This window comes from Heloderma suspectum, chromosome 1 (assembly GCF_057233095.1).
Source record: "Heloderma suspectum isolate Gila_16-S chromosome 1, 16-S_ref, whole genome shotgun sequence".
Lineage (NCBI taxonomy): Eukaryota > Metazoa > Chordata > Lepidosauria > Squamata > Helodermatidae > Heloderma > Heloderma suspectum.
Window position 1 is genome coordinate 262,122,531 of NC_139458.1, and position 51,655 is coordinate 262,174,185.

A 51,655-nucleotide genomic window follows, 5' to 3' on the forward strand; every position below is an offset into this window, starting at 1 on the left:
TCCCATTGTCCTGTTTTGACAGTTGCAGGTGACTATGGGGAGTGGGGAGAACATGATAGAGTTTTATTTAAAAAAATTCATGCTATGGACAGAGAGGATAGAGAGAAGCTTGTCTCCCTCCCTCTCTCATCATATTAGAACTCCAAGTTAGCCAATGAAATTGATTGGTAGTAGATCCAGGACAGTCAAAAGAAGCTACTTCTTCATGCAATGCACAATTAATGTGTGGCATTCACGGCCACAAGATGCGGGGAAGGCGCACAGCATGGCTTTGAAAGGGGGATTAGACAAATTCATGAAGGAAAGATCTATCAATAGCTACTTGTCCTGATGGTTATATTACCTCCATTAGCAGAGGCAGTATGCCTCTGAGTACCAGTTCCTGGAGAACACAAGTGGGAGGCTACTATTGCCCTCATGTCTTGCTTGTGGGCTTCCCACTGACATCTGGTTGGCCCACTGTGGGGGAAAGGATACTGGGTTAAATGGACTTTTGGTCCATCCAGTAGTGCTCTTCTTATGAAACAATGGTATATTTCAAAAATGGAATCATTAGCAGGCTGAAGAAGCTATAAAGTTCAACAACAACAACAAAGAAATAATTCAATGGAAATTGGACATACATGGGGCTGTATTTAGAGAGGAAGATCATTAGGCTTTGAATAACTGTCCATCTCTCTCTAGTATGGATTTATCAACACTTGCCTGAAGTCTCTTCTTATAGAGAAATTTGGTGAAGAAACATGGGAAACTCTCAAGTAAGTATCAGTACCTCTACAACATTATGTCAGTGAAATTTGAAAATTAGGATACTCATGTGAATTTGTTAACACTGCGATTCTAACAGAATGTCTGTCCACTGTTTCGTTCACGTTGCTCAAGGCTCTTCTATGCCATGTGTATACATTTACTCTGAAATAGCCTGTCCTGCACGGATTTAAAAGCTAAAAGGGTAATTGTCCTTTTGGTTAAAGTATTTAACGTTAAAATAATTATCAGGTTTTTTAAAAAATCTCTGTCCAGTTAATTGGTTGTACCTTTTAAAATGATTTTAAAAATACATCAACTAAACACTGTAGCCGTTAAAAAAAGTTTTTTAAAGTGTTTTGTTTTTACCGTACTTTACAAACTGGATTGTAAACAGTGTTCTTTATTTAGCTTCACCCTCATCTTTGGCATTTTCACAGAACACAGGCTGGGGTGGAAGACAGCTTTATGACATATACAGTGTATGACGATGCTGTCACAGTACAGTTGGTTGAAGAAGCCTGCAAAACACTAAGTACTGAGATAACTGCTGGTTTTATTTCCTGTTTGGGATTAGTTTCACTTTGCCTTGTTTTTGTATTCAATTTGCTTTATTACTTTACTTCAGCCTGATTTTATATTATTTGGTTCTGTTACATTTATTTTACATCATGGTGTAATTCTAGGAGCAATGAATCTTGTAGCCTAATCCTGTGTACTCAGAAGTCAGTACAACTAAGTTCAATAGCACTTATTCTGAAGCAAATGGGCATAGGACTGCAGCCCATATACATGCTTACCTGGCAGTAAGTCCCACTGAACTCAGCTAAGGTGGGCCTGGCAACTTCAAAGAAGGAGTTGACTTGACTAGGCCCTACTCCAACAGAAGATTCTGGGGCATGCTTTTACTTAATCATCCAGGCATTCCCCTGCTTCCCTCATCACCTGCACCTCCCAGCCCCAGCAATTAAATAGTTATCCTATTAAAATAAAGAACTGGAGCCAACTGTACTGTTAGGTGTTTCTGCTTTCCAAGCTGTCTCAGGGAGACTCAGAGTTAAGAAGGTCTGTGTGCTATTAAGATTTATTAGCCCATGAAAGATCCCCTCAATAAAAATCCGACTTCAGGTTCAAATAAAATGTAGACACTTTTTGAGTCCCCCCCCCCCCCGTGTTTTTGTTTTGTTGTTTTCAAGCCAGCCAGCCCAACTGCCCTGTGAGATCTGCACACATTTCTCTGGAGACATTTTATGATGAAAGTCTTAGGATGTTTATGGCACCTGTGGCATCAACGATAGCCCAAGAGTCCTGCAGAAATATGGAAGGGTACTGCATAGAGAGTAAAAAGCATTGAAAATCATGGAGGTTTCAGACTCCTACAGGAAACTTCAGGGGAAAGGGCAAATGGTGTACTTTCTGCGGTGAACAAATACGTCACCCCCTACCCTTGCCAAATGCATAACTGGTATTGTCCTACAGCTTCTACACCCTCCACCCCAAAACATGCAAATTGTTGGATCCATTAGGACTTACATATTTGGGAGAGGGGAGAGATCCTTATAAGCAGTCATAAGGTCTCTGGATCCATACCAGGGGTGCTTTCAGATGCGGCTCCTAGCACCACCAATCATTGAGTTTGTATCCAATTGTGTCATTCCCCGAGTGGAACAGACCCTGCTCACAGAGCAAATTTCCCCTCCCTACTGCAGCCTTCCCTGTGTGCCCCCCAAATCTGCTTCAGAAATTTTGGGACCCTCTGGAGCAGAGTTGGGGGATGTGTGTGGGGCTGCAGGGAGAAGGAGGGGGAAAAGAAACACATGCTGTGCAAGTGGAAGTCCTCTCACATAGTATTAGATGCAGCCCATTAGGCATTATGCAGCTTTTCCATCTTTCCCACCTTAAAAGTATTTTCTGTGGTAAGAAAAAAAGATCGAAGAAGCAGTGGAAAGATGTGGGAGGGCTACAAATGGAAAACATAGTTGTCTGGACCCACCATAAGACTCCATCAATATGGCAGGGCAGTTGTACAATAAATGTCTTCTCTGGAAGCACCCCAGGATGTTGGGCTGGCTTGTGATCCTTTGGGCAGATTCAGTGGCTCCATTTTGCTCATGCTCCAGATCTGAGTGATTCCAACCCTGTTGTCTCTTCATCTCATTTATTTCCATTCAGACGTGTCAGAAGAGGCAGTGCTGAAACTTTTTGGGGAACACTTTTTTGGTTTCTGTAAGATGTCAGGGTATGATAGAATGCTACGGACGCTAGGAGGAAACTTGATGGAGTTTATTGAGAACCTGGATGCCCTTCATAGCTATCTTGCCTTGTCCTACCAGGTACCTCCTTCTGCTGTTCCACCCTACTTAAAAAGGAAGTTTTAAAAAACACATGTGCCTGTGTATATGATACCCAAACTTCACATCACAGGTACAGAGCCACTTTCAGCCTGAGGGCCTAATTCCAATTCAGAGAAGCGGGGTGAGGTGGGGGATGTGTCAATTTCCAGTGGTGGATGGGGATTAGGGCAAAGGGGGAGGGCTGAAGGCAAAAGAGGAGGGGCTAAAATACGAAAACTATAAACAGATTTTAGCTTAAAGTTCTTACTGCTAGTACATAATTAAGCCTTAGGAGAGGCATTTCAGCAGTTTAGAATGGGGAGAAACTGCACAAAAGCGGGGAAACTACCAAACGTTCAGTGTTTAGGGGAAGGGGGTATGGCCCTCTGGAAAACTCCAGAGGGCCAGATTGGGACCCCAAGAGGGCTAGATTTGGCCCCTAGGCCTGAGATCCTGCAGCCCTGCTTTACATGTTAGCTGTGGGAAATTGTCCTGTGTGGACTGTGGCAGACTCTGGGTGCAGGGCTAAATAAGAAGGAAGGTACGGAAGCCAGCAAATGTTCAGACACACAGGTTTCAGTCTCATGGGGTTTAGGCTAGGGCAAGACTGGTCGAGATAGCAGGCAGAGGTCAAAACACAGTTCGGCAGTTACATACATTACACAGTCTAGAAGCAGCATCAAGGCATTCAAGGGTCAGTAGCACAGAGCATCACAGAACAAGGTCTGGGAGGCAAGATAGAAGGTGCAGAAGCTGGAAGAATGATGTTTTTCCCAACACCGGCTAGGCATACACTGAAAGCTTTTAACCCCAAAGCCTGCCTAGCCCCACCCAGGGCTCAGCTGCAGTACATTAGAGTTCTCTGGTCAGAGCCCTACTCATGAAGAGTTGTTTTCTCCTGAGGAAGTGATCACTCCTCACAGGAGCCCTACTGGCCTGTTGCTTGAGGCAACAATGCTCCTGGCATCAAGGGGTTGCTCAGCCTCTGCCTCAGAGGCAGAGCCCCCTCCCCCTGACGGGGCCGGACCTACAGCCATCTTCCCCGAGGGCCCAGACTCCTCCTGTTTTGGTGACAGTGACTGATCGGAGGTTCCCTCAGTTTCTGGGAACTCCAGCTCTTCCTCTGAGGAGGTTTCCTCCAGTGGGGGCATGACAGAAATGCAATGTAACACTGGTGTTTCCTGCAGTATTTCTAATATGTGGAGCTGCCCTAGGCTTATAGAATAAGCCTAGGGCAGCTAGAATAATTGTCAAACTAGAACAGTTGTCAAGGGACAGAGGGGGTCTTTTACTTGGAAGGAGTAAGGATTTGCTGTACCAAAGTTATATCTTTATTACAATGCCAGTTGAATTTCAATTCCTGCCCGGGCCGGCCTTACCATTAGGTAGAGTGAGGCGGCCATCTCAGAAAACAAATGCCGGGGGCCAGGGAGCAGCAATCAGATGTTGGAGGACAGAGCTATGTGTGCCCTGCATCCCCTAAGCTGCCCTGCTGCCCCCAGGTGTGATGGAGGATGCTGTCCCATTGCCAGTGTTGAAGTAGGATTCAACAGTCAGTCTGGTTGGCTTCTGTATTTGGAACAGGGGAGGAGGGGGGACCATGCCGACCTTTGCCTCAGGCAGCAAAATGTCTTGGGCTGGCCCTGCTGCTGTAACTGTTTGATAACTTTTGGTGAAGTTGTTCTGCTTTGACAGGAAGGACAATGGGAAGTATTGAGGGAGAGGACAGGCTGCTTGCGACTGTTTGATGGCTTTTCTCTATAACAGAACTGCATATAAAATGGGGGAAATCCAAAGTATTATGATGTTGGGTTTGGTTGTGTTAAAGAAACATTGGGTGATGTTTATACTAAATAATGCCACATTTCATAAAACCCAAAATATAAAGCAGTAACCCCACATCAAGCAAGCCACAGGGACTCATTTATAGGGGGAAATCTGATTTTTCATTTTTCCATCTGTTGATACTGTTAATATACTTAATGGAAGTAAGTGGACATGATATGGTGTTGCCTTGGTTACTTTAATGGAACCATGTCAGAAGTTCAAGTTCTGTCCCAAGGAGATTAAAATGCATCTTTTAAGAGTGTTTAGTATAAAACTATATACAAATTTCTTCAAGAAAATTAAAACATAGTTTTTCTACTTAGGAAATGAATGCACCATCATTTCGAGTGGAAAGGACAGATGGCATGATGTTACTCCACTATTACTCTGACAGGAAAGGCCTGTGTCACATTGTCCCAGGTACAATAACACAAGATCTTGTCCCTCCTCCGGTTTTACTCTAGATTGCTGGGCGAGGGGGAAATTGCCCCAAACTGACCCCTGTTCCTTTGGAAAAACTTTTCAGAAGGTGGAGATGGGAGGAGGGAATGGGAAACTATTCTTCAGTGAATTTACTCTGTGTGGGACATGGGCTGCCATAATATCTTTCTTACACAGGAATTCTTGAAGCTGTGGCCAGAGATTTTTTTGACAGTGAAGTGAAACTAGAAATTCTTAATCAAAATGAAGAAGAGGAGCGCACTGGGAAGAAGGAGCACGTGATATTTTTTATTTTGCAGAACCATAAAGAGGCAAAGAACAAAGAAAAAGCCAATTCTGCCTGTGTAGATAACTCTGAGGAGAATAAAAAGGTGATGAAATTGGTCCTGGAGAAGGTGGGCTTCAAAACTTAGTTTTTGACTTAATTCCAAGATTCTGCATCTATAGAGGGGAACACCCATACAGATCTCTAGGATACTGTGTTCATTAGAAGGAATTTGGTAGTTTTCAGCAGTGTGTGGGAATTCTTGAAGAGATGAGCCAATGTGGAAGAGGATCCCAGAAGACACGAAGTTTGAAAACCAGTCTACTGAGTGATCAAAAGCAGGAAAGGTTGTAGTCTCTTGTTCCTTGGAGGTTTTTAAGGAAAGGATAGGAAAAACAGATAACAAGCAAGCTTTCGGTACAATATATTCTGCTTTAGATAATCCATAGGATTCCTTTTGTCAAAGTTGGGATGTAGGCAGCAGTCTGAGGTGAGCCAGGAGCCATGGGATAAAGCCAGAACTCAGGACCAAAGGAGAAACCAGGAGGCAGGATTACAGAGCAAGCCAGAAGTGAGAACTGAAGAACCACCAAGGATAAGAAACATGCTACATCTCAGGAAGACTGTGTTGCTCAAGCAAGGCTCAACTGGAACAAAAAGCCCCCTTATATTCCTTCCTGTCCAGAAAGATCCAATGGCCAACCTGGGTGGGAGGAGTCAGTCCACAGCCTTTGGGCATTCCAGTGAGAAGCTGCCACCTACGGTTCAATGGCTCACCACATGAGGCAGCTATCCACAGATTCCAGCAGCTCCTGATACTGTCAAGGGTTCCTTGGTGGCCTCTCTCAGTCTAATCCAGTAGCCAAGTCCAGACACAGACAAAGGGATTCTTTTCAAAGCTTTATTCCTCTTTTACGACTTAACAACTCTACTGTTAGCAACTAGATATGAGCAGCAGAGTACCTATGCCCTAAGTTGGAACAGTTGGTCCCCGTTTGAAGGAGAATCACTGGCGGACCCTGAACTTATGGGCTAGGGAGAGTCCCTCCCCTTTTCCCTTGGATCCTCTGGGCGCAACCGTAGTTTGCGCGCCAACCGGGCACTACGCCTCCTTTCCGTGCCCTCCATTTGGTGCCGCTCCCTGCGTCAGCGTCGCGCGTCCAGCAAGTCTTCTTCCCGCGCTCTCTCACTCCCGGGACTGCTATCTATGCCAGGAATGCCAGTGGGAGGAATCTCTGCCAGCTGTTGGCCCTGGGAAGGATGAGTGCGCTCCTCTCCCAGGAGCGGCTGCTCTTCCTCAGAATCAGAACTACTCTGGGATTCTATGGGCTCAGTGTCCACCCTGACAGATACCTTCCTAGTATTCTATGGTTCTGTAGCCATTTATGGATGTTCTAACTGGGTAGAATGAATGCATGCGGGGGTGGCGGAGGGGGTAGTAGGCCCGACCTCTGACTTACCCCTATTCTTTTCAATATATGAAGTGAGCCTATAACTGTACTTGTGTAGGACCCTCACTGCTAGTGTTCATGTGTAGGCTCACTTCAGACATTGAAATGAATGTGTGTACATTGCGGGCAGATCTTATTATTGGAATGCCTGCATCCACTGTGTTCAGTTCACCCATTAGAATGTCTGTAAAGGGCCAACTTCAAAGGACACTGCATGATAGAATAATAATGAAGGCGTCACCTTCCATATGTGCAGTGAAACTTATGTATAAATCTGTATACATCAGTTTTGTTGCAGCCATAAGTTTGCTTTGACATAAATTGTTACAGGTCCTAGGCAGGGCCAGAGAAGAGGGGGCGGAGACAGGCAGACAAACTGACAGGACGGATGGGGACCCCTCACAGGCCGTATCAGGTCCACAGGCCAGAGGTTCTTCATGCCAGTTATAGGACAAGCGCATGAATTGTCTAATTTTACTAACCACGATGTCCCGTTGTTGTGCCAATTTGTTCTTTTTAGAGACTGAATGCGGCTTTTCAGAAAGGGAGGGAAGAATCTGTAGAAAAGGAATCCCACTGGGACATTGTGAGGCATATTGTGAAATTTGGGAAAGGTCAGTTCCTTTTGAACTTTAGGCATGACAACTGTAATGAAATATGGACCTCAGTAGCATAAATGAGAGGCCATGAGTTGGTTGGATGTAAGCACCATTACAAAAAACCTCCAGGTGATGTCCTTGATTGACACAGCAGGAGGTGGTTGTCTTGCTTTCTGAAAAGCGTGGTTGCTTAATTATTTTCAGACCATTAAGGGCATTTCTACATGAGGCTTTTATCCCACACCAGGGCTTCTGCTTCCAGATTCTTTGAGGACTACAATCCGCTCCTTTACATGTGCTTTTTTCTGGAGGTTTTCTTTCTCTGCTTTTCTATATGTTTCATCATACAACCACTAGATGACACTGTGGTATAGCAGAATTGTGCAATTACACAGAGCTTTATAACGCCTTTTCTAAATAATAGCAGACTTTCCTAGTTAGGGGAAAAACGGGATAATAGTTGCAAAGAATGGGAGAGGCCCTGGAAGATGACAACGTATAAAGGACCAGCAAACTACAGTAAGTGAGCAATCAAGAGGACAAAATAAAAGCCTTGTGTAGAAAGGCTCTAAATGTAATTAATTGATTGATTTGCTCTGCTTAGCAACAACCTTCTCAGTTTCACTTACACATCTTCATGTTCAGGTTGGCGAAAGACTGGGATTTTATGTCGTAGGCAGGGCTACCAAGCTTGCTGATTATACACATTGAATCTGGCATTGGAATTTGGATGCTTTGGGACTGGGATACTTGGGATACAATGTCACCTTTCATTGAAAAAATAAACTAAGTTTTGAAATATGTTTGAAACTGTGCAGGATTTTTCTGCTGAAGACTTTATTGTTCAGAGGGAAGAGCTTCCATACCATGTACCTATTCCAACAAGGGTGCTTCTAGACAGAGTTCTCCTATTGCTAACAATAAAAAGGCATTGTACAGTCTTATTCTACCTTTTCTTCCTTAACTTTTTTTCTGGTATGAAAAAGACGGAAGAAGCAATGCGAAAACATGGGAGGGTTACAAATTGAAGATGATGTTGTCGAAACTTTCCCCCGTCCCATACAATTCCAGGGGTGAGGCAGTGCAATTGCACAGTAAAAGTTTGCCTGGAAGCACCCCTATTTCAGTGCAGGGGGTCACGAATTTTAAGTTACTACTTGTGCCTTTCAAAACAGAAACAGATGTGGGGTCAGCCCTACCATGCAGCAAGGTGAAGCAGCGTTCTTCAGGCGGTAGAACTTAGGGGGATAATTAAGGCAGGAACGGTAGAGCAAGACATCTTAAAGCAGGGGTGCAGAACCTCTTTCAGCCCGAGGGCTGAATTCCATTTCAGAGAAGTTCTTGGGGGCCGCATTCCAGTGGTTGGCAGGGCTGAAGGCAAAAAGGTCGGAACCAGAGGCAAAGGGAGCAGGGGCAAAAACACCAGCCGATTTTAGCGTAAACCTCTTACTGCCAGTAACTAAGTCTCAGGAGAGGCATTTCAACATTTTACAGTGGGAGGGAAACTGTCCAAAAGCCAGGAAATCACCAAGTTATTGGTGGCTGGGGAGAAAGTAGTGTGGTCTTCTGGGGCATCCCAGAGGGCCAGATTGGGACCCCAGGGAGGCAGTTTTGGTCCCTGGGGCTGAGGTTCTGCACCCCTGTTGTAAAGTGTTGGCTCTGGCATGGAGGAGGGGGAAGCAATTTGGCATTTCAGTTCAGGCAGAAAAACATCTTTAGTCAGCACCGAATCAGTGGCTGGGATGCCCGTATCAAAGTGCTCCTGGAAAGGTGTGTGTGTGTGTGTGTGTGTGTGTGTGTGTGAAGGAAGCTGTAAGCCCATCCAAAATGGAGAATAATCAAATGACTGTATACAGATCCAATGTGCAAAGTCAAGTAAAGATATATTCATTCTCTCTCTCTCTCTCTCTCTCTCTCTCTCTTTCTGTGTGTGTGTGTGTGTGTGTGTGTGTGTGTTTCATAGGCAACTTTTTAGGTACGTTTGAACCAGTTTTCCCTGAGAAGCTTTGGGTTGAGGAGAGAACATTCTGCTGTGCATTTCCTTTTCACATAGTATTTGATAAAACAGTAAGTTAGCCCTTTGGTTGAGTATTTGTAGTTAAGAGTTCCAGGGCATGGCCTGAAGGCACATGAGGCAGCCACTGTGCTGAAGCTAAGCAGGTCTGGGTCTGGTCAGTACTTGGAGGGGAGACCACTTGGGAACCACATGTAGCCACCTTTAGTTCCACAATGGAAGAAAGGTGAGATATAACTATAATAAATAAATAAAATAAAAGTTTGGGCTAAAGATGGTTGTAGGATTGGCCCCACAGTCCTTATCCATTTTTATTGGATCAACTTCAGTTGTAAGTGTATGCAGTGCATTAGAATTATTATTCCAGTAAATACATGTAAATGTTATCATAGAATCATAGAATAGTAGGGTTGGAAGGGGCCTATAAGACCATCAAGTCCAACCCCCTGCTCAATGCAGGAATATTATTAGGGTCTAATGCTTAAGATCAGTCTTACTGCTATGTTGAACAGGTTTTTAGTAGGATCTGCCTTGATTATGAGGTAATTTTTTGTTAGCTGTTGATTTTAAAGAGAGTTTGAAAAGGCTTTATTTATGGAATACTGCCTTTCTGTCCTGTTCTCAGCTGAAGATTAAACAGGCAGGTGTTAACCTTCAGAAATTTGTACCAGGATTGAAGATACTTGGAACCAGATTAGATGAATATTTTTCTATTGTTCATCCACAAGTTACATTCACTATTTTCAGCATACGGAAGTTTATCAACAGCCAGTTTGTTCTCAAGATACGAGGGGATATGTTGCCTAAATTGTGGAAGAGACAGCCTGCACTAAAGCTCAGAGGTACCAAACTGAATTGCCTTTTGCAGACATTTGAATTTGAAAAGATTCCCTCAGTTTCTGGCAATTAGTAAGTAGAGTCTGTGGAAAAAGTTAATTTCAACTATTAAGCTCAAATTCCCAATCATTCTGAGTGCTGATGGCACAAGAAGCCAAAGGTTAATCCTCACACACACCCCTCCTTACCCCAGAGACTTGATGGGCCTTGATCCTGTCAATGTTGTTTACCCTTTAATCATACATGAATTTTCCTTAACAAATGGAATACCATCATAATTGTGCTCATATGCAAAACAAAACAATTTGTTTTCTTTTTTAAATCTACAGATCTATTAGCCCTTTGATATTTTGTAGTAAAACTATATATGCCTCTTTGGTATATATTTGTGTATTGTATTTGCATATTTTATGTACTATTAATGTGACAAAGGCCAACACAATCGGTGACATAGCTATCTCTTATGAGTCCTTTATTCTTTCAATACCTCACAAAAGAATTCAAGATTCTGGATTCCAAATTCTAAAAACCTAAAAAAATAACAGGGTATGAAGCATTTGCAAGATTTGGGTTTTTCAGCTGTAAGATCTGGAGTTTTTAAGCACACAAAACTTAGATTCCCTATTCATAAATTACTGACAGCTTTCAGTTTTGCTGCTAGTAGATTTAAGCATCCTTGGAACATCATTCTATAATATCTTTATTATGAAAAGGACAAATGATCTGGATGGAGTCCATCCAGTGCATGATGTACTTGTGCTCACCAAAGCTACGCAGTTTAGAGGAGCTGGAGGAACAACAGATGCACCTTTCTGACCTAGCACAGCATGACACGACAAGGGACCTCATCCTCTTCAACCAGCAACGGCTGGCAGAGATAGAGCTATCCAACCAGCTCGAGAGAAAGAAGGAAGAACTTAGGATACTCTCCAAAAACCTGGAGGCAGAAAAGAAGAAATCAGAAACTTTACTGTACGCCATGTTGCCAAAACATGTGGCCAATCAACTGAAGGAGGGCAGAAAGGTGGAAGCAGGTACAATGCTTTTGTTGTCCTTTGGTGTTTTCCCCCCCAGAATTCTATCATGAATGTTTTACAAGTCTGCACAGCTAACAACAGCACAAGGAGACTGATGGGCCCAGTAGATGAACTGGGAACACCAGCTGCTGTGGCATTGCTGAGGTTGGGTGGGCCTGGACTTGGCTGGCAGTCAGAGTAGAGTTCTGCTAGGAACGCCTCCCTGGCAAGAGCGGGCTGTAGGTTTAATTCATAAAAAATAAAAGGAAAACTGATATGAGCAGCCCCAGTGATGTTAGTTTTGCCTGTGGAGCTTGGTCTGTCATGTATTTTGCTGCTTTAAGAGCGCTAGACAGTTTGACGTCAAAGATAATCACTTATCTGACCCAAAAGGATTCAGACAAGGCCTTTTTATCTGCATATTATTACTTACACTTTTATCTTGCATATGTGTGTGTTTGTTTTTTAACCAGGGATGCTTCCAGATGGAGCTACCAATCAAAATACATTGTGCAGTTATTCTGTCTCTTCCTCCGTCTCGTATTTTCTATGGTGTGAAAACATGAGAGGGTTAAAGATGGAAGACAATGATATCTGCGCAACCCCACCCCCATAAAACATTGTGAATGAGGCAAAGCTCTTGCACAATAAAGCCTCGTCTGGAAGCACCTCAGGAGGGTTTTGCTGATTGGGGCTATAAATTACTAAGGCAGTATCCAGCGCTACCTGTGCACCAGCGGGGCCCACCCCCAGCGCAACGGGAAGCTAGCACTTCCTAGAGCCACCAGAAATTAGCCAAAACACTTGTTTCCAGGATGGAACAGGTCAGCAGAGTTCCTGTCCCATTCCAGAAATGCGTGTTTCACCGCATTTCCAGAGTTGCTGCAGGAAGTCCTAGTTTCCTGTTCGTCGCACCAGTGCTTTGCCATCCTGGTGCAACATCTTCAGCACAATGGCAGCATTGGGTATTGCACCTAGATTTCAAGAAGTGTGAAGAAGAAGGCTGCTTGGTTATGTCCTGCTTAAAGCTTCTGCGATGATGCAAAGGTTTGCTACCCTCACTAACTCCTTGGCCCAATAAAATATAATATCTAAACCACCTGAATCCATCAATAACCTTACACAAATGAAGTAGGTTATGCATGTTGGGACTGGGCTTTTCTCTACACTAACAGAAGGACAGAAGCAAGAGAAACTTTCTACTGACTGTTTCGGTCTTCTTCTTTTAGCGACTCTTCTTTTACTTATTCCCGTAGGAGATTTTAGTTCCTGCACAATACTTTTCAGCGACGTCGTGACTTTCACAAACATCTGCTCTGTCTGTGAACCTATTCAGATCGTAAACATGCTTAATTCAATGTACTCCAAGTTTGATCGACTAACTAGTGTCCATGGTGTCTATAAAGTAAGTCTTCCTACTATTTATAAACATTTGCATCGCATGTTGCAATCTCTTATGCTGCTTAGTCAACTGTATTGAGCCATATTGACAGAAGGATTATTTCAGATGGCCGCAAGAATGAGACTATTCACTTACTACACGTTAAAGTTTCAAGCCCTTCTAAGCTAGCATTTCCCAAATAGCAGTTCCCATTTTACAATGTATTTATTTTTATAAACGATTTTTGGGTTTTTTTTGTTTTTGGTTGGCTCCAGAAAGGTGGTCTAGAAATGCAATCAATCAATTGCCAACTCCTCTGCCAACTCATTCTCCAGTCATTCCCTCCCTGCTTCCTTTCCTGTGAAGATTTTTCCTGGCTATCCAGAGTATAAAACCCAGTGCCACAACGCTTTTGTTCATTTGTATTAATTAGCCAGGACAGAGGCCCCATCTACATCAGGCTTTTACTCCGGGGCAGGTGTGTGTCGAGGTCCCTCGTGATAGATGACACAATAGTGACATCACAGCCATCCGTGGTTTTCACCCGGAAAAAGTGGAGTTCCAAGGAGTCATTTTACTGTGATTTTTTCATCTGTTCCTTCCCCGAACTGACTTCGCATCTTACAGTAGGCGTGTTGTAGGTGTGCGTAGTGCCTGTGTCACTCTGTGACGCCCCTTTTCTCCCCCATCCCTTCGCAGCTGCACAGTTACAGAGGCACAGAGGGGTGTTTTCATTTATTTAAGCACACTTGTGCACATTTTTGCAGCTTCGTATCTTCGCAACAGTTGTGGACTGAGTACCCAAGGGCCGGGGGGGGGGGTCTTGGGGAAGGACCAACATCGCTCCGGCCACCATTTCGGAGCGATGGCTAGGCATGTAGCACTCACGCTTGTGAGTGCGAACCATCGCGAGAGTCTCGGGCTGGGGAACTGTCAAACTGATGGTGCGGAAATGAAAGAGCACAAAACACCCAATTTTTACCTAAAAAGGGACGGAAAGACACAGCAGAGCCCCTCAAATACAAAACAGCCAGTGAACTGTGACACCCCCACACTCACAGGACTGCACAGCTGCGCATCTCAGTAAAATGCCCCCCTCCCCAAAGGGCACAGCAAGTCCGTAAGGGAATCCCACAGTACATCGCGAGTGTATCGCAGCCGCAGGGCATGCCGACTCGAAGCCAAATTGCTGCGCAGTTGCGATGGGGTGGGGGGCCAAAGCAGTGCCATGTAGATGCGGCCAGAGTCATGTCTCTATCCATCATTGCCCCGACACTGCTTGCTCAGTGGCAACAGGTGCTAAGCCCTCATGAGTTAGCAGCCCCTCGAATCCCTAGATGAAATATAGGAAACATACCTGAGGTCTCTGCAAGGGTCAAAAAGAAGGGGAGGAAGCATGACCAAGCAGTTTGGTATGTTCCTTTAGTGTGTGTGTGTGAATAAGACAAGTCTTCATACATCAACAGCTATAAGTTTCAGCTTTGTCCTTGGCACCTTGCATGGTTAGGTCTTTCCATGCCAACAGTATGTCTCCCTGTTGCCTTACAGGTGGAAACAATAGGTGATGCCTACATGGTTGTAGGAGGGATCCCAGTGCCTGTCACCAGCCATGCTGAAAGGGTGGCTAATTTTGCCCTAGGCATGAGAATTGCTGCAAAAGAAGTTATGAACCCCATTACTGATAAACCTATACAGGTAATCAACATTTAAAAGCTTTCAAAGCAAAGTCTTCTTATGTCAGGGTGGAAACTGAGCCCATAGAGCCCCAGAGCAGTTCTGATTCTGAGGAAGAACAGCAATCCGTGGGAGAGGAGCACCAGAAGAATGAGCACTCCTCCATCTGGGCCCTTGGCCGGGGCAGTTTTGCTGTGTGTAGGCTTTTGCCAGCTGGGGAAAGCCCGCATGTAATGAAGCTGGGTCCCCCACTGAGGTACTGGTTGGAGGAGGGCAGGATGGGGCGACATCCAGCCCCCCCAACCAATTTATGTTCCCCATCCCAGCTATACAGACTTCCCTGGAAGTAAGCCTTACTGAACTTAACAGGACTTACTTCTGAGTAGACATGTATAGGATTGCGCTGCACAGCTTCAATCCCTATCTATACTCACTTGGGTGTAGGTCCCATTAAAATGGGTGAAACTTACTTCTGAGTAAACATGCACAGGATTTGGCTGCATATGTCTTTAGAATTACAGTTTTGAAACACATGGCGATGGAATGCCAAAGGTATAACTGCACGACTCACTTTCTTTGGCAATACAACTTGTGTTTGACTGGATAACCTGGATAACCATAGGAGGATTATGTACGCCACCTTGAGTTCCTTGGAGGAAAAAAAGGCGTGATATAAATGTAATAAATAAAATAATAATAATAAATAAATAAATAACCTTTGGGACCCCAAACAGCCCTATCTTTCTGAGAACAGGAGATCCAGCCAGGTTGTCATCAGAACCAAGCATGAGACAAGATGGATTTTGTTTTGAGTTGAAAACCTATTGCTGAAGATGAACATGTGAATTTGAAAGCTTGCCACAATGTAAGCAACTGATCAGTTCAATAAAAATATTTCATTTAAGCCCCATGTAGGTGTTACAGCCCACATGGTTGGAAAGGGGCTGTGGGACTGCATATTTAGGCCCTTCCTAAGGCTGAGGAGCTCCTCTCAGCACCTCACGAACCGAGACACAAGTTCGTCATAGGAGAACGTTTTCTATCCTTCTGGGCTCCCTGCGCCATGTAGAACCCTCATTTTCCAGGGTTCTATATCAGACAGGGCGCACACCCTGGGGGTGGGGCTAAACACATAGCTCTGTGGCCCCTTTCTATCCATAAAAACAACAAAGAGTCTTATGGCACCTTAAAGGCTAACACATTTATTCTGGCATACACTTTTGTAGACTATAGCCTACGTCATCAGTAGTATTATGGGAAGTTTCTGTTTTTTATGCAGTGCATGCAACTCCTGCACAGGGTTTACTCGCTTGTAACTTTGCTATAGAAGAGAAAGCATTTTGAATGTACTCTATGGGTATTTTTAAACAACAATCTAGCTAAAATTCCTCATAGTATACTAAAACAAATTAAGGAGGTCCAGTGAAGAACAACTTATTTCTTTTGGAGCGATAATAAATAACAGTATATTTCTCCCGTCATATTTTCATGTTGTGTTTATGCCAACAGATTAGAATTGGGCTACATACTGGACCAGTGTTGGCTGGAGTAGTCGGGGAGAAAATGCCCAGATATTGTTTATTTGGTGATACCGTCAATACAGCTTCTAGGATGGAAAGCCATGGGCTCCCAGACAAAATCCATGTCAGCCCAACAGCATTCAAGTAAGAGCCCACAAATAATTAGTGATAAAATGGGAAATAAAATATTATCTTTTACCTTTTCTGCTTTTTACATTGTCTGCCCCAGGGCTATCGACTCTCAGGCTTCTTGGGGGTCCCCATTCCAGCCTGCAGCACCCCAACATACTCCACACAAATGACTGAACCTTCTTCAGGGCTAGGAAGTGATGGCTTTTGTAGGGCAAAGTAGCTGAACTACTACAAGTGCAATCCCATGCATGTTTAGACAGAAAATAGGCCTAGAATTCCCAGCATTCCCCAGCCAGCATTGCTGGCTATGGAATACTGGGAGTTGTAAGATGTTTTCTCTCTAAACATGCATAAGATTGCACCCTAATGGCTGTTACTGCCTCATTCGTGTTCCTATTGTTCATGTTTCTTGGCCATGGAAGTTCACTGGGTGACTTTGGGCCAGTCACACACTCTCAGCCCAACCTACCTCAAAGGGTTGTTGTTGTGAGGATAAAATGGAGAGGAGGAGGATAATGTAAGCCGCCTTGGGTTCCTTGCAAGAGGAAAAAAGGCGGGATATAAATGCAAGCAAACAAGCAACAAATAAATAAATATTCCACCCACCCACCCACCCATTCTATATACCAATAGCAAACACACTTTCCAAGCGTGGATCCTTATGTAGCCAAAACAGCTGCATCCATACACAAAGGAGAGGTATCGGCAGGCCGGAGAGAACCTCAGGGTTTGCAGAAGTGCAAAAGTCTTTAGAAAAGAAAAACCTAAAGGGAGAAAAACCCATAAAAACAGCCCAATGAGGACTGAACATGCTCAGTGGGTATGGAATGCTGACCCAGGGCCAAACTAGATAAGGGCTTTTGAAAAGTAAATTGCAGGCACAGGCCCCCAGTCCAGATTGGGACCCTGGTATGAAGTGCTTTAACTAATTGTCCCTGCTGTGGCTCCACTCTGGATTTGGGCCCCCATGTCTGCTATTTGCATTGGGGCGTGGGGCGAGAACTCCCACTGGAATGAATGGGAGCTGTTCCTCCATGCAAATAGCAGGTGAGGGGCCCCTGATCTGGTTTGGAACCATAGTGGGGAATTCCTCTGGCCCAGCTCTAGATCTGGATTAGTTCCCCCTCATGCCTGCTATTTACATCTAAAAAACCATTCATGCAATTAATAATTACATAAACGGTGGCTTGTCTAGTTTGGCCCTGACTATTGGAAGGACACACACACACACACACACACACACACACACACACACAATCTAGGGCAGGGCCAGGGACAATGGAATGGAGTATTCTAGAAGAAGGGCTGGCTGGCTGGCTGGCTGGCTCCCTGACCATGGTGCAACATTTTGTTGCAGGTCCCACTTTATTTTATTTTATATCCATTGTAAGATCTTCTGGCAACATAGATATCAAGGAGCGCAGAATTTGCTAGCATTTCCAGCCAAGGGGAAATGATGGGGTGGTCTTTGGGTCAGATTACAAGGTGATGTATGAAAAGAGTGCTTAGGTTGGCGGGACCCTGAGGCTGTTTGGGCACATGATTTTGGAGGTTTAACAGAAAACCTGTACTTAAGACCAAATTCGTTGTGTTTCTTGCACTGCACAGAGCATTACCCCAACATGTGTTTGAGATGGCAGAAAGGGGAGAAATAGAGGTCAAAGGCAAAGGAAAAATGAGAACGTTTTTTCTGAGGCAAAACCTCTGTGCCACCGAGAATGAAATAATGGGTCGAGCTGAAGAGACTTCTGGTAATGCAGATGTGAAAGGCATGTAGAAAGCCATACATTCTGACCTTTACTTAATATTTATAGTATCATCATGTGACGTCTATTCCGGCCCCCGCCTCCCCGCACTTTTGTAACTCTACTGAGAGGCTTAGCTTCAATGAAATTAAGGATTGTATGTCTTTCATTTTATTTAGTTTTGAGCCTCGGCATCTAAAATGATTTCTCCTGAACTATAAATAAACCTACCCATTTTCAAGGCCACTGGAAAAAAAAAAAAGGGCTGCAGAAGTTGTGTTGTTACAATTGTTAGCCTTTGGAATGCAAATGAATCTTGGTTTCTGCCCCCCCCCCCCGCCCCATTAATCTTATATGTTGGAGCTGGTTGGACACAAAAAGGAGCTGTCATATGCCACATATTCTAGAAGGCATTTACTGCTACCTAAGAGGGACAAATTAGCAATAGTAAAGGCCAGGTGTATTTGATGCTTGCTTGCACAAAGGGACACATATTTATTTGGGATCTTTATAGGCTGTTTTTCAGCAAACACTCCTAGAGCGGCTTACAATATAACAATATCACCATTAATACTTCATTAGGGTGTTCGGAAGGGATGAGCGATAAGGAAGCATGCAAACGTGTGCCTGTGCTTTCCTGTTCGCCCCCAAGTACTCTGTCTCCAGCAATGAAGGAAGGAGTGATTTGAAACTGCAGGCAGTGTGGCATCACCATCTCCAGTCCTTTTGATACCAGCCTTCCCCAACCTGGTGCCCTCCAGATGTGGACTGCAATGCCCATGGCCAATGGCCACACTGGTTGGGAATGATGTGAGTTGCAGTCCAACACATCTGGAGGGCACCAGGTTGGGGAAGATTGTTTTATAGATATGCTCACATGGCAACAGCACCTCGTTTATCCAAAGTTTCCAGCATTCATTATTTGGCTTTCCTTATGAGTTTATCTTTTAATGTGGAGATATCTGAAAACTTAGCATGTATTCAAGGACCAGTTTATTTCCCAAACATAATAGATTTTTGTTGGGTCAGCTCTGTGTTAAATGTATTTTGCACAGAATATATTTTGCACTATATGATTCCAGCATTTACCAGTGTTGCTGACACTTTCTCTCTCTCTTTCTGCTGAGACAGATGCTTTGGAAAGTCAAGGTGGCAATGACGTTGTGGTGATGAAGTATGTTGACTGTCAGGAGCAGCTTACTGCCAGGAATACAGAACATGGAGAAGATGTCAAGGGTTTGTTTCAACATTTGCCAGCTCACCTAGTGCACTGAAACAGTAGAATGGGTTATCATACTCTTGTTTATCTCCCAATGTGTGTGTGGAGGGGGGGGCATGTAGAAGGACAGAAGTTACTAGCCTCCCCCTCCCTCATAATTTCCGTTGGCCTCAAATGAAGCCTCGTGTGGCGCAGAGTGGTAGGCGGCAGTATTGCAACCGAAACTCTCCCCATGACCTGAGTTCGATCCCAGCAGAAGCTGGGTCCCAGGTGGCCGGCTCAGGTCGACTCAGCCTTCCATCCTTCCAAGGTCAGTAAAATGAGTACCCAGCTTGCTGGGAGAAAGGCAGTCACGACTGGGGAAGGCAATGGCAAACCACCCCGCTACAGTCTGCCATGAAAACACCAGCGAAAGCGGCGTCCCTCTAGGAGTCAGCAATGACTCGGTGCTTGCACAGGAGGAACCTTTCTTTTCCTTTCCAAATAAATTTGTTGCCATATTGGATGAAGTTCTGATAATATACAACCATTGTGTAACCCACGTGGTTTCAAACTGACTACTAGATACTTTTAATTTATACTTTACTTAGTTCAAGAGGGCAATTTTGGCCTATTTACGTATGTCAGTACAGTGGTGTTGATTTCAGTGAACTCACATACAAAGATGCAATTCCACTGAAATCAACGCTACTAATATATAGTTGTGTGTGATCCATGGTATTATTTGTATCTTGCAGTCCAGTGATGGGTGGGGCCAAAGACAAGAGTAGTGGGACCAAAAAAACCAGCTGGTGTTAGCATAAAGCTCTTACTTCCAGGAACTAAGCCTTAGGAGAGGCATTTCACCTTAGGAGGGGTAGGAGAAACTGCACAAAAGCCAGGAAATCACCAAATCATCAATGGTCTGGGAAGGGGTGTGGCCATTTTGGGAATCCTGGAGAGCGGGATATGGGCCCCTGGGCCAGGAGGTCAGCAGGAAATACTCTGGCAGTAGCCCCATTCATAGCAAGAGCCTTCAACCCCCCCCCCCGCCGCCGCCGCCCAGAACACAGTAAATCCACTGCCCTGTTAAGAATCTACAATTGACTATTAAGGAGGGGGGCATCTTTTCACTTTGCATAACTCACAGAACAGCATGCCTTACACCAGTCTGTTTTCACTAATACATTTTTAGTGTTGCTCTGTTTACTGAGACACACAAAGCCATACATGCAAATTCAGGAACAAGAGTTGAACTCTGTCCAATAAAGTTGTGTTGAGCTTACTATTATTACCCATAGGAAAAATTCCACTCTCCTGTGAAAAAGGATTACGGTGGGACTCCCCAGAGGACAGCTAACAAATTGGTTCTAGGCTCAGCTTAATGTTAAATGGGAATCTTCCAAATTATTCTTCTCACACCTTCCTTTTCTTCTCCCTGGTTACCTGTTAGGAGCTGAAAGCTATTATCCCCGTGGAGATGAACTGCAAGAGGAAAAGGAACCATTGCTTTCTAATCAGTCACAGTCAAACCATCTTGGCAACAACATTGCTCCCTCAGCACTTTGCATCATGTTTTAGAAAAAGTTCATCTGTCATGTTATGGCCTTTCAGCAAGAACGTCCACATGTTACCTACACTAGAGTTTGGAACTGAATACTGTATAATGAATTAAAAAGGAGCCAGAAAAGCAGGCAGTGGTTTGATGAGAACCGATCGACTAATTATTTTTTCTCTTGTAGATTTTGCTCTTCTTACATCAGGGATGAAGACCATCAAGCCCAGGGGCCAAATCCGGCTCTAAGGTGTTCCTGAGGCCACATCCCCTTCCCCTGGCACCAACCCCTTTTTCACAGCCACTGATCTTTTGGTAGTTTCCTGCCTATTATCATTATCATTATTAACGTTTCTATACCGCCCCATAGGTGAAGCTCTCTGGGCGGTTTACAGAAGTTAAAACATCAAATACAATATACAAAGTTTAAAAGCCATATACATAAAAGCACAAAGACAATATACACAAACAACATGTAACTAAAAAACGACTTTGAACTGTCAGTCATAACTAAAGACACATCCAGGACCGATGAAAACCCATCATGTGCTGCCAAATGCCTGGGAAAAGAGAAAGGTCTTAACCTGGCGCTGAAAAGATAATGATGTTGGCGCCAGGCGGACCTCATCGGGGAATTCATTCCACAGATGGGGGGGCCACCACTGAGAAGGCCCTCTCCCTCATTGCCACCTTCTGAGCTTCCCTTGGAGGAGGCACTCAGAGGAGGACCTAGATGCTGAACGTAGCGTACAGGTGGGTACATTTCGGGAGAGGCATGCTGTCAGGTATCGCAGTACATTTTGTGCATTTTTCTGCATTCTAATAGGTTAAAATGCCTTTCCTAAGGTTTAGTTGCCGGCAGTAAGAGCTTTAAGCTAAAACATGCTGGTATTTTTGGTATATTAGCCCTGCCTCATTTGACTTCAGGCCCACCCACCACTGGAATGCAGCCTGAGAGCTTCTCTAAAATGGAATTTGGCTCTCAGGCTCAAAGAGATTCAACACCCCTGCCTTACATGTTGAACATGAACCGTTTTATATAATTTGAAGCTTTTTTTTCTTATGTTTGCTCACAGTGCTGTAAGGATGGGAGAAGCCACAGTTCCCCCTTATAACACTAAGCGTTGATTCATACTTTATACTCAGATGTAGCTATGCACCTTTAGTAGCTGATGGAGGTGGTCTACTCATGTAAGCAACACTATGTATGAGGCAGGAACCCTTTGAATCTTGCCTTGCAGCTTAATCAAACAGGGACATCTATCCTTTTGAGCACTCCCTGCTCAAGCGTTACACTGTCCATTGGAATAAACCGTTAAAATACACACATTGCCAGCTCTATATGCTGTCTGAAATGGCACTTAAAAGGTAAAGAAACCACCAGAGAGATAATAGTGATTCAAGTGCTGGGGAAAGCACAGCATATCCCCCACAACAAAACCTCTACATTGAAGGGAAATGGAGATTGTGTACAATATGAGAAATATTTATGACAGGGATAGGACCCCAATGCACCCCTGGACACCTTTCTTGGTACCCTCTCCCCCCGCTTTTGTAATCCATGCATTTATTTACTGACATCTAGGATGGCTGTTTCTGTTGGTGCTGAAAACTGTGGGTTCAAATGAATTGTTTAGTGTGTTGGGAGTCAGAGCCCACCTCTGCCTTGGACTCAGTCTTTTAGCAGGTTATTTGTCCTTTGCTACACCTCCCAGGGCTGCCATTTTGTGGTGGTGCCCAGGACAGTTTCTCAAATTGCCAAATATGCCCATAGGCCAATAGGCTTTCCTACCCCTAGTTTATAGTTCAAGGAAATCATTTAATGAAGAATGTCCTTTATAGATTCCAAGTTAAGTAATTTATTTCTTTTTAATTGCCATCCTGCCTTTCAACAATAAAAAATTAAAAATGCATATATTTAACAATAAAACAAAATCTTACAAATCACAGAGCCATAAACATAGGAGAACAAGCAGCAAGAAACAGCAGGAATAAAAATCATCCATTAAAAGCCTAGGAGAATAAAACTGTCTTCACTGGGTTCTGCAAAGCTACTAAAGGAGACACCAGCAAGTGTCTCTGGATAGAGTATTCCACGTAGCCAGGGAACCACCACTGAAAAGGCCCTTTCTCCAGTTGCCACTTGCCTCATCTTCCAAGCTGGCAGCATGTAAGCCAGTTCATTCAGGAGCAGGTGGTTCTTCAGAGCAGTATGTAATTAGCTTTCTTCTCACAGCTGCTAGCGCGTTTTTTTTTTTTTTAAATCAAGTTCCCTATACTATAAGCTCCTAATAGATTAATCAGCATTGTCTAGATACATTTGCCAGAAGGAGACAGCAGTAAATGGGTAAGGTACGTCAGGCCAGAATGGAAGATAAGGAATGAGTTTAGTAAGCTAAAATCTAGCACTTGAAGCAAGAGATTCCTGTCACATACCACAAGGAAAGATGACCTCCTTCCTCATCCAATCTCACTTGGATAACAGATTCTTACAAGTTACATTTCTTTAAAATGGTTTTAGGAATATTCCTGGTTAAAATAGAGCATCCAAATTTCATTTTTTTATCCCCTTCATCTCTTCCTCTGGTGACGTACTGACATCTAGTGAGAGAAAAAAGGAGCACATCTATAAATATTATTACCCAAGTAGTATATGTATTTAATTTTGTTCACCATTTATTCGTTTTAAGCCCACTGTTACTGGCTTCTGTTTAAATTAAAAATGACAAGCCTTCCCATCTTTCCTGAGTAATTTACTACCACGCAAATGTTTGGTCTCATCAGGTTGGTAGCAGCCTTATAAATTGTAGCCTACCTTATGTAATATAGGCCAAGTGCCAATTGGCAAGTCAATTGTAAATGTTCAGCATTTAAAAAGCCACTCAATCACGCACACACACACACAGAGAAACTACTGTAATTACCTAAGAATCTGAGTATTAGAACAACTTGTAACCCAATTTTTCATAAGATCTGTGACACTGTCACTATCTGGAAATCACCCCCACCCTCACCCATTTGCCTTCAGTTGTGCCCTTCCCAAACGCTACTTTTCCATTCTGTCCAATGAGGAGCTCTGTGTAGCTTGAACTTGCATACCTTTACATCATGACCGTTTTGTCCAACAGAATTGCCCTGCTCTCTCTCTCTCTTGGCCTAATACTATAACTCCCTGATATTTAAATGTGTGGCCTCTTTAAAATGAAACTCCTTAAAATTGTCCTGACTATTTTGAAAGAATCTGTGACATTCTTAGAGCAAGCTTTACGCAAGACATGTATAGAGAAAACACATTTGATCACATATCCGATCACCAATTTGGATAAATGGAGGTACCATAGTCTGAAGCTTAACAGCCAACAAAAAATCTGATTCAGTTTTGAAAATACAAGGAGGAAACACACTGCACTCCCCTCACTCCCATCCATCAACAACACAAGCAACACAAATATTTGTTTCTGAAATCAATTTATTGCATTGCATTATATTACAGTGTGGAACTTGCAGTAACACTGCTAGTTAAGCAAGCATACTGGGGAGAATGATACATTACTAAACCCAGTTTTCCCAGTGATGAGTACAGGAGGTTGCCTGACTTCGTTTTGATAAAATATCACGTTTCACAGTAATAAAGCTTATATCAGAAGTAACTATTTTAGTTTTGACGAGCTCTAATTTTAACTCTTCTATCTGGAAACTGAGGGGGAAGGTTACGAAGCTGGGGTTCAAAATTCAAAACCAATTATGGTATAAACACAAATCTCATTTTGTTGCTTTAGTTTTGGAATTAAAGAAAGAAGAAATTGCTTTCATGCCACTCTTGTCAACCTTTGCAAGAGCTTTTTGAGCAGCTGACATCTTACTGTTTGCCTAGAAATAAGAACAAAGGAAAAGGTTAAGGTAAAGTACAGTGTTCATGCTACTTCATATACACAACAAGCAAAACCACACACATCCTTGAGTTCCCATATAACCCTTCATACAACACACAGACAGATATTTTATTTGGGGGGGATTATTACAATTATCGTGCAGATTATATCAAATGTTTAGTTAATGTAAGAAATATTTCTCCATGTTTAGATAGGTGGGATGTTTTTATCAGTCAGATAACACAAATGTTTATGAAAATACTAGATACAAAACTTACTTTCCAAATTATATTGTGAAAACATTAAAGTACATGCACAGAGCTGTGACTGGCCACCCCGAAACTTGGACTTACTTCCAGGTAAATATGCAAAAATGGATTGAGCTGCTTTTTAAAAGATTTCATGTAACTTAGGCATACTTTTGAACTATGGGGTGATGTACAAGCAGCCAGCAAAAATGATTGGTGTTTGCATCACACCTTAATGCTTAGACTTAGCCTGTGTACAACTTACCAAGTTAAAAATATATGGACGCCACAGATACTGTGCTTTTAATATTGCAGTGGCCACTGTAGCAGTTTATGAAAGGCATAACTACTTCTTTAATAAGATATGTCTATCTAGGAGGTCCTTTTAACCGCCCACCTCCAAATCAATACTCTGACCAGTTCTTTTGGTAGTTAGGATATACTGTTTTGAAAAGCAGGATGTTATTCCTCACATACAGAATGTACTCGCTTAAAATCTCTATCCAGGTTTTTCCTGATTAAAGAAACATTCTACAAGTGCATGAGACTGTTAGCCAAAACATTAGGCAGAAAAAAACACATATACCACTTACCTTTTTGTTTTTCAAATCACTAGTATTAAACTTGGTATAATCTTCCTCTGCTTCCACAGGTGTATCTGACAATTTCCTTTTCTGCAATGTTAGAGTGATGATTTGCTCCATAAATCACAAGATGTAATACTGCACACACTAAACTTGAGTGTCAAACATGTTCAGATTTATGGAGTAACGTAGGTGTCAAGACATGCAAAGCGGCATTGTGTGTTCTAGCCTCTGTAGAGTAATTGGATAAGCTAATTCCTGAACATGCAAACACAGCTAGAAAGGAAGTGGAGGGTCAGAGTGCCTGAAGGAAGGACATAACTTGCTCCAAGTCAGGACTAAGAGGCCTGGTTATTGGGAATGAGCAAACATGCTAGTGCACACTGCTCCATCTATCCTTCTTAGCTCCTCCTGTGACTGGGAGTGGCTAAACAAACCAGGAAACCTCTGTCCATTGTTGGTTTACTATTAGTCAAAACCAGGATCCTTGGCTTGTTCCTCTCCTAACAAGCCAGCATTACAATCCAGGGTTTGTTCTTGGATTATGATTCTGGCTTGTTAGGAGAACAAGCCAGGAATCCTGGTTCAGATGAAACTCTAAACCAGCCTTCCTGAACTTGGCAACCTCCAGATATGTTGGACTGCAAATCCCATAATTCCCAGCCAGCACAAATGGACAGCACCAGGTTGGGGAAGGATGGTCAGAACAAACCATGAATGGAGGCTTCTTGATTTGTTTACCTGCTCCTGGTCATAGGAGAATCCAATTGGGAATGAGCAAACATGCTAGCAGTGTATGCTATCATGTTTGCTCATTCCCATTGCGTCCAAACTGGCATGGGGGAGACAGGTATGAAAGAAAGAAAATTCAAAGGAGCATGGAGTTGAGCAAGTCAGGGGGCCAAAGACATTTAAAGAAAGGACACAACTGTATTTTCTTACATGGCATATGTCCACATATGTCACTGTGGAATACCCATTTAATATCATTGCTCTAAAGACCGTAGCTGAGCTCGTAGAATATCATGGTCAATATATATACTCTGTGCACCAGAGAGAGTTTGGAGGGCCTTCCTCACATCCTGCTGTACTGTCTCCAATATATCCAATTCTTTGCATCTCACAACAACACAATTTTCCCATTTGTACAGAGGGTTTGGGGCCCCATTGCTTCTCCTTGGCTTGCATGATGTTACAAAATCAACATTCTTGCTTGAACAATAAGAAAGAAGTGACCATGCCATTATCACAGGGTCTCCTTTTTGCTGCTGCAGCAGAGAACAATTAGATCTACATTTATCCACAAGATTGTGGGTTTTTTTAAAAAATTATGCTGATAACTTCATATAGACAGAGATGAGATTTGGTCTGTATGTAGGAACACGTATGTTATTGGGTGGTACAGAAATAAATACATAAATAAAAATCTATCCATTCACACTAGTCTGGTATCTGAAATTCCATACTCACATATTTGTGATTTGCAGTGACCAATTTTTAAAAAATTAATAAACTTGATTAATTAACAAACTTAGAGAGATTTAAAAACTATCCTTCTGGGGCATACCTTTTGCCATACACGACAGTGGCCAAATTAAACATTCTTGTAATCATGCATAGTTGTTTCTTTTACTCCAGTTTAAGTGTGTACAGCTCCTATTTGGATCGGGACCACAGTGTTCCAGAAGGGTGGGCGGGAGTTAACCCCACCCATTAAGATGCCAAAATTCCACCCCACCCCTCCCCCCTTGACTCCAATAGATACTTTTTGCCTTATTTTTAACAGGAATAAAAACAGGTGGCTGGGTGGTTTAACCCCCCCCCCCCCCCGCCCCCAGACCTTCATAGTCCCCATCAGAATAAGGGGCATGCCCACTTATACTAGAATAAAAAACCCAACCACACAAAGCTTCACTGTGCATGATTACAAGAATGTTTTATTTGGCCCAGGGTCACCTTATGTGCCAGATGGCAAGGTTCAAAAAGAGAATTAGCTCAGTCTTTTTCTTGTATGAAGGTCTAATAAGAAGTCTTTAGAAATTTGAAATCTCATCTTCCAGTCTTGGTCTTGTGAAACTCTGGAGAACCTAGAAAATGTAATTTTGTTGCTGTGGAACTCATTTGCCTGTGCTGAGTTCACTTTTCTAGACATTTTGTACAAAAGCATAGAAGTGGACTTTGTAATTTATATAGTTATTTGATTTGTAGCCTGTCCCATCGCAGCAGAAAGTCCTTGTAAATATGTGTTTGGAAAACAGGATTTGCACTCAGAAGACACAGGGCAAAGATTACCTTGAACTATAAGAATCACACATTCAACCACAGACACAAAGCTACATGGAAACCATATCTGGCGAGGACACTCGTGGATCCAAGTGGCAGTAATAGCAAGCACTCAAAAAGAATGAAGAGACTGGAAGCTTATGCCACAGAACATGGCAAAAAAAAGAAGATACAGCTCTTTGTCAAGTGTGGGATACGTGGTCACCATCTGTGAATGCGCAGCTCCCTGCCCTTCCACAGGGGTGCCCCTTTATGCCTGGTGCACGGTTAATGCTAGAAAGCCTAACGGTGGCCACATCACTCCCAAGCCCCCTGGCCAGCTAGCATAACACTGGTCAGCTGGGGGTGGGACTAACCAGGGGGCCAGATGTACTCAAGGCCAAAATGAGTGTCTCTCCTCTTCATTTTTACTCTAGAGTAGGTGCAGGGGGGTTAAGCCAGATCTTAACGTCCCCCCCCAGCCTCTGCCCCTGTGCCTACTCTAGAGTAAACATTAGGGGAAAGGATGTAGCTGCCGGACACACATTTAAAGTAATGTCTGTTTGGGCCCTCAGGCTGGTGCTGCCAGCAGTCTCAGTGTGTATGTGGGGGGACACGCTGCCATGCTCCTTCCTCCTCTCCCTTCGCAATCGACACACTCCAAGATACCAGGCTTCAGGCTCACTACTTTATTAGTTAATGACCAGGTTCCTTACAAATGCAAATTCTACAAAACTCTCAGGCTACAAAGGAAACAGCTACTCCATTATGAATACCAATAGAGGAGCCGAAGAGGAAGCTAGAGAACGGCAGTTTGAACAAGAACCTCCAGGCCAGACTAGCTTAGGGGGGATGGCCCTCCCTTACAGTGGCTCCCTCCTTGGCTACGTTGGCATAGCCAACCTGGAGGAGTGCCTGAGCTCCACCTCTAACTTTTCCCACTTCGCTCTGCGACGGACCCTAGCATCCCTCAAGTCACATCCCTCACTCTCCTCCTCCCCGAGACCTGGGTTCTCATGGAGGAAGGGGGGGCCCTTCGGGTCAAGCCATCTGTGTGCCAAGGTCTTGAGAAGAAGGCCTTCCCATACCTGAGCTCACTAGGGAGGGAGCCTCCCCCGCTTCTGGCTGTTCCCATTCTGAGTCTGAGCTGGTAACTACCTCCACACGCTCAGATTCATTACACACACACACACACACACACACGCACACACACACACATGCAGAACAACTCAGAAGCTGGGCAGTGCCTACAGGGAAATGAATACAGCAATGTAGTCCTGCATGAACTTCTGGGTGTGGGATCCCTCACCTGGACATTCTGCATGATCGCCCAGAGCTGTACAGGATGACGGAGTGTACCGCTGGGACACGGGCAATGACATCCACCTTGAGGACAGCCTATCTGGCTTTGGAGGGGATGTGCGTGCATTGGGTTGGTGGTAAAGATACGCAAGCTGAATGTCGGTGCCCTTCTCCAGAGGCACCACTGAGCCAAGTCTATAGCTGAGGGGGTTTAGCAGAGCTGGCCTCCCTGCAGACTCCCATGGGGACCCCTTAATGGGCCTCAGGGAGCTGCACACACTGCACCCACTTCCAGGTGGGTGGCAGAGGGCAGTGTGAGCAACCTGTGTCATCTCCCGCCTTCTGTCTATTACTCTTCTTCCCTGAGTTACCCAGGATATGGGCTGGGTTGGTTTCCCACCATCAGCAACCGGCCTGTTAGCTGCATCAGTCAGTCCCAACCCACTGTACACCAAATGTATGGAAGCTGAAAGCCAGCCTTCCCCCAACCTGGTGCCCTCCAGGTGTGTTGGACTACAACTCCCAGCATTCCCAGCTGAGCGTTGCAGTCCAACACACCTGCAGGGCACCAGGTTGGGGAAGGCTGCTGAAAGCAATAGGAATTCGTCCCGCTTTCAACTCCGCCTGACCCAATGCTCCTGTTTTTTCTCCCCTCCCTTCTCCCTGCAGCGGGCATTTAACTGATTGTGGAATCTGAAATGTATACTTTGAAATTTCACAGCATTTTTGCATGTTCCGCAAAAATCTGGACAGAAGAGAGCCGTGGAGTCGTGCAGCAGAAGCTGCATGCAATGCTGAGCATCATTTGGAAAATTGTAGTTACACATCTAAAAATAATTGCACATTCTGCTTCAATATTTTCAAACCCTGTGACGTTTCATGCTTTCAACTCAATGTTTGAAAAAAAGGGGGGGCAGTATCCCATGCTCCCTACGCACCAGGGGACCCACCGCTAGCACAGCGGGAAGCTAGCACTTCATAAAGCAACCAGAAAGATGCCAAAACACTAGTTTCCGGAATGGAACAGGGCAGTGGAGCTAGGAGAAGCGAGCTCCGCTGACCTGGCCCATTCTGTAACAAGCATTTCCGCTCATTTCTGGGGTTGCTTTAGGAAGCGGTAGCTGCCTGTTGCACTAACAGTGGGTCCCGCTGGCGCAATGGATAGTGGAGGTGCAGCGGCAGCACTGAATGCTGCCCTAAGTCCTTAATTTGTTATAAAGGAAAGAAATATTTCAAGACCTGACCACTTCCCCTCTAATGATTTCTTGGCAGTTCTATCACACCATTATTTTTTATTAGTCAGAAGCATCTAAACACCCCTTGATGGCTCCTTACCTTTGATGTTGGCTCCGCTGGAGGAGCTGCGGCTTCTGGGAGTCTGGAAGGCGGGAAAAAAAAGTTGAGGAACTTTAAACTCTAAAACTACCTGACTTAAAATATTTCATCAGGGTTAGATCCAGAGTTCATATGAGCAGAACTTCCCTCATGGGACACTCCTACTGGAGGAAAGGTTGTGAGGGAGAGAGATTTCCACCAATCCTTCCTTCCCCCTGCAGTTCCCTGAAAAGCTACTCTGAAGGGTTGGGTGACCCGGTGGAACAGTATGGAAGTGGCATGGAGGGCTACAGGAGAGGGAATTGGTGAACCCTCCCATCCCCGGCGTGTGCTACTGTCTAAGACTTTTAACCTGATGTCTAAAACTTAACAAAGAAGATACGAAGTGAACCTTTCTGAAGAGGGTGTTCAATAAATGGGGTGCCACCACCAAAAGGGCCCACTTCCTGGTCACCAACTGCCTCCTCTTGTAAGGCAAAACACCCCAAGAAAGGCCTCCAATGGAGACCTTGGTTGTCAGGCAGGCTCATATGGTAGAAGGCAGTCCTTCATATACCCGCATCCAGTTTTGCCAAGGGGCAAAGGTTCTTTTTCCCAAAGGATTCAGAGACAATAAACATGTCAATGGGTAAGGTTTATTTAGTTTATGTAAGAGGAACAAGACATTAACAGAGGCACATAATACAAGAGAATATATAAGAGAGTACAGACATAAAGACACGCAGAGTGAGGTTACAAAGGCTTACGTCCCCTTTCAGTTGTCGGGAACCCTAGCAATGACAATGGAGAGACCCTGCCAGCAGCCAGTACACAGCACCTTTCCAGTCTAGGTCTATGTCGAAGTTTCACGTGGGCTAAGCCTTGAAGATTTACATACCCAAGAGCTACATCGGTTACATGCTGTTTTGCCATATCACTGACCTTCATCACACCGGGGGTTATGGTTAACTCCCATGCTCTTACTTATGTTTATGAATTCCTGCAAGGTCAGAAGATAAGCCTCGGGGGGGGGGGGGGCATTGGCCAACATAAGTAACTCTGGGGCCATCCTTCCCTCCTGAAGATGTACCACCTTGAGCCGATAACTAATTTTAAGCCAAGAAGGTTGAGGACCACTAAAGCGACCTAGTTCTTAAGGAGATTCAGGCATGAAGGAGTAACTGAGTCATGTCACCCTGACGCCTTGATGTACAATAGGTCTTCTAGAGAGTTTCCACTACACATGCCAAGCATATAAGACCTTGAAGGTTAAGAGCAGTACTTTGAATTGTGCCTTGAAACAAAAAAGGAGTCAGCGGACCTGTTCTACCACTGGTGTTCTCTGCTGCTAGTACTAACCCATAAATGAGATGCTACACTTATCACCAACTGAAATTAGTCTTCAAAGGCAGCCCCATGTGCATCACACTGTAGTAGATTAGTCTGGGTATTACCATGGGCAACAGTGGCCAGGCTGTCCCTGTCCAGGAGGGGCTGCAGCTGGTGCACCAGATTCTACTGGTGAAATGTATTTGTTTAATAACTATTATTATTATTATTATTATCATTATTATTTATTACGTTTGTATCCTGCCTTTTTTCCTCCTTAAGGAACCCAAGGTGGCATACATAATCCTCCTCCTCTCCATTTTATCATCACAACAACAACCCTGTGAGGTGGGTTGGGCTGAGAGTCTGTGACTGGCCCAAAGTCACCCAGTGAGCTTCCACGTTCAAGTGGGGACTAGAAGCTCGGTCTCCCAACTCCCAGTCCAACACTCTCGCCACTACACCACACTGGCTCTCTTTGTGCTACAGATGCCAGACCTAGAGTTAGGGCCAGGACAGACAGCGAGCATAAGCTGTGAACTTGATTCATAAGGGTGTGTGCAACCCACCCTGAAGTGGTAGGTCTCCACTTATCCAGAGTACCTCCCCATTTCATCTAGATTGAGGTTAAATTCATTCGCTCTCATCTAGCCCTTTACTGACCCTAAGTTCCTATTCAAAGCTTCCATCACCTCACCCGGGTCCCATGAAAAAACCAATAGAGCTGGGTGTCATTAGCACGTGGATGGCACTTCATGCCAAAACCTAGGTGAACCTCCCCACCCACCCAAGTGCTTTCATGTCAATATTAAACTTTTGGGGGACAAAATGAAGCCCTGCAGAACAGTATAGCATAAATGCCATGGAGCAGAGCAAAAGTTACTTCGTATGACCTTCTGGAATCAGTCTGTCAGATAGGAATGGAGCCACCAAAACATGATGCCTCTGATACCCATTTCAGACAGGTGGTCTGCAAGGATACAGCTGTCCATGGTATCAAAAACCAATGAGTGGTCCAAAAGAATTAGAAGGGTTTCTCTCCCCCTATCCTTCTTCCGGTGCAGATTATCCAGAAGAATCAAAGCGTTAGATTGAAATGGATCTAGGATCTTTCTTCGCAAGATATAAAAAAATAATTAGCAAAGGAATGGGAAAACATTGGGCCAGTTTGCACGTCATGCATGGATTGCTGACATGCAAACAGTGGGTTGTTGAGAAGATGAGCAGGAGCATGCTGGTTGATGCACCCTGCCTTCTCCCACTGTGATAAACAACTTTGGGATGCACAATTCCTGGGTTATTTATTTTGACTCTGAACCCAGAACTCGGGATAGTTGGGGGACAAACAACTGAGAGCATCCCTGGGTTCTATATCACAGTGGGAGCAAGCGAGTGCATGGGAACTAGCACGCATCCTCAGTCATGCTCGTCTTCTCAGCAACCCACAGTCTGTTAAACCTGTGGGTTGTTACGAAGTGCAAGCTGAGCCCTTGGGCTGGATCCAGATGTTATGTGGAATAGGGCTGGTGGAAGCTGGCTTCCCCCTAGCACCCCCCTCCCCCAGTCTCTCCCAAGGGTTGATGGACCTTCCTGAATGGAGTAGGCTATGGTACAAGGAGATCCTTAAAATCAGTCAGGGGCAACTTCTGTAAGCAGGAGCTTTGCTTGCAGAAGATACCTCTACCTGATTTTCAGGGATGTCCCCACCCCTCCCACTCAATCCCCCAGGGCTTTTCCCATCATTTAGCATGGTCTCCAGATCCTTACGAGAGGCTTCTGAGGGCCTGAGGGAGCAAGCTTCCATTGGCCCCATCTACAAGCACTTTTCTCTGGATCCAACCCATTATCAGTCATTGCAACCACGTCAGGAAAATTCTTCCTCACAGCGCAAAGTTATATGCTATTCCAACACTCACCGTAAATATTTAGCAAGTGCGGTACTCAGCTCTTCAAGAATATATTCTGATATTAAACCATGAGCGTAACGAAGATAGTCCTCTGATGAAAAAATGAAACAGATACCATAGATTATTCAAATGCCTCTACTTTAGTAGCCTTCTCCAAATAAATGCTGTCCCAAGAATGCCAATACTTCTTCCTCTTTTAAACCAGAAGTTTCTCCTCCCAGATGTCAAGAACAGCCAGACCAGAGCGACATTGCCAATTTCCCTTTCTCTGGCAAGGTTTAAAAGCAAGGCGGAGCCAAAACAATGCATCTTCCAATTCTGCGTGCAGTCCCCTTCCTCCCCTAACATGGACAAAGTATTCTTGGTGGAACTGAGCAAATACTGGGTGGTATTTAAAGAATAATTTCTAAGCCTACTTGTTGCAAGTTAACAGAATTAAGTGCTACCTCAGGAGGTATATGTTCAGCACTTGTAGTTTTGTATTGCACCTGGTCAGTACATAACACACACCCCTTCGGCCTAAATGGAACCAATACATACCAAAGAGCATAAGCACCTAACAGTCCACTTCGAGCACCACGTTTTGGTGGAAAGGCGGGATATAAAAACAAACAAACAAACTTGCAGCCTACTGGCAGTATTTCGCCCAGGCAGAGAGAGAGCTGGGGCCAATAGTGATGGCTGGAATGATTAAATTAGAAAGGGATGCAAACATAACATAGGTAGTTGCTAGATGACCATGCCAGTGTCCCCTGTGGATTTCAGTTTACCTGGCAACCAGGTAGGTTATGTCTACCTATTTGGAAAGAGGGGAAGGCCAATGTAATGCTTCCTGGACACAAAAGGGAATGAACCTAGCTGGAAAGTTATGTAGCAGCCATTACTACTTGACTTTAAAATAGGAGTGCACAACCTATGGTCCCTGAACCGCATATGGCCCCTGGGCATGAGTTGTGTGGCCCCCACGCTCCCCCACACAACTGATGGGCATCGCTGCTTTGGCATTGTTAATGGTGCTAAAGCTCCCGCCCCTGGTGTCATTAGTGGTGCAAAAGCAGCAGTGCTCATGGGCAGTGGTGGTCAGAGCACGAGGGGCTACGCTCCTGTTTTAAGGTAATGTAGTAATGGCTGCGGCATTAGCAGTGCGAAAGCAGCAATGCCCATTGGCTCATAGTAAAAATAATAAAATCCTAGCAAGAGAAGATCAAGTATTTCAAGAAATCAAATAGTACACAAATCTAGTAAGCATAAAGCCAGTGCTCTGTATTTTACTCTGCATATTCTCTTCGAACTGAATTTAATTCCTGTACCTTCTGTGGCATCACTGTTCTGTTTACCACTGATGAATGTAGCAGATTGTACCTTTCCACCCACACGTACATTGTAGTCTTTTAAAACTTTCACCGTCTGGTTAACCTGACAAAAGCCACAAAATAAAAAGACTTCTTGTATCAGTTTGTTGTACATAAATGTCAGGTGCTACCAAAACTAAAGCCTGAAGCTACGAACTGAAATTCAATTAGCATTTCTAATGGCCAACAAATCTCTCTGTCATACTGACATGGGGCACAATTGCCCATCATTGCCTGAGTAAGCCTCTTTAAAAAGAATAAGGGATGTGCAAGAACAAAGTTATGATCCCGAAACATTTCTGTTCATTTAAATGTGACTGTTCAGGAAACAATCTTGAAGGAGTATGTTCATACTGTGTAATTTACCGCTACTATAGTTTTCCTTTTAGTAAATGATTAATAAACATTGTCGCATTACTCTGTCCAATTTTTTCTTCACTGCAGAAAGGCTCTTGCCCCTTACATTTGTACGGCGATTACTCCTAAGGGAGCAGTGATGGAGCTAGCACAACTGCAGCAGCACGTGGCATGCACTTACATTTCTCCCAAAAAATTGTGCACAGAGGCCATAGTAAGAGTAGTAGGCACATGTTGCATGTGAATGCCCACCCATTCTTTTTTTAGACAAGTACCCCAAGCCTTCTTGATTATGGAGTAAAGCACAGAAATTTTGGTGACGCACTGATTTATCTGTCCTGCCTGCAAGGCTTCTAATCAATTCTGTCCAACACCTCACTTCAAGCTTTGGCTGTTAAAATGTGGTTCCTTGCCAAAGTTCCTGTATTCTGGAAAACCTCTTAAATTGCAGCTGCAACAGCACTATGCAAAGTAGATGACACCACAACAAACATAGTCATCATAGTTTCTAAAGCGATGACTCTAGTGCAGCATTAGAGAGCATGTATGCTTTATAAAGGAGAAAAAAGTTATCATAAGGGGCAGGAACAGCAGTAAAGCAGCAATTGCATTCTATCTCATAATATTTTATTACATTCTTGGTGCCTTATATACCCACTGAATTAGTCAGCACCAATTGGAGGAGAAAGCTCCATAAAAATCTTATCTGCTGTTTCCTTAACACTATTATATTTTTCTGTTTTAACTATATATTCTTGCTTTTCAATTCAATGCAACACATCATATAATGTTCGACATTCAGCATTATAGAAAGAAATCCTCTAATGTTTAAGGACAAACATGAGAAAGAGAGAAAAATACCTTCTTCTTTAGCCACTTCAGTGCTTTCTCCTCACTGTATTTATAAAATTTCCTGCCACCTATTTCTGAGATAAAAGAGAGGTCACATTGCATTTAGTTTGTACTTTCATGACATTAAATTAGACATGACAGTGGAGATGTTATTTCAGCAACTGCACAAGTTTACCACCAAGAACACATTAACTCATGTACATATGTACATACACATTAACTATACGTACACATTAACATATGTATATATGTTTGTATATACTTGTTTGTATGTACTTGTGTGTGTGTGTGTGTATTCATTAGAACAAACAAAAGATGCTGATATGCTTGACAAAAGGGAAAATTTCTGGATCTATAGACTGAGAATTTTTAGTCCCAATGGCCTTAATCTAGAGGACAATTAGTAAGCATTACACCAATCATACCTCTGTTTTTTCTCCTAAGGAACTTTTATCTCCAGGCATTCCAAACTGCCACTCCTGATACACAGCTAGTGATGAGGATGGAACCCAAAATGTTTAGCTCAAATATACTTTTTGAATACTCTGTTATTAGTCCTTCTATCTTTCTTATATATTTTTACTGAAGACTGACAGCATCCACAGTGGATCCAGAGCCTCTGTGTTGTTTTGCTGTGGTGCTGCTTTACACCAACCTCTCTCTCTCATTCTGTGTGTGTGTGTGTGTGTGTGTGTGAGTGTAAGTGGTCTTATACCAAGACAGACTATAGGTACATCTAACTGAGCAGGGTCCACACCAGCCTTCCCCAAACAAGCCACCCAGGCCCAGGATTATGGGAGTTGTAGTCCAACATATCTAGAGGGTACCAGGTTGGCGAAGGCTGTTCTGCACTGACCAGCAGCACCTCTCCAAGGTTTTCAGACACGGATCTTTCCCAGCCCAACATGTACATGCCAGGAGTTGGACCTGGGACCTTTTGCACACAAAGAAAGCACTCTACCATGGAGCTATCGCCCCTCCTCTCTATACCCAGGTCATGTTTCAAACATCCAGCGTTTTAACGGACATTTTCAGTATTCATGACTGCAGAAAATATCTTGGGCTGTATCCAACCCATTCCGTATCCAACCCATTCTATTGCACCAGCATTAGCACAACAGGGAGTTAGCGCTGCCTAAAGTGAGCCTGGAAACAAGAGGAAGCACTCATGTCTACATCAGGACAGTTCAGTGGAGCTCCCTTCTGAGAGCTCCCCTGACCTTCCCTGTTCTAGAAATGAGCACTTCCGCTAATTTCTGGCCGCTTTAAGAATTGCTAGCTCCCCATTGCGCTAGGAATGTGCCCCTTGAAAATATGAACACTATAGGTTGGATCCAGGATTTGCTCCTGCAGACTGGAGTCCGCAGATCCTGTCCAGGGAAGCCTTCATTTCTGCTGATGGAAAATGGGAGGAGGTGATTTTTGCAGGCCCCCTCTCTCCCTGCAGTCCCTTATGCCGCCCCAGCCCTCCCCACAACTGTGCTCTAGAGGGCTGGGGGAGGTGGTGCTGGAGGCTGCAGGGGAAAGCAGGAATCCCTGAAAATCACCTCCTCCTCCTTTCCCACCAGATGGAGTGCCCTAAGCAGAATTCCACTCACGGAAGTGCTTCCACGGGTCAGAGGAAGCAATGGAACCAAGCCCATTTGTGTGTCTTCTGCAATCTGTCTGAAATGAACCCTCTATCACGTCATGTGGCCCATCTGGGTTACTCTATCCATTTCTTTATCCTCTGAAGAGGATGGTTTGTGAGGCCTTCAGAGGGCTTACTGTGATAAAGCTTCACTGGCTTTATGGAGGACCAGTTGACACGGACTTGCATGTTTGGATTAAACATTACTTGCCCATGTTACTTCTCAGATCTTGTACCTTTTTCTTCTACTATGTGGTGAATCGACTGTGAAAGACTTGAGCATTGTGGCAACATTGTACAGGAAGAAAACTCTTCATCCATCAAAATTTGGTCCAGTGGCTGAAATTTTCCCTGCTGGGAGAACAAAAAATTGAACAGTGAAAAAATCAACCTGATTCAAACAATCATCAACAGAAACAGTTTTGATGCCCAAAGAACTTAACTGAAGGCTTTCCAAAGAAGGAGAGCTTACTGGCTGTACCAAATGCTGCTAAGAAATTCAAGAGCAGCAAGCCACTAGCTGATGAAACACTCAAAATAACAAGAGTCCTTCAGTGAAGGAAGTTCTAAATAAAGCTTTTAAAAAGGCCAGTCTTTTTAAAGAAATTGGGTTTATTCCAATTGTAGTCCTGCTTAGAGTAGACCCATTAAAATGAAACGAGACTTAAATGAGACTAACATTGGATACAACCCCTAGTAAATACTTTTTCTGCAGGATAAACACAAGCTCTAGAAGTGAATATGCACCAACAGCATTAGTAAACCAAATGGCTGTTAGAACTTTTGAACAGGTTTTGTTTTCTCTTTCACAAGCAGGATTTGCAGACAAGGAGAGATGCTTGTAAAAATAGAGCTAACTTCTCCCCTCCAAAATATTTGATCCGGTACGGGTTGATATTGTTTTTGGCAGAATTTAATAGGACTGTCATGTGAAATCTGTCACTCTACTGACTACAACACTAGAATCATTTCATCAGAAGAGCTAACATGGTGGTTAAGACAGTGAGAAGGGAAGCCCTTTGTTCAAACCTCATCTTCAACGATGAACTCAACAGGTGGCCTCAGTGCAGCTACTATTCCCGCAGCCTCAACCCCCAACTCCATAATATGGGAGATAACTGGCCTACCTTTATTTACATATTTAAAATGTTTATATACTAGCCTTCAGCAAACCTTCCAGTGAGGTTTACAAAGACAAGATAAAATACAAAATATAAGCAACAGCATTAAAATACATTAAAAGGCTCCAAATAATAGAAATGTATTTGCCTGGCACTGAAAGAATAACAATACTGGTACCAGACAGGATCACCTGTGGAGGGAATTCTACAAATGGGGAGCCACCACTGAAAAGTCTCTCTCTCTCTCTCTCTCTCTCTCTCTCTCTGTCTCTGTCTCTCTCTCTCTCTGGTTGTCACCTGCCTTTTTCTGAATAGCAGGGACACCTGGAAGGGAGCATCTGAAGATGACCTCAATACACAGGCAAGTTGACAAGGAAGCAGGCATTCCTTCAGGTTCTGAGATCCTAAGCCATACAGGGCTTTAAAGGTAAGCACCAGCACTTTGAATTGCTCTCGGAAATGGCACAGAAGCCAATGACGTTATTCTAGTACCAGCAAGGTATGCTCATACTGATTGGTTCTACTCAACAGCCAAGCACAAGGGTGGACAACACTGAAACATCCGGAGGGCCACAACTCCCACTTGTCCTAGCCAGCATAGCCAAAGGTGATGGGTCATGGGAGTTGTAGGCCAAAACACCAGGAGAGCCACATGTTGCCCATGCCTGACTAGCACCTGTATTTTAACTAACTGCAATTTTCTAAAAATCTTCATAGGCAGCCCACATACAACACATTACAACAGTCAAGCCAAGATATTAGTAGAGAGTATGGATAACTGTGGACAGGCTTTCTTGGCCGAGGCGAGTACCAAACGAAGCAGATCAAAGGCACTCTTTGCCCCACAGGCAACCAGAGCCACCAGTGACACAGCTGGATCTAGCAATATCCCCAGCCTACGAACTCGCTGCTTTAGGGGGGCAACCCCATTCAGAACAGGCCAAACACCATATTTCTGAGGAGATCAACCACCCACCACAGAACCTCCGTTTTATCAGGATTGGGTTTCAGTTGATTGGCCCTCACTGATCCCATTATTGATTCTTTAACAGGACTTTTGTAGGGATTGTGATAATGGATGTGAACATAAGAACATAAAAAGAGCCATGCTGGATCAGACCAAGGGTCCATCTAGTCCAGCATTCTGTTCACACAGTGGCCAACCAGCTGTCGACCGGGAACCCACAAGCAGGGATGAGTGCAACAGCACCCTCCCACCCATGTTCCCCAGCAACTGGTATACATGGGCTCACTGCCTCTGGTACTGGAGGTAGCACATAGCCATCAGGACTAGTAGCCACTGACAGGCTTTTCCTTCAGGAATTTGTCCAACCCCCTTTTAAAGCCATCCAAATTGGTGGCTTTAACTACACTACATCCTGTGGTAGCAAATTCTATAGTTTAATTATGTGAAACAAACATCGCAAGCACTTGGGAAATCACTATACAAGTCATCCCCATAGTTTATAATTAAATATGTTATAATCAAAGATGCTCTACCTTGGAAGAATGGGTAGATACTTGGAGGCTGTGGGAAAATAATAATAGGTAGCCAAACTAAAACTACTGAGGAGGATCCAACGGTGCGCTCCCGCTAGCACTATTGATGTTGCACTAGCAGAAACCAATGCTTGTGCTATGGCAATACTGCCTGCTAGTGCAACGAGTTTCCAGAGAAATCCATCACGATAGGAAGCGCTATTGACATTGTGCAAACTGTTAGGGCAACATTAATAGTGTTAATAGGGAGCACACCGTTGAATCCTTCCCAAAGCCATGATACTACACCAACATAAATATTATTAATACACTTCCTGGAATAATCTGAGGGTGTGTGGATTGTATGGATTGCCATGAAATCTAATATCATAACACTATTTTCCTATAAATATTTTAAGCTTTAAACCAGTTAAGCTCTATAGAGTGTAGAACTTTGACAAAGTTACGAATTCCAGCTCAACCACACAGGCCATGGTCTTGGAAAAATAATTATTAGCCTCCCTCTTCCATTGTTACAATGAGAATATGTGGCTTACTTCAGAGCACAGCAGAGTAAGTTTGGGAAGGGGGCACTTGGTGTTCAAAACATTTGAGAAATACTTCCTTACCCTAAGAGATGAAGCTTCGATTATATTAATGGAGGGCAGGGGGAATATAATGTTGTCTTCCTTAACACTTCCTGGTTACCTACCTCTTTCTCTGCCTTGATGAGGTAGAACAGCACAAGAAATAAGGGATCCATTGGTGTAGCAAAGAACAGACGTCCATCTGAAGGTAGAAAAATAAGATATATCATCGTGACTGGAACTGCACAGCACACTCTTCAGTGGTTTCCAAGTAATTTAGTGACTAACATCACACTGGCTGAGTGACAAGGTTAAGACCTCCTTAACAACCCACGCTTGTGTGTTTTAAATAAGTGAAAGGATTTTTACTTAAGGATTGTAAATAAAGATGTTTCTTACAAATGAGAGACCTTGCTGCCCATATACTACCTATTACTGTTACAAAAACTAATCAAGTGTTGTCCACAAACAAACAAGGCAATACAAGATGAAGGCGAGTAAGAGTGATTGATTAATTCATAATGACCTGTCACTATTTTACGTTAGGATAACTACTATGTTACTATTTCCCCTGTGGTTCCTAATCTTTCACTTCTAGTACAAGGATGATTCTTACATGAATAAAAGCAAGAAGAAAGGGGTGAGAGCAGCAACTTCAACATTTAAAAAGCTACTTGCGACACAAGAGAACAACTGAGGGATGTATGGACTTTGGACACCTCTGCAGAATAGTTCTATTTGGGTGTTTGAATCCCCCATGTATTACTTCATTGATTTTAAAAATAATAATTAAGCCGATACGTAGGCACATGACATGTCACTCCAAACCATAAAAAACAACCAGCAATCACACATCCTTTTTATAAATGACAAAAGATTTGTTGACTGAGGCTGGTGTTTTATGCCAAAATGTTTCACATTTTAAAATGTGGAATGTTTTGGCACAAAACACCGGCTTCAGTCAACGCATTCTTTTGACTTTTACAAGCAGGATGCACGGTTGCTGGTTGCTTATAAAGGAATTGTGCGGCAGCAGGGGCAAGAATTGTGTGGCTTTTTGCTTATGAAAGAATTGTGCGGCAGCAGGGGCAAGCATGCTAACTCTCCCCTGTTGCCATTCCTATTGCTCTCCATGAGTTGAGAGGTGAACGTCGGCAGCTGAGAGACTGCTCAATATGTTTTGGCTCTGCGCATGATGTAGAGCCCAGGGATCCTGTGCAAAGAGAGCAGGCTTGGCACTGCAGACGTTCACCCTCTAACTTGCAGAAAGTGACGGAGGGGGCGGAGCTGGTACACTTGTCCTCACAATCCCTCATGTGATTCTAATCACATGGGGGGTATTAGAATTGCAACTCGGTCATCTTTTCGTGGATCTCTCTGCTCAGCATTTTTTTTCCATAATAGACTACAGTGAAGAGATTGGGTAAGTGGGTGACCTCAGAGAACTGGGTTGCTCCCAGCCATGCCAGAAATGTGTTGGATCTAGACTAAGTTAGTGGCGCTTAGGCCCCATTGAAATCAGTCTGCAAAGTTATTCATGACTAAGTCCAGCCCCATTGATTTCAATGGGACAACTGTGATTAACTTAATGTGGATCGATCATAATGTGTACAGCGCACAGCGAGGGTGAAGAAAACTATGGGAAAACATTTCATGGGAGAAAAAGTGTATTTGAAAAAGTACAAGGAAAGGCTCTACTATACAGGGATTGATCCATCTGTGCCCCTGCTTGGCCACCTGGCTCCTTCAAAGAAGCACCCAAGTCATGCTCTCCAGTGCGCCCCCTCCCCACTGCTGCCATTCATTTAGCCATGATCAAAAACATCTTGTTCTCTAAAACCTCAAATGCAGGTTTCAGAATAAAATATACACACTGGGTATGCTTAGTGTTAAATAAATTGTGAAATTATTTTTAATATACTGAAAGCAATGATGCGAGGAGGAAATGTTCATGCTTTATTTTTCTGCAGAAATTTTTCCATTTCATAAGTTCCTGAGTAGCAATGATTGGATGGCAAGCTTGGCAGTTTCAGAGTGGTAATTAATGTATTATCCCTAGCAAGTATGTGAGAGAATACATATATGTCCCTGAAATACATATATGTCCTGGTGTGAAATGGTACTAGTACGTAGTGAGCAGGAAATTGAAGGTGCTCCCAGCAACCTCAGTTGAAGAGAAGTAAGCTCTATCGAAATACATGAGCGGCTGTCCGGATATCAGCCTGGCACCAACACTGCATCTTTTCAGCACCAGGTTAACACTGTCCTCTACTCCCAGGCATTTAATGGCATATGATGGGGAATTTATGACAGCTGTCTGAACAGGTCTAGTCATTACCTTAATTGTTTTTGCTGTTTATATTGTTTTACATTTTGTGCATTTACATTTTTATGCTGTATTTTATCTTGTGAATTGTTGCAAACTGCCCAGAGAGCTTTGGCTATGGAGCAGTATAGAAATGATGATGATCAACAACAACAACATCATGCACAATTCTTTGGGGTGCTAAAATTTATTAGTGGTGCTGTTCACATGTAACAATAGCCCATTGGTTAAATAAACTATGGGCTGTTGCGGATGAGCGGAAGAGAGTGGCCATGCTGCCTGTAGCAGGCCCACCACTTCTGCTTTTACTCCATAACCCATGATCAGCTCATTCATAGGTTGTGGAAAGTGACATCTGAACCCGGACTGCTGGGTTGTTTAGGGGCAAGACAACCCAGCAGTTAACCCAACAACAAACCATGGGTGAAAGGCACAAAACACCTTCCTCAGCGACATCCACATTGTGCGTAATGAGGACATAGTGATTTGGGAATCTGTGACTACAGTTAGGTTATATGGAAAAAGTACTTGAAGTTCAGTTATAGGTGGAACTGGAGGAAGACTGTGACATCTTACTCACCGTGCTGAACAGCTTGACCTATAAACCACGATCGGTATTCTTCATGGAAAGCTTTTACTTCAAACAGCTGCTGAGCATCACTACTGAACAAGTAAAGGGCTGCTTGCCCTGTTTAAAAAAACACACACAAAACACACCAACAACACAGATCTGGTTTTGAATTTTAAAGCTTTCCCTGGTCCACTCCAATTGAAAGGACCAAGCAATCGCTCAGAAGAATGTCTGAGTATGTGTAAAACTGTAATGGCACCAGCAACGTGAGCTGGCAGTCTATATGGCTAACTCCCAGTTCGGGGAACTGTGGTCTGGGAAAAAAAGGTACCTGTCATGCTTCTGGTCACACATATGGATGCGCCTTCCAATGTGCTATATGAGTGAGGAAGGATGTCAAAGCAGCAACCGCTTCGTCCTTCCAGCTTTGCTTGAAGTACCCCCACCCCACCCCAGGCAAATACATGGCCAGCAGCTAGTTTCAAAATGATCTGGCCAATTTTTTTTTTAAACAGCTCTGAGCTATGACAACAATTTTAAATTTGCATATATTTTAAGAACCTGTATTTACTTAAATGTCATTGGGAATAAACTATGTCTTGTTTTTCCCAAGGGACAGAATAATCCTAGCCCCTAGAATACATTTAATTCAACTTTTGTTTCAATTTAAATCTTTTTGCTTTCTGAAGTTACTGTCTAAAAGTCTGATCTGCTCTGGAACAGAGGAACAGCTTGCAAGTTGACTCAGCTATCCAGAATCTCATGTATTTTACAGCAAAATGTTTCTTTAAAAAAAAAAAAGGAGAAAAATCTCAAACAAGCATTTCAAACAATCCGGTTTTAAAGGTTCATCTTACAAAGGAAACAATTAAAACTGCAGGTTAGATGGAGAGATTTAACAGATGGTATTTGACAATGTTGGACTTGCCTGAACTTGGATTCCGCAGCCTTGTAAACAAAGGCCCAGAGCCTGCCTTTTTCGGGAGATCAGTAGCAGATACTGAAAAAGTTAAGTTCTACCGTGAGAGACATCCTATGAACTTTAAAATATCCACATTTAGGGTGCAATCCTATCCCAATAGGCGGCTGCCTCCGAACTTGGAGACAACTGCCTATCCAATGCAGGGCAGGAGAAGTGTGGGGGGGATCGTTCCCTCTGCGCTTCTCCTGCCTTGCATTTTTGGCTAGACAGCTTATTGCGGTTGTCTAGCTGCGGGAGGGCTGAGAGGGGAAGGAGGCTACTGTACGACACACTGGATGTGTCGTACAGGCTTTTCTGCCCCACCCTCCCTGCCCTGGAACACCCCCCAGAATGCCCCTTTTCGGTCACTCCGCACTTCTCTTGCAAGAGCGGAGGATGGGGCTGTTCCACGCTGCCTCGGAAGCAGCATAGAAGTAGGGGGAGGTTGGTTCCCGGAAAACAAGATGTCCTATGGCCGTCTAGCCGCTCCCTCCAAAACTACTATCCCTTCTAGCCTTAAAGAGTTGTAGTCCAACACATCTGGAGGGTGCCAGATTGGGGAAGGCTTACATCCTGCCTCCTGAATGCAGTCTTCTGTTAAACAAGGCTACAATCTGGAGACTATGCACTAGGCTTCATCGGGCCACCATCATAATTCACAGGCATGAAGGGAGTACGGCAGAGGAGTGGCCACAACACTTCAGGTTCTGCACTCCGATTTCACCTTCTGGCCCCAAAAGGCCTGGAGAGAGCTAGTTAGCCTTGCCTGGCTCCCTCCATAAGGCTATCTCTGTGGGATGGCAGCCTGCCCATCTTTTTCCATGAACAATATTGTTTAGAAACCTGGAATGTAAGATCAATGAATTAAGGTAAGCTGGAGGTGGTCAAACATGAGATGGCAAGATTGAACATCGACATCTTGGGAGTCAGCGAACTAAAATGGACAGGCATGGGCAAATTTAATTCAGGTGACCATCATATCTACTACTGTGGGCAAGAATCCCATAGAAGAAATGGAGTAGCACTCATAGTCAATAAAAGGGTGGGAAAAGCAGTACTGGGGTACAATCTCAAAAACGATAGAATGATCTCAGTACGAATCCAAGGCAAACCATTCAACATCACAGTAATTCAAGTCTATGCCCCAACCACTGAGGCCGAAGAAGCTGAGGTTGATCGGTTCTATGAAGACCTACAACACCTTCTAGAACTAACACCCAAAAAAGATGTCCTCTTCATCATAGGGGATTGGAATGCTAAAGTAGGAAGTCAAGAAATAACTGGGACAACAGGCAGGCATGGCCTTGGTGTACAAAATGAAGCAGGACAAAAGCTAATCGAGTTTTGCCAAGAGAACACGCTGGTCATAGCAAACACTCTTTTCCAACAGCACAAGAGGCGACTCTACACATGGACATCACCAGATGGTCAATATCGAAATCAGATTGATTAAGACCTTTGCAGCCAAAGATGGAGAAGCTCTATACAGTCAGTAAAAACAAGACCTGGAGATGACTGTGGCTCAGATCATGAGCTGCTTCTTGCAAAATTTCGGCTTAAATTGAAGAACGTAGGGAAAACCACTAAATCATTCAGGTATGACCTAAATCATATCCCTTATGAATATACAGTGGAGGTGAGGAATAGATTTAAGGGATTAGACCTGACAGACAGCGGGCCTGAGGAACTCTGGACAGAGGTCCATAACATTGTTCAAGAGGCAGCAACTCAATCCATCCCAAAGAAAAAGAAATGCAAGAAAGCAAAGTGGCTGTCTGATGAGGCTTTACAAGTAGCTGAGGAAAGAAGGGAAGCGAAAAGCAAGGGAGAAAGGGGAAGATATATCCAACTGAATGCAGAGTTCCAGAGAATAGCAAGGAGAGACAAGAAGGCCTTCTTAAATGAACAATGCAAAGAAATCGAGAAAAACAACAGAATGGGAAAGACTAGAGATCTTTTCAAGAAAATCAGAGATATCAAGGGAACATTTTGTGGAAAGATGGGCATGATAAAGGGCAAAGAAGGCAGGGACCTAACAGAAGCAGATGAGATTAAGAAGAGGTGGAAAGAATACACCGAAGAACTATACAGGAAAGAGCTTAATGTCCCTGATAGCCATGAGAGTGCAGTCACTGAACTTGAGCCGGACATCCTCGAGGGTGAAGTCAAGTGGGCCTTCAGAAGCATTACTAACAACAAAGCTAGCGGAGATGACGGTATTCCAGCTGAGCTATTTAAAATCCTAAAAGATGATGCTGTTAAAGTGCTGCACTCAATATGCCAACAAATTTGGAATACTCAGCGGTGGCCACAAGACTGGAAAAGGTCAGTTTACATTCCAATTCCAAAGAAGGGCAATGCCAAAGAGTGTTCAAACTACCGTACAATTGCACTCATTTCTCATGCCAGCAAGGCTATGCTCAAAATCCTACAAGCTAGGCTTCAGCAGTATGCGAACATAGCTGTTTTAAACCCTCGCTGAACAAGCTGCCAGGACTTTATGGGTAACGTGATTAAAAAGATACAAACACAAATGTGTGCAAGGAGCAGCTTCCAGTTTCGTTTCCGGTCAAGCACACACAGACGTTTTTAATTACTACAATGCTTTCTATAAGACTTACTAGAACTCTGACTGAATGATCTAGAGAGGTCTTTATGGCAACACAATCAGGGCCAGTTGATAGATTGGAGCACTGGGCAGAAAACAATAGAATGACATTTAATAGGGATAAATGCCAAGTTCTGCACCTAGGAAAAAGAAACCAAATGCAGTTACAAGATGGGGGATACATGGCTCAACAACACGACAAGCGAGAAGGATCTTGGAATTGTTGTCGATCACAAGCTGAATATGAGCCAACAATGTGATGTGGTTGCAAAAAAGGCCAATGCTATTTTGGGCTGCATTAATAGAAGCATCGCTTCCAAATCCCGGGAAGTACTAGTTCCCCTCTACTCAGCACTGGTTAGGCCTCATCTGGAGTACTGTGTCCAGTTCTGGGCACCGCACATTAAGAAGGTTGCAAACAAGCTGGAGAGAGTTCAGAGGAGGTCAACAAAGATGATCAGGGGACTGGAAACAAAGCCCTATGAAGGGAGACTGAAAGAACTGGGCACGTTTAGCCTTGAGAAGAGAAGACTGAGGGGAGATACGATAGCACTCTTCAAGTACTTGAAAGGTTGTCACAGAGAGGAAGGCCAGGATCTCTTCTCAATCATCCCAGAGTGCAGGACACGGAAGAATGGGCTCAAGTTACAGGAAGCCAGGTTCCGGCTGAACATCAGGAAAAACTTCGTGACTGTTAGAGCAATACGACAATGGAACTAGTTACCTAGGGAGGTAGTGGGCTCTCCCACACCGGGGGCGTTCAAGATGAGGCTGGACAGCCACCTGTCAGGGATGCTCTGACTTGGGTTCCTGCATTGAGCAGGGGGTTGGACTCGATGGCCTTGTAGGCCCCTTCCAACCCTACTATTCTATGATTCTATGAGTTCTGCCCGTACACTTCTGTAGCCCCTTCTCACTTCTTAGAAGAAGCCAAGAGTGCTATTCCAGTCACTGCAGCAGACTCATCAACTCTCTGACGATGGACGGGTCTCAAGTGGAAGTCTGACAAGCACCGGCGTTGCTGCTCCTGCAGCCAAACAAACCTTCCAAGTGCAGCGGTGGCTCTGCACTCGATTCACTTTATTTGCGATTCACTACAAACGTAGTGCAAGTCAACGTGCTGGGATGCGCGGCAGTTGCGTGGCTTCAGTGCCTTTGGTGTTTGCTGGTCTCTCAAGTGCTGGGTATAAAGAATGGATGAAAAGGTGTCCCCAACCAGTCGTGTCCGACTCTAGGGTGCGGTGCTCATCCCCGTTTCTAAGCCGAAGAGCCAGCGCTGTCCGAAGACGCTTCCGTGGTCATGTGGCCGGCATGACTGAACACCGAGGTGCACGGAGCGCTGTTACCTTTCCCGCCGAGGCGGTGCCTATTCATCTACTTGCCATTTCTTGCTTTCGAACTGCTAGGTTGGCAGGAGCTGGGACTGAAGACGGGCGCTCACTCCGTCACACAGTGCTCCGGTCTCGAACTGCCGACCTTCCAGTCTGCAGTTCAGCGTCTTAACCAATTACTGACCATTCAAGAAAGAATTGCCTGCTCCCCTACGTTTCCTCCCACACGCTTTTAATGTTCAGATTGTTAGCCGCCATGACTTGTCCCGTAAAACAAAGGCGGGATATGAGTAACCGTAAATAGAAGTAAGATACGTAATCTCGTAAAACAAAGGCGGGATGTGGGGAGCCCTTCGAACACGAACAGCCTCGCCGCGGAGCCCAGCGCGCGCCCTTCCGAAGAGACCGCGCCTCCCGCGGTCGTGCGAGACTCCGCGCGATCCGAGGTCTGGAACCCTGCACTCTGCACGGGCTCAGCGGACGCACGTGGGCGCCCAGGGCGGCGATGCAACTTCGAGACGGGGAAGGGAGGAAGGCAGAAGTCCCGTCCCGCCACTCGCTCTCCCGGGGAGGAAGCCCGGCCTCTGGCGCAAGCCCCCTCGCCGGCGGCGCGCCACACCCACGGCGGAGGACTTCACCTGGGGCCACGATCACCCACTGGCCGGCGCCGCTGTTCCCCGCGGGAGCTGGCGGCGGCGGGCGCCGCTGCTTCCCGCTCGGCATGTCGCCTCGGCAGGCAGCGATACCAGCAGCTGCCGCCGCCCAGCCCTCTTGCGACCCGCAGACGTATGAGCAGCTAGACCGGCCTAACGCCGCGCATTGTCGCTTATCTCGGGATGTTGGTGCCGCGCCTTTTCTAGGCGCAACGGCGCCATGCGCCTGCGCGCCCATCAGCGGCGCGCGCCTGCGTGCGATTGCGGGCTGGCAGGGGGTCTTAGCCAGGGCCGTTTAACTAGCCTTTTATTTTATTTATTATTAAATTTATTAATCGCCCATCTGGCCGGCCACCCAGATTGCCTTGCTGCAACCTCAGGTTTGTGGGGTGAGGGAAGGGTCACCCACCCAGAAGCACATTTGGCCCATTAAAGCACTCCCAGCTTCATACACATATGGGGCAGACCCATGTTTCAGGATGGCTAGTCTGCCACCATCACCAGTAGCCTGGGCCTGAGTCTCCTTAAAAATAAATGGTACATTGGGACTTACCTCCGGAATAGAACCATAGAATAGCAGGGTTGGAAGGGGCCTACAAGGCCATCGAGTCTATCCCCCTGCTCAGCGCAGGAATCCAAGTCAGAGCATCCCTGGCAGATGGCTGTCCAGCCTCAGTCTTGAACGCCTCCAGCGTGGGAGAGCCCACCGCCTCCCTGGGTAATGGGTTCCATTGCCGTTTTGCTCTAACACTGAGGAAGTTTTTCCTGATGTTCAGCCGGATCCAAACCAACTGCTGAGAGAAGGGGGGGGGGGAGAGAATTTTAGTGACAACAATTTACAGTACGATTCTATGCGAGTCTTCTCAGAAGTAAGCACCATTGACTTTAATGGGACTTACTCTCTGGTAAGTGACTACAGGATTGCAGCCTTAAGGGTGCAATCCTTTGTATGTTTAGACGGAAAAAAGTCCTACAACTCCCAGCATTCCCCAGCCATAGGACTTTTTCCTGTGTAAACATGCATAGAATTGGGCTCTAAAGGCCTTATTAACAATCACTGAGGTTCCAACTACATTTAACGGCGTAAGGATTTTAATATATTAAACGGTATAACAGTACATTAAATAAAATGTATTTTAAAAGTTAAAAAAGGAAGGAGAAGTTAAAAAAGGAAGGAGAATGCACTACGGGGCTGCTAAACTGAGAGGAGCTGATGGAGGGGGATTAACCTTTTCTATGCGGTCTTTTTTTGTCATCAGAATCACACACCCGCCTCTCCCGCTCCCCAGCTGCTTTCCAGAAGAAAAATAAAAAGGAATTAGATAAATTCATGGAGGATAAGGCTATCGATGACTACTATTCATAATGGCTATATGCCGCCTCTGAATACCCTGTTGCTGGGGAACAGCAGCTGGAGAGGATTCTTGCCTTCACACCCTGCTTGTGGGCTTCCCAAGGGCATCTGGTTGGTCATTGTGGGGCAACAGGATGCCGGGTTAGCCAGGCCTGATCAGGTCTGATCCAGCAGGACCCTTCTTATATAGGGGGACTGCCTCGTGGGTAATAAAGGATTAATGATCCCCTCCTCGGCGCTGCCGCTGGGACATACTTTGCAGCCCTCCCCAGTGCATTTTACTTTGGGTGGGGGGACACGCTCTGAGACAGGGTAACACTGGACTACACTGCAGGGTTGTTGTACTCTGCTCTCCCAGCACAAACTCTACCCTATTGGTATGGATTACACTGCAGTGCTGTCGTAAGCCATTCTCTCTCAGTCACCGCCCCTCCCTCCCAATGCGGGGATATAAACGATGGACCGTGTTTACATTTTATTGGAGCCGGATTTTTTTTTTAAGCCTTAGGTTAAAAGGGCATCTTTCTGTATTTGTGTCGGGTGGGGGAGGAACGGGGACACGCTGCTGGCCCAGTCACATCCACAATAAAATCCTGGTTTTTCTCTATTGTTTCCTATGGGCAGCTGTTACTTCTGCGAGGCAGGCGAGGCAGGAGAGACAACCGCCCTGAGATCTATTTTAACGATATAGGGCGGGATGCAAATATTTTAAAATGAATAAATAAATGCGTCAAAAGGAACCGGGAAGTCTCCTCTTCAGACAAGGGAGCTATCAGTCTAATTGTTTAATAAGTCTGTGTTGCTAGTCTGGCCGGAAAACCAAAACGTCCCGCGCATCCTGGGGTGGGGAGAGAGAGAGAGAGAGAGGCGCGCGCGCGCAGTGGGCGGGAGCGGAGGCGAATCTCCAAGCAGCGACTTTC

The 51,655-nt window shown here is 44.5% G+C and overlaps 2 protein-coding genes across 6 annotated transcripts; one reads left to right on the forward strand and one right to left on the reverse strand.

The window, feature by feature from the left end:
* Positions 1-330: 330 nt before the first annotated feature.
* Positions 331-20,761, forward strand: LOC146359052 (guanylate cyclase soluble subunit beta-2-like). Its single transcript, XM_084810877.1, has 16 exons — positions 331-360; positions 685-758; positions 1,188-1,282; positions 2,920-3,080; positions 5,231-5,327; positions 5,526-5,743; positions 7,585-7,678; positions 9,627-9,730; positions 10,303-10,519; positions 11,228-11,548; positions 12,787-12,935; positions 14,460-14,606; positions 16,095-16,249; positions 17,846-17,988; positions 19,114-19,218; positions 20,634-20,761. The coding sequence occupies exons 1-16, from the start codon at positions 331-333 to the stop codon at positions 20,759-20,761; spliced, it is 2,238 nt and encodes a 745-aa protein (XP_084667003.1).
* Positions 20,762-22,950: 2,189 nt separating this feature from the next.
* RNASEH2B (ribonuclease H2 subunit B) lies at positions 22,951-49,508 on the reverse strand. 5 transcript variants are annotated; one of them, XM_084826475.1, is made up of 11 exons: positions 49,367-49,508; positions 44,757-44,828; positions 43,838-43,945; positions 41,057-41,133; positions 37,981-38,095; positions 36,124-36,188; positions 34,864-34,969; positions 33,563-33,644; positions 30,339-30,381; positions 25,449-25,529; positions 22,951-24,605 (listed from the first exon to the last, which is right to left on the reverse strand). In XM_084826475.1, exons 1-11 carry the CDS (start codon positions 49,449-49,451, stop codon positions 24,498-24,500), a joined length of 942 nt encoding a protein of 313 aa, XP_084682601.1. In that variant the 5' UTR covers positions 49,452-49,508; the 3' UTR covers positions 22,951-24,497. The 5 variants fall into 5 exon arrangements, 4 of the variants coding, with proteins under 4 accessions (XP_084682601.1, XP_084682600.1, XP_084682603.1 ...); XM_084826474.1 differs by having other exon boundaries at positions 37,981-38,098; XR_014786530.1 differs by having other exon boundaries at positions 24,194-24,605; positions 25,449-27,526; positions 37,981-38,098.
* Between the last annotated feature and the right edge of the window lie 2,147 nt (positions 49,509-51,655).

Coding starts and splice junctions, on each gene's coding strand:
- LOC146359052 (XM_084810877.1), top strand. CDS start 331: ATGGTTATATTACCTCCATTAGCAGAGGCA. Junction 759..1,187: donor GAAACATGGGAAACTCTCAA/GTAAGTATCAGT, acceptor GCATTTTCACAG/AACACAGGCTGGGGTGGAAG. Junction 5,744..7,584: donor TGAAATTGGTCCTGGAGAAG/GTGGGCTTCAAA, acceptor TGTTCTTTTTAG/AGACTGAATGCGGCTTTTCA.
- RNASEH2B (XM_084826474.1), bottom strand. CDS start 49,451: ATGCCGAGCGGGAAGCAGCGGCGCCCGCCGCCGCCAGCTCCCGCGGGG. Junction 43,946..44,756: donor GCTGCGGAATCCAAGTTCAG/GCAAGTCCAACA, acceptor TTTTTTAAACAG/GGCAAGCAGCCCTTTACTTG. Junction 38,099..41,056: donor TCATCAAGGCAGAGAAAGAG/GTAGGTAACCAG, acceptor TTGTTCTCCCAG/CAGGGAAAATTTCAGCCACT.